The sequence below is a fragment of the Rhyacophila brunnea genome, unplaced genomic scaffold, assembly GCF_057557595.1.
Source record: "Rhyacophila brunnea isolate RB1 unplaced genomic scaffold, BYU_Rbru_1.0 scaffold_6, whole genome shotgun sequence".
NCBI classification, from domain to species: Eukaryota; Metazoa; Arthropoda; class Insecta; order Trichoptera; family Rhyacophilidae; genus Rhyacophila; species Rhyacophila brunnea.
This window is the reverse complement of record NW_028233276.1, coordinates 34,073,244-34,136,944: the sequence shown is the minus strand read 5'-3', so window position 1 is coordinate 34,136,944 and position 63,701 is coordinate 34,073,244. Positions and strand designations below refer to the sequence as shown.

The 63,701-nt window shown below is 34.5% G+C and overlaps 4 protein-coding genes across 4 annotated transcripts; 2 read left to right on the top strand and 2 right to left on the bottom strand.

Moving 5' to 3' along the window:
* The first annotated feature begins 3,287 nt into the window (after nt 1–3,287).
* On the top strand, nt 3,288–16,168 carry LOC147065595 (uncharacterized). The gene is made up of 3 exons (XM_085956495.1): nt 3,288–3,673; nt 4,393–4,541; nt 15,295–16,168. Exons 1-3 carry the CDS (start codon nt 3,372–3,374, stop codon nt 15,573–15,575), a joined length of 732 nt encoding a protein of 243 aa, XP_085812621.1. The 5' UTR covers nt 3,288–3,371; the 3' UTR covers nt 15,576–16,168.
* On the bottom strand, nt 15,036–36,658 carry LOC147065594 (uncharacterized). The gene is made up of 13 exons (XM_085956485.1): nt 36,416–36,658; nt 36,203–36,332; nt 32,023–34,043; nt 30,926–31,081; nt 24,699–24,985; nt 24,218–24,453; nt 23,377–23,597; nt 22,904–23,035; nt 22,753–22,808; nt 21,552–21,633; nt 20,577–20,818; nt 16,162–16,303; nt 15,036–15,554 (listed from the first exon to the last, which is right to left on the bottom strand). Exons 2-12 carry the CDS (start codon nt 36,330–36,332, stop codon nt 16,186–16,188), a joined length of 3,681 nt encoding a protein of 1,226 aa, XP_085812611.1. The 5' UTR covers nt 36,416–36,658; the 3' UTR covers nt 15,036–15,554; nt 16,162–16,185.
* A 2,990-nt stretch (nt 36,659–39,648) lies between these two features.
* Nucleotides 39,649–43,180, top strand: Rfk (Riboflavin kinase). Its single transcript, XM_085956853.1, has 3 exons — nt 39,649–39,896; nt 40,443–40,594; nt 41,493–43,180. Exons 1-3 carry the CDS (start codon nt 39,809–39,811, stop codon nt 41,697–41,699), a joined length of 447 nt encoding a protein of 148 aa, XP_085812979.1. The 5' UTR covers nt 39,649–39,808; the 3' UTR covers nt 41,700–43,180.
* Nucleotides 43,181–48,462: 5,282 nt separating this feature from the next.
* Nucleotides 48,463–59,206, bottom strand: RpS27 (ribosomal protein S27). Its single transcript, XM_085956501.1, has 3 exons — nt 59,171–59,206; nt 58,562–58,781; nt 48,463–48,611 (listed from the first exon to the last, which is right to left on the bottom strand). The coding sequence occupies exons 1-3, from the start codon at nt 59,174–59,176 to the stop codon at nt 48,583–48,585; spliced, it is 255 nt and encodes an 84-aa protein (XP_085812627.1). The 5' UTR covers nt 59,177–59,206; the 3' UTR covers nt 48,463–48,582.
* Nucleotides 59,207–63,701: the final 4,495 nt, after the last annotated feature.

Genomic DNA, 63,701 nt, shown 5'->3' with positions numbered 1-63,701 from the left:
TGCGTTGCTGTCAAAAATGCTACTCCCGCGCTAAAACAAACGGCCGCTTACGAGCAGTACAAATTCGGCGTTGCCGTTCGTTTTTTTTTGTAACGGCATTCAGACAATGTTTCCGGTCAGATATTTAACATTATTTAATTATTTTCGCAATCAACCCTTCTTGATACCGACTGGGGCCTCTCCAGATACACAGAGACATCCCCAAATGGAGACCATTCGGGGGTGTAACAGTACGTTTGACTACTGCTCGAATCTTGCTTAAACCTACCTACCCCGGGAAATATTTTCAGCCCAACTAAACTCCGCAATAATCTGGAAAATCCACAAAACTGTTTGTACAACTTGCCAGCAGTCCACCAAAACACAATACCATATAGCAAAATGTTACAGTGTTTTAATTATTATTGTAGTGTATTGCCGGTAAAATAAAATTGGTGAAAATTACCACGACATTTTACGGAACTAAAAATTCCCCGGCTCTTTTACGTAGGTACGAGGGTGGGTCAATTAGTCCTTAGAAAAGCCGACAGGTGGCGCGACTAGTACTGCAAGCGGTTTGTTTTCATGCAGCGGCACTACCGATTCAGTATGCTGCAAAGTTTCAATCAGATTGGTCGGGTTGTTGTGTGTTTCTCGTACATTTAAAAAAAAAATTTGCTTGTGGAAAATGGAAAAATGGAAAATGGAGAAAATTGAGTTTAGAGTTGTTATTAAACATTTTAATATAAAAGGGTTAACATCAAAGGAAATAAAAAATAAGTTGGATTTAGTTCACGGCATATCTGCTCCTTCACTTGCAACTATTTATAACTGGTTAAATGAATTTAAACGTGGTCGTACATCAACAAAGGATGAACCACGCTCAGGACGTCCTGTAGAGGTGACTACACCAGAAATGATCAATAAAATCCACGATATGGTGTTAAGTGACCGAAGATTAAAGTTGAGTGAGATAATTGAGGTTACAGGGATCTCAAAAGGAAGCGTCATTTCTATTTTACATGACAAATTGGGCATGAAAAATATTTCTGCAAGATGGGTGCCGCGTTTGCTCACAGTCGACAATAAACGCAATAGGGTGGTGGCCTCTAAAGCCCTGTTGTCGCTCATGCAACGCAATCCGGATGAATTTTTTCGTCGCTTTGTGACTGTAGATGAAACATGGATACACCACTATACTCCCGAGACGAAAGAACAGTCAAAGCAGTGGATTGCGAAGGCAAACCATGTCCAAAGAAGGCGAAAACCGTAAAATCAGCTGGTAAGGTTATGGCTACTGTATTTTGGGATGCACGTGAAATTATTTTCGTTGACTATTTGGAAAAAGGAAAAACAATAACAGGGGATTATTATGCATCTTTATTGGACCAGCTAAAAAACAAAATTGAAGAAAAACGGCCTCATTTAAACAGGAAAAAAATCCTCTTTCATCAGGACAATGCCCATGTTCACACATGTTTACGATCAATGGCTAAAATTGAAGAATTAAAGTTCGAATTGGTCGACCACCCACCGTATTCGCCAGATTTAGCCCCCAGTGACTTTTTCCTTTTCCCAAACTTAAAAAAATGGCTAAGTGGACAACGTTTTTTTTCAAATGAAGAAGTCATCGATCGGACAAATGCTTATTTTGAGGACCTTCCGAAAACTTATTTTTCTGACGGTTTAAAAAAAATTGAGAAACGTCTAACCAAGTGTATTGAGCTCCAAGGAAATTATGTTGAGAAATAAAAAAAAAAATACAAAAATAAAACCTGTTTTAATGCTTTTTTCTAAGAAATTATTGACCCACCCTCGTACCTAGATCAATCTCTCCCGCTCCCGATACGGTTGCTTTGTTATACAACACTCTTATATAATATGTCTACCGCAGGGCTCGAATGGACCGGAGCGCACCGAAACGCCGTTCGCTAGTCTCGTGGACAAAATAATTTGACCGTCTGAGCTAGATAGGCCATTTGAGTTTTCCCAAGCATAGTGAACCAAGTCCATTTTGGTTATTTTTGAGTAAACTAGGTTCAAACATAATATTTGAGTAAGTACCTACTTCTTATTCTGTAAGGGTATAATTATTTCCCTTACATAAAAACTTTAATGTAGGTACTCAAAATAACACTTCAGAATTGCAATCATTCCCTTACAGAATTAGAAATACTCAAATATTATGTTTGAACATAGCCTACTCAACACCCACGGTGGCCGCGCGGATTAACCGTTGGACTATCACGCCATGGGTCTCAGGTTCGAATCCTGGGTCTGGCGAACTACACATATTGTTTTTCAATTTGTGTGTGAGTCCAGGGTATGGACCTAAGGCGTAAAACTCACTTAACGCAGCGAGTGGGGCGCTCGCGCAAAATTTCACAAGTGGCGCGTAAATCATCGAAAATACAACGTAATCAAATACGCCAGCGCACACTGGATTTGACGACGCATTGTGCTCGCCTGCCTCATGAGTCACCGTCGTGTGGCTTATCAGCGGCACGAATTAACGAAAATACAACGTAGTCCATTCATTAAACACGACAAGCAAAATCACGCTCCTGGAAGCGTCGTCGATAGACGGGCGAGAAGCCATTATTTAATAACAGTGAACTTATTGCTTAGTTATTGCGTGTCCGATATTTCGCTGGTAGAACGATGTCATCGTGAATACTAATTACAAGCCCCGAGAAATTTAATAATATTTTTATTGCTTTGTTATGAGAGACGCTGATAATAATAATTATTTTGTGCTTCTTGAGCCCCTTATTACATAGTAATGCGTGGGTGGGAGGGGGCCTACTTCGTAGAGAGCGCACCGAGCGCCGCTTTGGTGGGCTTTATGCCTAATAGGTTGAGTGGCTGACATCCATTTCTCGTAAAAAACAAAATCTGTTAATACAAATCTCTACTCTGTGGAGCCCCACATGATCTTATTAGGATCGGACATTGTCAAAAAAAAAAAACTCAAAAATAACCAGAATAGACTTGGCTAAGCTTGTGAACCACTCATATTATAATAGAAAATCTAACAAACTATTCCATTTCGAGAGCTGGTCTACCGCTAATATTATCAAAGACTAACTGTTATTGTTTTTATTTGACCAGGTAAAATTATTTTCTGAAAATTGCGTAATTGCATGATCGCCTTGATTATTTTTTTACCTATTGGACTAATCTCACCCCATTTATAGTTAATATTATAATTCAACACTTTATAGCTCGCTGCCAACGTATTCAATAAATAGCCAAAAATAACGAAACATCAAAATAAACATAGCCTCAAAGTTTGACAGTGACGTTTTAGGTTATGAAAATATTTTTTTTTCGGACGACTTGTGTGATCAATTTCTATAATAAATAAGAATTTTCTTATAAATTAATTGAACATGAATTCTTTTAGATTAATTATGCGGTCACAATTAGCCCTATTGTGTTTCAAGAGACATATAAATACAGTAAGAGCTGCAAAGGCGGTGCTTCTGAAAAAGATTAGTTTACCGGTGATTGGTATCGGTATAATTGCTCACTGTGAGACAACGACAACGACAACAACTCCATACAACTTTAATTGGGACAGTGAGAGCTTAGAACATGAATTTCTCATAAAACAAGCTTGCACTGTAAATATTAATGCCGCTAGTCAATTATTAACTGTCACCCTGGTTGCTATACAAGACACAAGCCGTAGGTAAGTTTTCTTTGCTTATTACTTAAGTTAATAGCATATGTACACGTGTACAGTGTTTGGTACTATTTGACAGGTAGTGAAAATCGGTTAACTCATTCGCTGCTGACTAGATAATGATATTTAATTACCACCTTTAAAATGCACGTTAATTACATCGATCGGCCGCCTGTTCATTACGCGCCAGGCGCGTCTTCAGCGTCCAAAGAACTGACCTCAAAATGAGTCTCGGTGTAGTTAGTTTTTTACCGGTAGGCTCGCTACTATCGTTCTACTGCGCAGGTGCAGATATTGCACGGTCCGATTGCCGCGTGAAAATTCAGAAGCTTCTGAACTTTTTTGATTCATGTATGCATTTTTCACTATAATACGTGTTTACACGTGCATTTTTTTGTTATAGCCGCGATAATATGTACTCAGCAGTAAATCCATGCACGTGTAAACGGAGGTATAACATCTTCATGCATGTCTTTGGGCCACCTCTAGGAATGTCAAAAAAGTATCGATACCGATACTTTGACCTGTCTTTCGATAGCGATGCTGATTTTGTAATTTTTTTTCAGAAATAAATCACTTGCAGACAAGCTACATTAAATATCAAAACTTCGATATGATACCGATAATTTCTTTCAATAAACTGTTTTTTAAACCACAATATAATTTTAATTGGTTTACGACTCGGGCTAATAAGGAAATTACTTTATTAACAATTTCTTTTTCAGATTGCGTGAATTTCTTTCCCAAGAAATATCTCTAGTGAAACAGGCCGTAGAATGGGGAGATAATGGAACTCCTCCTGAACATTGGGAGCGCCTTATAGACATCAGAGGTCAACTTTTGGATCTCAAACATAATCTTCAAATGCTGACGAGTAAGTACCTATAGATTAGTCAAAAATAATCTTAACCAAAGGTGTTGAATAAAATCTTCACTAGACCATAAATGTAAAATTACTACTGGGACTAAATATTAAATTAGCTTAAAGTTATTTTGCATCGCGGATATTGTCAAAAAATAAATTTGTTACAAATGGATGTTATTGTTTTATTAATTACTGCATATTTGACCATTTCGAATATGGCTTGTACCAGAATCAAAATGTCCACAAGCGTATGTTAAAAATTCCAATAAAATCTTCAAAACCCGTGCACCTGCAAGTTTTTTTGTTATTCAAATAGATTATTGGTTTTTTTTACATGACAAAGTCAACCGCGATCAGATATTTCGCTTGCACTTATTCTTATGCAGTTTGATATTGATGAATATAGCTAACTATTCTGTTGATTTGACTATTAATCCTTTCAACGCGGATGGCACACCTGTTGTGTCCTCATTAAGGGGCCATTAGATATAATTAGCATGTTATTTAAATGTGGTAATTAAATAGTAATTAAATGCTCCGCGGTGAAGAAGTTAATATGAATGGATTAAAATAAACATTATAATTTTTTATAAAGAGTTTTATTAAATGAATATAATGCCTAAACATTCATAACCTTTATTACAGATATAAAATAATAATTAGAAAAGAAATAATAAATGAATGTATTACTTTATAAAATACTATTAACATGCAGTTTTTAGGCTTATTTTATTATGCTGTATTCGTGCATAATATAATAAAGAAACTTATTCAATTAAAATGCAGGTCAATTTAGAGTGATCATTAAGTCAGTGTACAAAAAATGTATTTAGCAGAAGTCAGGGAACATTTTTGGGTAATATGTACCTACCTAAAATCTATTTGTATTAAATGATATTACAACCCCACACACCTCAAAGTAAATAAACAACAAATTACTAAGAATTGGACAACAGAGTCATTCGAAGAAGTATTGTATCATTTAATTTTTGATAAAACAACATTGATATCTAGGGTTTTTACGTAAGAGCAGTTAGATGATGTCTTCGGATCTTCCAATCGATTTCTATACTTTGTTTTCAAGTCGATATGGATAAGTAATATGGTTTCTATCATTATTTTCATGCTGGGACAAATATTTATAGGAATGATTTTTAAGCCTATACATAGTCGTAGGTATTTTTTTTTTGTAATTTTACTATTATAATTACAATCAAAAACGTGTCCTCAAATAATGCAATAATTTATGGATGTACTATTTTGAAGTAAATCAAAAAACAACATGGATATCAATACAGGTAACCCTCGTTCATCGCGATCCTGGCGAGTGTGAATTTATTATTCACACTAATTTTGACATGTGGCACGTGCGAATATCGAGTGCATACAGTTGACAGTTATTATAATAAGTGTAGACAGGTCAAGCAGGATAAACTAGGTAATGATTCTTTTCCTTATAAGACAATCTGGATTTCTTTGATATTTCTCTTGTTATGGCTTATTAAAAACTCTGAAGTTTTGATAAACAAATATATACTGAATATTCACAGAAATATGTATGCTGTGACAAACGGTGTCTGGAATCTATACGACGTTTCCACATGCGCAATTTAAAAAATATACATTTTTGTCTTCGTTGCCCTAAATATTTTCATGCTTACCCCTTTTTGGACAGATTTTCCCCTGTTCCCCAACTCCTGGAGTAAAAATTAAAAAAACACATAAATAATAACATAAAATAAAAGATTATCATAATAAAAGTCATTATTGATTATATACCTATTGACGATAAATTTAAAAAGAAAAATGTCATTGAAAATAAGAATAAAGGATAAAATTCAATAAATGAGTAGATAATAATAGTTATTTAATCTTAGAAATGTAATTACAAATTATTATATTCTATGGTTATTTACAAAAACCCTTTTAGGTCAATAATAATTATTAGTACAAAAAAATATTCCATATTATATTTTTTAAAACATCTTTTTAAAGAATACTGGCGATATAAATAAATTTATTATATAGAACAATAATACCCTATCATATCCTTAATAAAACTACCCCAACCAACAGCTCAGCGAGATCTGATGCTATGTTTTCACTGGAAAATATTTCTTATGTCCGTTTCTTAGGTGGACATCACTCTGAATACTAAAATGAGTAAATTGGCTAATCGCTAAATTGATACTCTGTAATAACTATTAATTAATATTCGGTGATGATTGCATTATTTTTAGCCGAGATTCACATAAAAATAAATTATGTAATTAATTGTAATTAAATTAAATGTATTAATGTAATTAAGTATGTAATTGCACTAGGAAATGGAAGATTGTTATTGTAACAAGTTAGATCCAAATGCAAAAATGTTGTTGTTATGTAAAACTAGCTGGTTGTGGATACTATGGACAGTTGAGTTAATTAACGTATAATATTAAAAGGATGACAGCGGATGAGTGCGTAGATAATCGGTACTCAATATTATATTTACTTGATTTCTGTTACCTGTCTGAAAATCGTCTACGCTATGTAGGCCCGTCATTTACATAAGTATGATTAAGCATAGGGCCCTTAGATGTCAGGTTAAGTTAGGTTATTGAAATCAGCGGCACCACTGGCAATTTAGCTTGGTAAAAAGAAAAATCTTTCAGAAAGTAAATTAATATGGTATCCAAATAAGTAAGTATTATTCTTTAATAGTCCCAGGGTGAGGAAGAGAGATCATGCATTCTCATTCTGGGAATTTTATACTTATGCGTAGATAAGCCATTTCTCTTTGTAATCTTGATAATGGTGTTACAACTGAAATAGCTATCGGACTTAAAAATTATCCTGTAGAATTTAATATAATTTATATCATTATTCTGTAAAATGGAATTCTACCAAGTAAATGCTGACAATTAATAAATTTCGGTATCTATACATAGAATTTTTCACTTGTTTTACAGATATTAATCAGTTACGAACTCATTTTAATGTAATAATTGACGTTTATTATGGGAAAAGGTAAAAGCAAAAATTGAAATCAAGACATATTTTGATCAAAATTATAAATCCACGTAATACCACTATTATTTAAACCATTAAGATGTAATTTTTCGAAATTTTGTTCGATTTTCTGTAATTATTTTCTAAAATAATGATAGGTTTCATCTACCCCATTAGGTATGAGAAATTTCATTAAAATTTGTAAATTAATATAAAATTCAATTCATTCAGAAATTCTATAAAATTAAAAAAAAACAATTTTATGCCTCACATTTCAACGATAACATGCAATCATCAAATAAAATAAAACACAATATTATGTAGTAATAATTCCACTTAGATTAACACTTTACGGTCCGGTAACGCCACATTGGCGTCCTTTGCAAGCCGAACGTTACGATCCGGTGACGCCTACGTGGCGTCCTCACATAGGCATATCTTTACTGTGAAAAATAAATATGAAATTTAATATTTGGTTGCAAGATCTATCGACAGATGGTTGAATGACATGTGCAAGAAGTAAAAGCATGATGGAAAAAAAATATTTCGGGGTTTTTACAGAGATGGCGGACATAATACCATTCAGTATTTTTTTGTACCTATACCATTTTTTTTATCAGTTACAAGCCCATTTCTAGACGGGTGAATCACGAGACGTAAACAAAAAAGGTAATAAACACTCAATGTTATAATCCAGTGTCGTCACTTCAACTTCGAAATTTAATTGTCGACCCTTTTCAGTGGTAGTCTACCATTTATGAACCTGCATTCTTTTTTTTTTTAAATGAACGCGATTTTTAGCTATGAAATTGCATCATATTTGATAATTTGTCTTTATTGGTTTACTACCCATGAAACATCCACCATGCTTCATCATCCATGATAGAAATCTTAACTTGAAAATGAGAACAGTTATAAATGTGAACTTGTATCGCGTTGTCATTTTCGTTCGCTTTTTTCGGGAGATTATTGCTTGTGTAACTGCATAAATAATAGCTATTATTATTTATATTGCACTAATTTCATTGAAAAAATAATTAATCTAAGTATATTTTAGCTAGGATATATATTTTTTATTAGTTTTATCTCCAAAAAAACTTTTTAAAATGGAGGACCATTCGTTTTTAAACAGAGGAAAACTATGCGGATTGTATGTCAGATATTCCCAGTGACTGAAGATATCGGAGATTTTAGTGTAATTTTCAATCACAATCAAATATTTCCGGGGATTTCCGCAACTAATAAACGTTTAAGAAGAAAGTGTAAAGTGTGTTCCTCACATAAAACTTCGAAAAGAAACTATTTACATGTCCAAAGAGTGTAAAGTACCTCTACATCTACATATTGGTAATTGGTTTTCTTCGTATAATTTAAAAAAAAGTGTATTAGTTGTTAGTTCATTTTACATTCATAGTTTTATAAACTATTTCAAATAATTTCAGCTTTAGTGTGATAATAATTATTTCGTGCCTAGCCAGTTATCTAAAAAAAAAGTGTATCAGTTGTTAGTTCATTTTACATTCATAGTTTTATAAACTATTTCAAATAATTTCAGCTTTAGTGTGATAATAATTATTTCGTGCCTAGCCAGTTATCTAAAAAAAAAGTGTATTAGTTGTTAGTTCATTTTACATTCATAGTTTTATAAACTATTTCAAATAATTTCAGCTTTAGTGTGATAATAATTATTTCGTGCCTAGCCAGTTATCTAAAGGTAAGATCCATTAATCCAGGTAATCCATAAGATTGAGTGTTGATTCAAATATTTTTGTGGAATGTAGATGTTTGTTTTACAATCCTATTGCTCATAGATTTTGTTATATGAATTTTTTACGCACGCCTCTGCACTGTTATTGGATTGTCTCGATTCCTACAATAATACCAAATTTTAATAAGCGGTGGGAATGTATATGCGTACATTTTATTTATTTGAATTTACTCGAAAATATGCACGCCACTGCACTGCCTTTATCGGCTAGGCCATAAAACCAATAAATCACTAGTAAGTGTTAGTTCGGGAATGAATGAATGAAATTTATTTTTAAACACTTCACAGTTTGTGTGAAGTCTTTGTTATTTTATTATATTTGATAATCAGAGATATGAGTAGCTAGCGCTAAAAATGAATTGATACGTATTCTATAGCGGTGTAAAACATTTTGTATTTGAATATTTTATTAAATTTTTTAATTAAAAAATAATATATTGTGATGCTTCATATCAATAGGCTGTTTCCTTTACATTATATTTAACAAATTGAACTAATCTAATAACATATAATAAATAATATACGAAAATTTACAAATTATATACTTTACCTTTATGGAACGCGGGCCAGAGGTTGACAAGTGTTGAATAAATGACACAATTTGATGCATTGATATATTTTAAGTATTTTCTGAAAATTTTATTGAAATATATCAATAGGTTCAAAAGTTATATCATTTTTAACTTCGCGATCGAAATTTGTTGATTTTCATTAAAAAATACCGGATATTGGCGTAGGTTCTTCGCGAAAATTCGCGGACCGTATAGTGTTAATAATGATCAATACCGGTTTCATCCAAAAAAAAGATTTTTGGCATGAGAGAATTTTTGGCCATATCCGAAAACTGTTTGCTGTTTATGTAAAAAGAAACATTTATATAAGAGTATGATAAAGTGACTAATAACAGGTATCGGTTTGTTTTAATTATGGTTGTAAGATAGAGATTTTAGTCAAGATAGCGTAAAAAAAATACCATTATAATAAACATTTGCAAGTCAAACCATAATAATTTAATAATCCATGAAACCATCTATTTCTTAACTATTTCCTCTGTGCAAAACATACTTAGTACAAAGTAAAAATTATATTCAAAAGTGAAATATATATGTTCCTGCATATTTATTTAGAATAGGAATAGATATCTGTCCAGTGAAAACAAGCGCATATTTTTCTTTGAATAAAGTAGCCTTTTGTTGTACATGCAAACAATAATGAATACCTATTTATTGTAGGTACTATTTAAAACATCAATAAAGCATAAAATAATTTCTACAGCAGCTGTTCACAAAGTTATCTTCAGTAGCGGAACTTTGAATTCTGGGCACCCCCCTTAAATTGTAAAAATCTCAAGTATTTTTTAGAATAATTTTATTTTATGTAAGATTAAAAAGTGAACTAAAATAAATGTGGACATTAATCAAACTGGCGTTTAGGTGATAGGGTTCTATTATGTAGAATGGTTTTGAAATGAAGGTTTTATTGTCTCTAGAATATCTGTTTTATTTACATAGTACGTTGACAGCTATTTCAGGTTATAAACCCATCCACAGAACGATATAAATATTTTAAATTGTCCACAGAATTTACAAAATTTCTGGAAATAGGTTGAAACATTATAAAGATTATAATTATATTTTGTTGTAGCAATTAACAATAAAATTATTGTCTAAGAAACATCTGTGATACCTCAAACAATAAAATGGTTATTTTATTATCCTCCCATGTTTTCTCAAGTTGTTAGTGTACCTACCCAAAATTTACGTAACTTTATTTTTTTTTTAATACAATACTCGTGAATATATATTTTTATTTCAAAAAGGGGCCTCGTGAGCACCGGGCCGGGCCCATCACATTAATCGGTCTTGCGCAATGTAGTTCCGCCACTGGATGCTGTCAGATTTTAATAAAATGAACTGTGTAATAAAACTAACAACATTTTATAATATAAAAACAATTTAATAAAATAAAATCACTCAGGATTCCCTAAAAAATTGGCATAGTTATTATGCAGCTGCTTTGTGTATTTTGTCTATGGCAGACAATTTTTAAAACTGCTGTGTATAAGTAATTATATTGGTTAAGTTATGGGTGGTACATAATACAGTAAAACCTCTGTTAATTTGAAATTGACGGGACACAAAATTGAAAAAAAATTCGAAATACAAATAATGTACAATTTTGTAAAATTGCTATCAGTAAAAACAAATTTTATGAATTCTCGCGAAAATTTCGATTTATGGCGAATTTAGAATTAGCTGTGTTCGTATTAACGGGGTTTTACTGTGTATAAATAATGCAATAAGTATATAAATCATATTATTTAAGATAGATAAGCATGTTTCCTTAAGATTAATTCAAATTACAAAAGTAGTTTTGGTCATCACACAAGGCACTATTCTATACGAATAGACAACCTACGTAAAACAACTATCGAGTGTACAATAAAACATAACAAAGACAATAAAATTTTGGCGCCTAAACTTGATACAATTTACAATATCACCATAAACAATTTTGACTAAATTGGCTCATCAACTATTTGAACAAAAAATATATGGAAGAGTAATAATTTTATTCATTAGACTTTTCACATATAAATATGTAAGTATAATATTATAATGTATTGACGTTATATATTAACATTTCTGCAAATAGAAACTCGTGTCACCTTCTAAAAATTTCATATACAATATTATATAAATGCGGGTATATAAAAAGAGTTAGTCGTGTTATTAAAATATCTTTTGTGTTTATTGGTGTAGTTAACAAATACATTTTTTTGATACATTTTAAAAACATCACTTTTCTGGATAATGAACATAATATTATTATGAGGCGTCCATTTTCAAAAACTGAAAAGTCCACAGCTCGATATTTGTTTTAAACGACATTTTTGTATTTCAAATGTATGTACAGTTGAACTTGGTTCTCGGAAGATGGGACCGTCTGAATTTGCTCGTTATAAGCATTACTCGTTATATCAGAGAATAGGTATTTTTAAATGAGCGGTCACATTACACAAAATGTCGCAATTCAAACAGAAATACACAATTAAAATTTTTTCCCGAAACAAGCATGGCATTCATGAACTACAAAATAAGTTGTTTATTGTAATGAACGCTGGTAGGTACCTACTGACTTCAGCTTTGATTTTTTACATGAAATTTCAACCAAATGCGTGGATACTTTTTCAAGGTTGTCGGTGAAAACACCAATTAGGTACTTACACACTTAACTAAAGTGTCATAAACGTAATCCGATCCCGGCGGCATCGGTCTACAGTCTGATTTTATTGCTTAGGGTCGAAAATGTTTTTAAATGATCGACACATTAACAGTTTCAAGAAAATTTTTGATGATATTTTTGCTCGGTATATCCGATAAGTAGCTCGTTATAAAAGTGAATAAACGTATGGAGAAAATCATAAACTAAAATGTCAACGAATGTTTCCTTATTACATCCGAGATCTCGCTATGTCCGTGATCGTAATAACTATGTTCGACTGTAGTTGGTTTTAACGTTAGTTTCTTTTTTCCGTTGTATTGTATTTTCAAATTTGCCAATAAATATAAGCAAAATAAAATTGGACGTGTCGGCATTTATTAGCATTAATCAATTTCTGTGAGTTATTGTTTTTAAATATTTTTTCATATGACGTATGCTTTTGGAAATCATAGGTCAGGCATGTACAACACGTTGATCGTTGTAATATATGATTTCATTAATATTCTGAAAGGAAAGCATTAACCATTCCTATTTTTATTTCTTTAACCGTCTTACATGAGAGTGGTTTTAAAATTAACAATAAGGAAGTCTGCGTGATATTCTCTTTTAGCTTGATTCGTATTCATACACTCACAGCCTGCCGCAGGAGTGGAAGAGGAAATGTGAATCTTCATGCCTCAAACTGAGGCATAGATTCCCCTTACCGTAGTGCAGTAAACTCTTTGCACAGTATAAAAATAACTATGAGTGCCCAAAAGAAGACCAAAATATCATTTTCACGACGAATGGAAAATTGAATATTTCTTTTTGATAGTGATAGACGGTGTCTTTGTTTAATTTGCAACGCCTCAGTATCCACAGACATCACAACAGAAATCTTTGTTCTAGTTGAAGAATATCAGCAGTCTCCATTTTCGCAACACATTGGCGAGTCATTAAAAATGTCTTACAATATGTATAATTTCTTAAAAAAGTATTTTGAAATGTTGTTTGTATACTTATCATAGTAATAGCATAAAAAATGTTATAATACATTTTTCAGAAAATATACCCATAAGAAAGATCTAAGACTTTTTTAATGACTCACCAACATATTGCGAAAATGGAGAGTGCCGTTTTTGTTTCCAAAGCCCTCATATGTACACATTTTTTATTAGATTTTGTTCTACATGTGGACTTATCCGCATTTGGAAATAAATACCTATAGTTCTTATAGGAGATATTTTGTATTACTATTGAATCATTAAAAATATCCATTTAGAATGACAAGATAACAATATTAATTGACTGGAAGTGCTCAGTTCATTGCTCGAAAGAATCACAATGGTTTATAATGAAATCACTAATCAGACTCGAACAACATTAAATTGAACTATCTTCCGAGAGATTTGCACACGCATATTAAATTGGCAGTGTTTTAATCAGCCTTACAAAAAATATACGCATATTAATAACACACTAATGATAAATGTTATATGCCATTCTAATGACATTAGCAGCTGTTATCACAACAGAAGCACTAGCTTACACATTGATATTTTTTGCGCCACAAACACCTAAAAAAACCACCGGCACACGCATTACCTTTTCTTTAAGTATGTATGCGTCACTTATATATGTAATGTGTAAGGAGACTTCTATACTCTTTATATCTGGACCCCAAAGGTAAAGTATCATACTAGCTTCTGCTTCATTGGTTTCTACTAACATTTTCAAATTCTGTCATTATTCACTTCTTTATAAATAAATGTTTCAATTCGGTATAAGCTTAACTTTTATGTTAAATTGTATAACATTTTAGTATTAATTTTTTTGTCTGCCAATACAATCTACCTGTATTAGAAATATTTAAAAATAAATCATTTTAAAAGAAAAATTGAAATACTGCAACAACAGAAAAACACCAACAGAATTATTGTGTATACATATAATTTGTATAAAATTGGTAGCCTGATATTGTGTTTATTACTATATCTAAATATTTCGTTGGAAGATGTATATATATATCTGTAAACTGGGCAATCAACATTGTCTAATTGCGGCGTAATACACTGTTAACCTCTACAGCAAGTGTGCAAAAACAATAGTATACCTGAACTATTTTCCTTATTATTAAAAAAAAATGTAATTTTATTATACCATTCAATAGAATAATATAGAACTTGGCATCAAAATAGGTACATAAAAACTCTAAACCTCAAAATTGTCTGAAACGACATCTTACCTCTAGAGTCCATATATGTATATTAATCAATCGACAATTATTGTTCACGACAATATGTTGAATTTGTCATTTTGTAAGATATCTTAAGACTGACAAAAGATTAATTTTTTTATTGTTAGTATTGATAATACAGCCTTAGATTTACTCTGCTATTTTATATTCACAAATTACAGTATTCACTAAAATCTATATTCCAGCCTAATGCCATATTGGTGTTTATAGGAATACCTCAAGTTCGCGCAATTTCATTATTTGGTGAAATGATTATGTTAAAAAGGAAAATAAAACTTGAATTATGTACATAATAGGAAGGTCTAATTCATTTTGATATGAATCAAATAGCATTGAATTATCTATTCAATTTATTGCACTTAAAAAAAATGTTGAAAATTATTCCAAACAAACCATTCATACTTTACAATTATATTTACAAACACACGCCATTCATGCTTAAAAATACAAGATAAAACAACAATATATGTAATGCATCTTTTCAAAGATCAAACAAAATATAAGTAGGGAAGATTAACGTATAATAATATATTATTTTTAAGGCTATATGGAGTACGCAGAGAAGCTGGGGACGACGGCGGCGGAAATCTCATTTCTGTCCGGCAACACAGCCGCGTCCGACGCCATCTGTGAGCGGATAGAACACGCGACAAGAGTGTGCCGCAATGAAAACGAATCCCTCCACTCCTTGCAGGTGGAGAGCCTTGAATTGCAACAGGTGGCCATCAACATGTCGCCACAGATGGAGCAGATCCTCAAAGGGGACGATGGTAGTGAACAAATCGATGGGAACAAAACACAACTGGAAAAGAAACAAGATTGAACATTTATTTAAAATAGATTTTTTTTCCAATGGATTGATTGTAACAGTTGAAGACATCTTAATGTGAAGATCTTATACAAAACTCAATATACTTAAAACTATCCATATGTCTTTTTAAAATGCCAGCTTAATACTCGGATGATTATCAGATTGCCCTTCCGATTATCTCTTATGATACAACATAAAAAATGTATGCAATCTACATTATATTAGTATCTATTTCCAAAAACTAAACATCTACATTCTACATATTCTCAAAATCCAACAAAAAATACTAGGTACATGTAATTTCTTACATATATGATAATTTCCAAAATTCGTTAAAAGCATGCGAAAAGAATTAACTTGGCTTCCAGAAACCGATAATTTCAAACGAGATATGGAAAAAGAAATTAACATGAAAATCCATTCCCTTGAGCTTGGACGCATAGATATTGAATTGTGGACACATCAGTATTTGGAAACATACTCTTCATTTATGTATCAATGTTGGTTTGCATATTATGAGAGAAATTTTGGATTGACTGTGTCTCATTATGATTTTTAAAAAATATGAAGTTGTGATAAATTTAATAAAATTACTTACCTATATATCCAATTTAGAAAATATTTAGCTGTCTTTATTGAGATGTGTCTCGATGTCAACACGGCATATTGGGCAGTGTTTGTTTGTCGCGAGCCATTGGTCAACACATTCCATGTGGAACAGATGCATGCAAGGAAGTCGCCTGAAACATAAATTGACTTTGATTTTATTTTATTCTAGAGTTAATGACACAAGATTTAACAACCAAAACCGTAGACACACCTTTTAGAAAGATCCTTTAAAACATCTTGGACCAAGAGGAATTCTAACTCATTCATTGTTTGACAGGCCAGTGCTTTACCCAATTAAGCTACTGACTCGAGTACTTACTATCCATGCAAAAATATTTCCTAATAGCATATTTTAAAAATTCATCAATAATGGCTACCATCTTTGTAATCTATTACTATATTAACATTGATCCATAGAAGGCATCAAGATTTCTCAAAATTTTATTGTCAACATCGTTGTCATCAATCATGTAATTTGAAGTTTTTTATAATAAAAATATGTCTAAAACGATCAGGAGTGATGTTAGAATTATTATTAATAAACTTTTGATATATTGCGAAGAAGTAAAAGAGTCGAAACTAAAAGGAGAGCTGATACATTATTTAAACACACCTCTGGCACGCGTTGCTGCTATGACAGGTACGTCACTGAGAAGTCTTCTATATGCGACTTCCTGTTATCGTCGATTTCTTATTGTCGGACAGCAAATTCAAATATTCTATGCGATTATTGAAATTGTGTCAATATTATTAACACATTCACTGCGTACACATTATCATGAGCATTATAAGATGCTGAAAAAATGGCAATTTTCAAAACCCGAAAACCCTATCAAAAATATGAAATATTCAAAAGTGTTAAATTGAAAACGTCAGTTGACTATTTGACTCGAAGAATGCGAACAACACGCGCCGCATCTACCGGATGCGTGACTCACAACACGTCGTCAAAGAATGATCAAACAAGCAATTTCAAGACGACTAAAGCTGCGTTCACACATTACACATAACTTACGTTTTATTATTTTTTACTTTATGCTGGAAGTGATGGCGTCTCAGTGTAGGCTAATCTTATCTTGCATTCACATTGTTTACATTCACATTGTTTTCACTCATTTTATTACATTTTTTTTTTTTATTATAGGTTTTCGAACATTATCGATGTATTTATTACATTATATAAAACTACTTATGTATTAGAAAAATCAATGAAATTACACCATGTTTATATCCAATTAGCTTTATAAAAGTTATTATTCACACTACTTATATTTATGGAACAACCTAAAACATGGGTCAAGACAAAATCCGGGATTTCCGGAACAATCTGGGCAGCAATACATGGAATCACAGCGTTTATTGAGAGTATCCAAACAATATTTACACCTTTTTCTTTTTTTTTTCCCGTTATTCCCCTTTTCTAATAAAATGGGTAAATGTATTTTACATGGTAGAGTAGAACTCAACGGTGTGGTAGAATGCAACAATTTTTTGATAATGGCTAGCCTAAAATCATATAATGTAGCTTTTTTATCACAAGTTTCTCGGTATAAATAATAAGAATTTAGCAACATTGATTGAAAAATATGTATTCCGAGTTTTTTATACCACCGAAGTGTCTTCCGTTGACATGGATAGTATGCCATCATTTGATCATGGTAGTCGATGCCACCCATAAATTTATTGTACTCCACTATCATTTTTGGTTTTGTAACCCGTTTCCCGAAGCGATTTGTTGTTTCCGTAAGTTCGCCGTCAAATTCTGAAGATATTGATAGAACTTCTCTTCTATCCTTCCACTTCGTAATACAGACTCCGTGCTCTGTATATTGACTAATCGATTCTCCCGTTTTTAGTTTTTTATTTGCAACATCTACTGAGTTTCCTTTTCTGTTGCTTCTCAGTGTTCCAGTTACAAACGTGTCTTCATTTAGCATAGATTCTGTTAGTTCTACGCTATTATAAAAATTGTCCATGAACAATGAATGACCGTATCCAGTTTTCCCATTCATTAGTTTGAAAACCACTTTGTTTGTATGATTTTTGCCACCCAACTCCTTGTCAGCGGCGCCACCATAAACTATCATTTTCAAAGCCAGGCCATTCGATTCCGCCAGTATGTATAATTTTATCCCGTATTTGGCCTTTTTACCCTTGATGTATTGATGAATAATCAATCTGCCTCTCCACAGCATGAGAGATTCATCAATAGATAAATTTTTTTGAGGTGCATAAATAGTGTCCATTCGTTGGTTGAAAAAATCTATCAGCGGCTTTACTTTATCCAATGTAGAACTATTTTCGACATTCTTATTGAAATGTAATGCACGCATTATCAATAAAAACCTATCTCTAGACATATACTTCGAAAACATTTTGAGATTGAACAGCTCATCTGTTTTCCAGTAATCATTTATCCTATTTATGCGGATAGTGCCCATATGAAACAAAAGCCCTAGCCAAACACGGAATTCTTCCACAGTAATATCTTTCCAATGAGTTATTCTGCTTTTTTCTCCTTCCGATTGAGCCAAGACCTCTACTGCGTAAGCGTTTGACTCACTTATAACTAAATTATAAAAGTCATTATTGAATAATACATAGAAAATATCTACAGGATCCTTGCTTGGGATGTCAATTTTTACACCCGGTATTCCCAAAAATGGTATATTTTTAGCCGGTTTTCGCGTACTCGACCATTGTGTGGATCCAGAAGTTGATGGTCGTAATAATTCAGGTGTTTCACTGATCTGAAAATCATCCTGTCCCGATGTTGAAGTGCGATCGGGTGGCAACCGTGCCAGTCTAATCACCCCATCATCACTTCCTGAGTCTGTTTCCGATTCACTATGTACCTCAAATTCAAAGTCACTATCATCACCAATGTCAATAGATTCACCATCACTATCGTCATCTTCAACCCTTGCTCTTTTAGAATTTGAAGGACCATCCATTTTGATAATAAAAAAAACAGTAGCAGACTATGTATAAATGATAAAGAGTAAAAAAAATGTAAAATGTTCACGTTGTTTATGTTCACTGCTCAATGTTTATGTTTGTAACGAACCGTAGATAAGTTTATAAAAAAAAGCTCTAAATAATATTACGACCGAGAGTGTGAATGCACCTTTATCTAGATTTTTTATGAAGCCGCGCGAAACGCCCGATTTCGTCGACGAAAGGTATTGGAATGAACGTATATGATATGCTACATGTGTATGTGTTCATTTGTAACACGCTGACGAATATTTTTTACCATACAAACCCATACTAACGTCTGACGCACCAGTCTCGTAATCAGCGCCTTACCAATGTATACGATTACGCACACGGTGCGTCTTCAGCGTCCAACGTGTTAAATGTCAGTGATTTTACTTACGTTAATCGAATACAATAATCATCGCACTCAATATCTATATTGTAATAATAGAAAGCAAAATAATAACACGAAATTTATAATATCTCTATCGAAAAAATGTAAATAGATTCATTTAAGTACCCACAAATTATCTTTCCATTATTATTATATATTTATATTATTTCAAGCAATTATTGCATCAAACAAATGTGGTGCGATCATCGCATAAGTAAAATCACACTATTGCTCAAAATTTATTACACGTAGTATAAAATGTATAATACAATGTAAATAAATATTATAAAAAATATATAAACAATGTTTTTCTCAAAGATGTTGAAGAAATGGTTTCCTCTGCCTATGGAGCTTTTACATGCTAGTGAACCTTAGAGGGGGGTTACTGATGCTAAAGATTATTGGTTGTAAGTCATTCATTTGACATTGTTAATAATATTCATTTGTTGAAAATTTCATACTTGCACTCTCGAGATTTATTTACCTGGTACATAATGAGATAAACTAAGACACATATTTTTTATTATTATCTTGTCAATAGAGAACATTAATTTTTCAATAGCTACCATATCAAGCATACTAAAAAGTTTTTGAATCACTATCAAGTAGTGGCGAAGGGTGGAGGTAGGCTGTTAAGATCCGCCATAAATAGTGCACACTAAACTTCAGTCATACATATTTGTTTGCATTGAAATAAGACTACAAATTACAGATGGTGTTGGCTAGTTTTAGTGTAAATTGTAGTCTTACTACCTCAATAAAAATAAATACATATGACTTAACAAAGTTTAATATGCACTATTTATGGTGGATCTTAACAGCCTATCTCCACCCTTCGCTACTGCTATCAAGTGTTCTTTGTAATACCAAAAGGAATAATTACTTCGTAGACTTTGTGATTCTACTTAATTGAATTCACATAATACATACCTACAGAATATAAATTATATCATATATTATTGCGCCATCTTATCTACCTAAAGGTTAAGTGTGGAATATTGATATTTTAACAGCATGATTCACATGGTTACCTGCAATCATTATCATTCTCAAAAACGGACAAGCAGATGGTGCACTTCTCCAGAGCGTCGTCTTCGCTTGCAGCATCAGCGGGTGGATGTCGGCGGTACTTGTGCGAGAAGGTGTTGCCCTCGATGACGTCACGCGATGCGCCGCGGTAAGCTCCCGCACGCCTAGCCTCAACCACTCGCAGATACTGCTGCAGCCGGAAACTGTCGTCTGTTGAGAGCGTCGGGGGACCTCGCGCAGCGCCCTGTTATTATTTTAAATTATTATTATATTACTTCTAGCTTAAGACGCGTTCCTACGTGGAAAATTGTGATTCAACTGTATGTTGAATGCCAGTTGAAAGTCTATTTCCAAGTAAGTTGTCTAGAGTAACTAAGGCGATAACGACTAGCTATCACCTTGGTGATTGATATGTATAAATAAAACACTTACAGACCTACAAACTTATCTGAAGAATGGGATGGGGGAGCCACTGTCGAAAACTACCCAATCAAGACTCGTAACTGGACAAAATCTGACATTCAAATGAAATTTTCAAAATGGCATCCTATGGTAGTTCGTAGTTCCATTTTTGGCCATTCTACAGATAAGTTTGTAGGTCTGTAATTGAATTTGAATGAAAATTAGCTATGAATGGCTGGAATAGTATAATTGGCACGCCTACTAATCGAAAGGTCACCGGTTTGAACACGGATGCTACCGATACTTTATTTTTCAGTTTTTGTGTCAATCAATAAATTTAATCTTATTTTTCGTTTATACATAAGCAGCTCCATATTTTAATTCTTATTTGGATATAATACAGGCAAACTTTTTGTAATCAATATTTTTATGTTTGGAAATGACTTATTGTTTAGAAATATTGCGTTTTTTCCACAATCCCACAATATGTATTTCTTTTTGCATCTATTCCAATTCCGCAGAACCCATATACGTGTAAATGTATTTACATAAAACATAAATAAAAATATATTTACCATCATAGTAGGCTGTATTGAAATATGCAGATGATGCGGCGGCAGATAATGGTAGAGGTGGTGATGAATATGTTGACCATCACTGAAAATTGAGCAAAAACAAAGGTTTATTAGATTTTTTCTACAATAATGGTATTAACACCCATAAACTGCATGTATACAATTAACAATTCCCTGCTAGTTAACTCGCCAATAGTTTTCAAAGGGTCAACTACCTAAAACACTTTTTTGGTATCACCCAAAATATAATTATATTTAATATCATCCCCACACATCAAAATAAATAACAGACTTAAATCAATTGCCCTTCAATCAAATTTAGAATAAACTACCCTCAAGATCAAGAATTAATAAAAGCCAAAACTAATAATAGAAAACGTCACACATGCAGTAATAAGAAAATAAGGGCAAACATTAAATGAATAAAAATGAAAACAACTCAAGCATTTCATTCAAAACATCATGTCAGGTTTTGGAAAAATGGTGTCATTTAATTTTTGATAAAACCAACATTTAAATCATGAGCTTTATTTTTTACGGATTTCTGAAATTTGTTGCTAAGTCCATAAAGGTAGAAAATTCTTTTTCATGGTAGGTTGTTGCGAGGCAGTAGCAGCTTTATCGCTTCTGCATGGGCAATTTCTATAGCCTTACACGATTATCTATTTGTACTTTTTAGGCCTTCATTCCCCACAACATTGCCATGTCTGTTGCTTCTTAGGTATTTTGCCCTGTTCCCCAACCACGACATAAAAGAAAAAAATCGGTGTGTGTACTTATGTACGCGCGTTAGAAGTTATACTTCTTTGGCGTAACAAAACAAAAACAAAACTTGTTATAACATAGATTCTTTGACTAGCTCTTAATTATCTGGTTAAATTACACACTCAAGAAAAAGGTCCGCTTTTTGTAGCGCCGTTGGTTTATTTCTATACACTCTAACTTATATTACTAAATTATATAAATACTTCTCGTTTTTGTTTTTAAAGTAACAACTGTCACTCTGACGTTAAATCGTTTGTTACGTAAGGAATTGCAAATGGCCGACAATAATAAATTCGTTACCTAGGAACTACGGAACAATTCTACTATCAAACTTGTGTTTGTATACAGCTGACCGATTCGCAGCTATAACTTCAAAAAATATTCACTTAAATGTATCGTATATTCAAATATATCTTTAAAAAAAGTGTAAACTCACTAATATTCTCCTTCATTGGCGGCATTCATTTCTGCAGGGTCCATGTTTTCGCGAAGCTGAAAATATAAGTGTTGTTGAATAAATTACTTTTGAGACAGCTCTTAAACTTATATAATATTTTGTAGTTGAATTCGTTTTGTAGTTTACTTACCGGCATGAGCGGGAGTAATTCTGATCTGCTGAACACCACCGTCGGTTGATGTCCAAGCATCGGACCAGGATTTCCGGTTTGAGAACCCACTGTACAAGTATTCGATCCGACCATACTACGTCTTTGCATTTCCTTCAGAAAACAATAACAAACGGATATCAATACACCTGAATAAAAGTTTTGTCACAAAAACTGTCTCAACAACTAAGCTCGATATAAATAAAAATGATTTGATGTAGACATTTTCAGTATCAAGAAAAATCAATGAAGTAAATAAATAGTAGATTATAACCAAAGATGTTGAAAAAAACCTTCTTCTGAAAAATGACCAACATTATTGGTGACGTCCCACAACATAAATTTGAAATCACTATTCTATCAATTAACTGGTAGCGGCTCTGTTAATACCTCTTCAATAGATAAGCTGAAAAGTATTACTGTTGGATATTGCGGCTTGGTGGCTTTTCACTGACCTGCATGTGCTGCTGTCTATGCCATAGTCTCTCATGAACAGCGTAAGGCGGGACAGGCATGGCGGGGGGTGGACTGAAGCCAGAGCGGGCGGCTGAATTCAATCCTGATTGGTTGCCAGCACCTCCCAAAACAGAATGGCCGATCAAACCTAGAAGACTGGCGGGCTCTCCACCCACCTGAGAGTGTGCCAGCGGTGGTCTCGCTAAACCTCTCCTCCGATCTAAAAAAAGAAAATTGTCATTACATCGGTGATTTTCAAATTTCACAATACCATAAATAATATTTCTGCAAAAATTTAAAATACACATTGGCAGCAGGCATATTGTTGGTTTTTATCACCTGAGCAGCGAATTGAATTTTTTGCCAATTTGAAAAGATTGTTGTTTACTTGGTTGGCATAGTGAATCAGTAAAGCCATATCCAATCTTGACTGCATGTGGAATGTCTGGATTAAGGGAAGAACAGTATGTCACGTTTAATATTGTTAACGCCCAAAAGAAAACAGTAATTTTGCGGTTAATCTATGCAATATTTGGACATTTAAAAGTTTATGAAATTCACTGTTTGAGTGAATGGAAATTTTTGTTGAAATGGATCTGCAATGCAAAATGACTTGCACCTAATTTAATCATTAGGCTTCACTTCACGCATATTTAGGCTGTCTTCTAAAGAAGTTTTATTCCAACATCTTAGGAACAGACCTTTGACCAATATGGCATAATATGACAACACAGTGATACAAAAGGGAACAATAAGTTTGAATGTATTTTGCAGATATTCTGGTGATTTTCTATCATCGTCGTATTAATCATAATCAATCCAAGAAAATTATCCACTGACCTAAGAAATAATGTGAATAGTGCGGCGGGTGCGTCAAAACGTGCGTCCACGTTCTCTGTGGATAGTTTGTGTGCGCAGGATGGGGGTGAGGGTGAGGATGCGCGTGGGCATGTGCGTGAGCATGGGGATGCGGGTGGGGGTGGGGAGAAGGGGGGGCACTGCACCCACAGCCATAAGGGCATCCGTGTCCAGCCTGTGCTCCCTGCCCAGGTAGGTAGCATGGTGCCATCCGCAATCTGCAATAAACAATGTCACATTAGAACATTTTTTTAAATCAATGAATTTACAGATAATTAGAGACATGGGGATTTACTACTCAGAACTATTTTTTTTAATTATAATCATAACATCAGTACCTTTTTAATTCGCAGTCCGTCAGTTAATCAACAATAGATAAAGATTCACTGTCATTGACTTGGTCCAAACGTCATGTTTATTAGTGAATTTGAATAACATTAAGAATTGCTTTTGCGATAATTACCTCGCCCGAAAGACATTCAAATGTGGCGGCTGCGGTATGGGTTGAGGGTGGGGATGTCGAGGTGGCCGCGGAGGGGGATCAGTCCGGGCGAATAATCTGCCCAGTCTGGAGCTGAACCGCATACTGTTACTACTGCCAACGCTGCTGTTACTTCCGTTCACTCCTCCCACCGTGCTGTTTGAATTGAGAGACGACGTCGAACCGGAGTCAATGGTGGGCGGGAACGAAAATTGGCACGGCCTCTCATCGTCGGGCTCATTTGTCAGGTCAACCAACGCTACCGGTGACTGTAACAAAAAAAATTAGTCAATTAGTACTCATTGTTTTGTAAACATAGCGGGGGTGTGTGTTTTGTGTACAGTTCACAGTGAAAGAAAATTGAAAACAGCAATATTATATTTACCCGATTGGTTGGTAACATTGAGCATCGACAGCTAGGGGTGCACATAATGGAAGATGGCCATTATAAAATAATATAATGGGAAAGAATCAATGACATTATTAATGGACAACGCACTCAATACAGTAGCTAGCAATTAAATTCACGCACAGCGACATTCGCACATGTATAGGTAGACGTCACGCAATTTCCATTATGCGATATCACGCATCGGGAATTTATAGCAATATCACCTTTATTGTAATGGCGTTAGAATAGTATTTCTAGTGTCAATGTTCATTCGAGCGAACCCGTTCGAACCGAACCGTTCGGGAGACCAGACTAAAAGCATCGGGAATTTATAGCAATATCACCTTTATTGTAATGGCGTTAGAACAGATTATGCCATTCGGCAGACCCAACAAAAAAGTGAGTGTCATTTTTATTCCCAGATGATTCGTCCATATTAATGTGATTGGAAAGAATGAACTTTGAGATAAGTTAATTACCATGGCAGATCCTAACCGGAGCATAGGGACCTCATAGAGTGGAGTTTATATTATCAGAGTAATTTTACAAGGAATAGTTGTATTTTACTACTTATACAATGTTAAATAACAATTAAATTAAATGTATTATACATGTTTTGATAAAAAAATAATTTAAAGAAATGCAATTTATTATGAGTGCGATCTCATGTATTTAAATACGGCTTTATTCTTCATTTTAAAATGACGGCGTTTACAATATTACTGTTTTATGGTATTAATACAATATTTTATGCAGTCATGAAATAATGTTGATTTCTAGGATGAGAATAGACAAGACGTCATCATCATAATGACATATACATATTCTTTCCTACAATGTATATAATATGTAGATTGTTCAGACAATTCCACAAAGATACTCAAAATTCTTAATTTTCGACCATTACACATGGCACCAGGGAACACAGAATTAATGGGAAATGGAATACCTAACGGGTGTGGAGTAACAGTCAACCGATCTCGAGTGTGGAAGAATATGGGATAAACTTAAACACGTGTTAAGTATACGTTATTCTAAGCTTGTCCTTCATTCTGACAACTGGTCTCGGTTTATGCACTGACGCTCATTCAATATTGGTGTATTTGAAGGTTGCAACACACACTAATGCATAACTATAATGTTTGCTTAATTTTCATAGGACACTCACGACATTCAAAACCCTGCTTCAAAATGTAGTGTATTGGGGTATACACAGGGAACTCAGAAATAATGGGAGCTGAAATACACAACGGGTAAGGCGATAGCAGGTAACCGACTCGAGTAAGGAAGAATCCGGGTTAAACTTACACACGTGTCTAGAATACGTTTGACGACGAATACTGAAAACTGCTCTCGGTTTATGCATTTACGCTCATTTAATGTTGGTGTATTACACACACTATTGCACGTGCTTAATGCGTGCTTCATTTTCGTAGGACACTCATACATTCAAAAGCCTGCTTCACCATGCGGCATATTGAATATAGCCTATTGGTATTCTATTTATTATCTGTTCTGTGGGTATACACTATCTGAATCCTATTTATTACTCTGTTCTGTACATAGCACCAAGCCCCTTAATAAGAAACCAATAACCGTATTTTTGAAGTTATACTTCTTTAGGCGTGTGTATTTTTGGTGTGTGACATGTAACACATAATTTATTTTTTCATACGAAAAAAATCGCACTCGATTGGATTCGAACCACGATTGTTAGGTTATCAGCCGAACGCACCGCCTTTACGCCACAGTATGATAATGCAATCGTGCCGATTATACAGTATAATATTATAGTTTAGAATTGTTCCGTTACCTAGGAAACGAATTTATTATTGTTGGCCAAAATAAAATAAAAACGAGAAATAATTCAATAATTTAATTAGTGATATAAGTTAGTGTCTAGAAATAAACTAGCGGCTCCTTTATTTTAGTTTTTTATTGATATGGGGCTATTAAAACGTCAATTCTATCTTATATCATACTTTATTACTTGACAGATCTGAAACACGACGTCTCGCGCAATGATGTGATCATAACCGAACCATAGTGACCATAGAATAAGGAGTATGGATTATTTTGCTTGGTGAAAAATATTCTTTCGCGTTGTGAATTGTACCTACTCATTTTTATATGTGATTAGCTGTGAAAACTAAGCTTAATATTTTTAAGTGTGATAGGTACGTTACTTTTGTTTGGTATTACATAATATTTAGTTTATGATAAAACTATTTTCTAACTGTTTGAATATTTTTGGTTGATGTGAATTTTGACTAATGCGGTGTGCGATTATTTTATTTTGTTATGCCAAAGTATAACTTCTAACGCGCATACATAAGTACACACACCGATATTTCTTATATATATTTCTTACCATAAACTATATTACCTATATTAAATTAATTTATCTGAGACTGGAAAATATTGCCCATTGTCAGTTTAATCTGCTAACTGCTTGTAGTAGTTTGACCTACATGAGAAAAGATTCAAATGTCTCTAAGACAATGACAAGAAATAGCTGCCATGAATACTAAATAGAAATACTGCAACAAATTATATTGCAGTTTTCATTTCAATGGTGTCAGATGACATTACTCATGCACAATTATATTGAAACTTCCTGTTACAATGTAGTAGCAAATTTATTTATTATTCTTATTAAAGTCAACAAAAGATCGTGTTACATTACACAATGTGATATAACTAGGATATAAATGTCTTGAAAATTAGTTTTTTTTAAAAATATCTGATTAACAATAAATACTACTTAAGTTTAATAACAAAAATTGATATGCCAATGTTTAATTGAGTTACATGATGAAACATTTACGCTATACAGCGCTTCGCAGATACAAAATCGTCTCGTCTGCGACACAACCATAAATTAAACCTCTCGAAACATCAATAAAAATTCAAACCATCAGTAGGAGATATGTTAAGTGGTGACTGTTCAGTCACACTTTTGCGTACAACAGCAATGTTTTCACGTGAACGGGCTGGACGAACGTGACTGTTGTCAGACAAACCATGTTAAGTGGTTAGTGTTCAATCACACTTTCGCGTACAGCAGTAATGTTTTCACGTAACGGGCTGGACGAATGGTGTCAGACGAACCATAGCAACAGGTAGTGTTACGGATGGTATAGGTGTATCTTAAATTTTTTTAACCAGTTTGCGAATACACCTTTCAGTGGGGCGATGATTTCTTCTGAATTCTAACCTTAATTTTAGCAGTATGATCATTGAAGAATTGTCATTTCTGTAGTATGATTTTTATGTGTTGTATTAAATAATGGTAGATTATCAACTTACTGACTATAATGTCACAAAATATTTGAGAGGTAACAAACGACAGTTTGTGAAATTCTTAGGACTTGGATAACAATGTAATTATTATATACCGATTTTGTTTTATGGATTATCTATGCATTGCTGAGATATTTTTAATTCAAATATGACAAGCAATATTTCCTTCTTTGCTTAAGGGGACGCTCTACAGAATTGGCCTTGAGAATTGAAAATATGGTTTTTTTACATGTGGTCCATAATAATTACTGGTCTACTAGTTTACAAGTGAAGCGAGTATGTGGTGACCAAAAAATAGTACTTTCTAATATAGGTACTTAAATGTTACTAAATTCAATATGTTAATCAGCTGTTTGGTGGGAAGTATTGCAACCGATATGATAACGTTTTCAATTATGTGTTAGGCACGATATAAACTTAATAACATATTAATAACTTTTTAACCTGAAATTGTCCGAGAACTAAACATACAAATGATATTGAAATACATATCTACCTACATTTTTATTTCATGTGTTATCCAAAAAACATTATTAATGAATAGTGTTTATTTTTAATGTGTAGGACAACCTACATATTAAAAATAATAGGTATTGTTTAATTCTAATGCATATTTTGAAAAACATAGAATTTAGCGTCTGTTTATTATAAAAAGAAAGTGACTTTTTATTGCCTGCGCAACTTTACTTTTATACTAGTGAAACAATAGGTAGGTAGTACCAATATTGTATGTAAAGCCAATGGACGAAATAATTTAATCATGAGTGCCTAAAAATAATTATTAACATGCAGTCACCACACACATTATTTTTTATTCGCTCTTCCGACTGGCGGGCGAATAAAAAATAACATCAGGGCTGTCGAAGACGTAATTTAATATTTTGAACTTTTTAATTTTTATTTATAATATATATTATTTAAGTTTTGTGCATCTAATATCCACTGTGGTTCACGTAGTGGCATGGACCTGTTTTTTCTGGGGTCAACTAATTCAGAAAGTAAACACCCATGATAGAATTTTTCCAGTTTTGGTTGCATTATATTCCAAAACTCATTTCCGATTTTATAAATGGAAATTTCTCGGTGTACATAGTAAACAAACCTACGAATAAAAAATGACAGGAAGGAACATACTGATTCATCGCTGTAAAAAATGGCAACCAAATTCGCCATTTTGGAAAGCGACGATTTTGCGTAAACAAATATCACGTGGTCTGTACGTGTGCGGTAAACTTCGTATGTGTTTGTAATTTTGTGTATTTTATGTTTGTGGATCTTGGAAAGCGACGATTTTGCGTAAACAAATATCACGTGGTCTGTACGTGTGTGGTAAACTTCGTATGTGTTTGTAATTTTGTGTATTTTATGTTTGTGTATCATGCATTGTCGGCCTTTCTGATTGCCGTGATTTGTACACATGTTCCTTCCTGTCTTTTTTATTCGTAGAAACAAACAGTATTTTCTATTAGTTATATAAAGTTGACCTTGAATCTGTAATAAAATAATACACAATTAAAAGATTTTCAAATAGAAATAAACACATTTTCCAATCTTTGAGCTGTACTCACTCATGAATGTCATTCTTCACTTAGGTAAGTATATACAAATTTTGATGTTATCTTGCAAAGTAAACATTTATCTGACCTTTTCACTATATTATATACATGCAAATGTAATGTTTTCAAATAATTGATATGGATTATATACCATCTTATTATTTTATATATATTATTTTCTCGAAATCATAAAGATACTATAATAGTATTTGAGTATCAACCTATGTTCAATTTGAATTGGGTTATAATAATAATATACCCGTGCCGACAACGTGCAGGTGTTTATCAAATAATAATGTAAGATGGTCGAAGGCCGACAATATTAATAATAATAATGTTTCTTAAAATAAAATCTCCAATGATTAGTGATTTTTGCGAAAAGATCGATTTAAATTACGCAAGCAAGTAAGTTGGTTTAACAAGTTTAAATATAATATTAAATTCACTGGAGAATCGGCTTACGAAAATGAAATATATAATGAAAGTGAGGAAGAAGAAGCTGATAAAATCATCAAGACTTTAACAATGAAAAATATGAATGAAGCCTTCATGCATCTTGACAAATTTTTAAATATTATGGAAGATTGTGATCCCAATGGAGAACGCATATCTCAAGTGCGTAGGGCGATCAATAAAGACATAGCATGTTATAAAATACTATATGAAGAAAAGAAAAAGAAGAGTGGCAAACAGTTAACTCTTGATAACTTTTTAAGGGAAACACCCGCAAACCCCACTTAAACATGTCTCTTAAACGCCTTTTAAACATGTTATATTTACTTGATAAATACATATTTTAAAAAACACAATTTATTAAAAAAAAATTTACTTCCCTCTACTTTCCAACATTCAACATTCGTACACATTTTCAGGAACCAATTATGTGCGAAAGTCGAGGTCCTACTGTATATGTATCGTTGATATATGTAACACTAACAAAAAAATATTACTAGCCATACCTTTGGTTCCACATTCAAGACTTGTACATCGTCGTCATCATCTCCGCTGGAAGCAGTCGTGTCCGATAGCCAATCCAATTGAAGGTCAGGGGCGGAAAGAACATTTCCAATCCTTTCGCCCGTTGTTGTGCTAGCGGTAGATATATCGGAAGGCGTCTGTGAAAATGAAATTTAGTCTAATTATGTGGAAACAATTATAGATAAAAATATGCAAGACATTCAGAACCCGGCGAATTGACGATGATGTTAAAAAAAATCATGGATCACATTCGCCCAGCCTAATAATTATTGTTGTCCACTAGAAAAAATCTGCACATGTTTAAGGTTAAATTGTTCCACTATAACAAATAATCTGAGACATACTACCTGCCTATTGCTTATTTGGAAAGCCTATAGTGCATGGTTGGCGAACCTTTTTACGTACACGTGCCAAAATTTACGAAATATTATTTTTCGACTGTATGCCGTGCCGAGTAGTTTTTCATAGGGAAAAAAATAGTTTTTAAGAACTCTATTAAAAAGGTTCAAAAATTACAATCGAGTTCTTGAGATTCCATCTTTCACCGTGTTTCTAATCGAAGGCATATCTTTTACTTTTTGAATAATTTTATCCTTGGTTTCTTTTCAAAGAGATAGTGGGAGAATTTTAACCACGCTGCTCACACAGAAAGGTTTTCCGTTAAGGACCGGTCAATGCAACTATATATTTACATTAAACGTAATGCCTATTCTTGAAGAATATTTGCCTATTATTTTTTTGTACAATGCGATATGTCATTTAGGCATGAATTTCGTCATTTCCGTTTGCGCATCGATTGGTAAAAATAATATTAAAAACCAAAGACAATAGCCATGCATGTCGTCATTATTTTTAATATTATATATGTACTTACGTATTTATTTGTAAAACTTTTTTGTAAAAGAAAATATTTTTTAAATTATTATAGGTATTTATTTTCTCTTCAAAACAAAACATTCGCGTGATATACAAAATCATCTCGCGTGCCATAGGATCGCCATCACTGCTATAGTGGGTGCAACTACTTCATTGACAATAATTAAAAAACAATATCAAAACTTAAATATTTTTTCATTACCTGATCACAGCAGCTCCTATTGCAAGCGTAAGATGTCTCAGCGTTTCTGCTGGTGCCGGGAACGGCTTCCATCGGATTGACAGGCTCTTCAGAATACGAAGCTCGAGAGAGCGGTCTCTCTCTTTTAATGTCGCCGGTTGACAAACTTGAGGGGATAATTTCACCGGGACTTTCCGAGAACATGGAATCTGCCTCGTGTTTCACGTCTACATCCATATTTTCGGCGACCGATTCGACAATTTCAGGGGATTCAGTCTTTACATTGCCAATCACGGGTGACCCTGGATCTTCGGGTTCACGGCAGCTGGAGCAGCAGGCTTCCACCGAAGCGACAGTGGCTGCCGGCGATTCGATCTTCACAGTGACGGCAGGTTCTTCTTTGACAGTGAATCGTTCGGATACAATCTGAGGTTCAATTTTAATAATGTTTTGACTCGCAGAAATATGGACCGTAGTATCGTCGCCGCCGGAGGGAGGCGAGATAAAATTATTCGGGCGAGTAGCAGTTCCAGTCACCCTCGGTCGATTCTCTCCTACGGAGTCGCCAACAGTATGACGGGTCGGCGGATTAGATTTCTTCCAGCCACTGGCGGGCACCGATACGGTGGGATGATCCGCTCTCTCGTTGTATGAACTTCGACCGCGAGCTTCTTGCGCCACACTATCATTCTGAGAATTGTCCCCATAAATCTCGCCGTATTCTCCTTTGCAGGGTTTTTTAACATTCTGACAAGACTCCCTTTTGACAATAGCTTGAGTGGATATTGCGCGGCCGCCTCGAGAGCAACCTTCCCCGGGATCGGGAGGTGCGGCAGCAGCCCTTGAGTTGCGAACGAAAGAAGGTAAAAAAGGAAAGCACCTCTGGCACTTGCAGGGGGTCTCCCGGCAGACAGCGGGCTCTTCGGCACTCTGGCAGACTGCGTATCCACTCTGAGTACGATTCCGTAGACAGTCATGCTTCCACTTTTGTCGACAATACCCATCGGATGGGCCGGCGTCATCTACGCAAGCACGGCAAGGCTCCCGATCAGCAGTGGGTGCAGCCGGCTCTTCAATTTTGATTCGGACATCAGAGGACCCGTCGCTGGCGCCACTTACAGTAGCGCCTCTCTCTGCTTTCTTGGAACGGCCACTGGCCGCTATTTTTTTGTTTTCTCCCAGAAGTCTCTTCCTGGGGATGACGCCATCATCTTCTTCGCCGGAGCTCAGGTCTATGAAGCTGACCTCAGCTGGACCGCGGTTCGACCCCGACGGATTCTGATTCCCCCTAGAGGCTTCGGAAGAACTGAGAAGACGGGGATCAGCGTTGGCGAAAATGCCTCCATCGTCGGTGCGGTGCAAATAATTCGTGTAATTGCTAGCGCCAAAGTAGTCTCCTGCCGACTCCCGAAGTCTCGAGTTGTTGCTGAGATTTAAAATATTCTCATTGTGGTAGGGCAGCGGCGGAAACCGGCGCCTCTCTCTGATTTGAAACGGCTGACGGTTCCCAGTGGGTCGCTGACTACTCTGGGTGTGGTCAGGCCAGGGAGCACCGGCGGTAGTACCCTCAAAGGTACCCGTGTCTGCGACACACTCGAAGCCGGGCGGCTCGGGAGGCGGGCAGTAGTCGTTGATTGGGGGGTAGTAGTGGGCATCAGACTTAGGTCGATATCTGGCGTCAGAGTCGTCGGGGCCAAAGCGCTGGCGGGACGAAGCAGGCATCGGGAACACGCCAGGATTCGGCCCGCTCTCCCTTCTTACCACAAAAAAATCAAGGGGCGCTGAGGTGTCAGGCACGGTCCCGAAGAAATATCCAGAGGGCCGGGCAGGGACGTAGGGGAATCGATGCGGGGGAGCTGGCTGCACGGTCATTCCAAACTGATAGGAAGGCGGTGGATCTACAGGGGCGGTCATATTACGCGGAACCCGCTGGATGGGGGACTTCAGCGAGGGATCGGCAGCAGAAGCCCCGGGGTCCATGGACGGCAGTACCTCGATATCGTCGTCGCTCTCCGCAAACAAAGGATCACATTCCATATCCACTGAAAATTTTCAAAACATTTTACATGGGAGATTAAGCTGTTAACATAGAGCAGACATGGGCAAATGCGGCTCTTCGTTGGGTCGCCTTCCAATACCTCTTAAAAAAAATATAGGTTAATCACAGGAATTAGAGTCATTACAATTGAAAGAAGATCAGGCATTACTAATGCAGCACAAGTCAGATACCATAATTGAATTTTGGAAACTTGTGCCAGAATTCAAATATCCTTATTTAAAGAAAGCTGAGTGCCGATTATTTTCCATTTTCGGTACAACATATAATTGTAAATTGTTATATACCTACTCGTCTATGAAGTTTGTAAAATCAAAACATCGTTCACAGCCAACAAACGAGCATTTGACAGTTTGCTGCGAACGGCTGTAACAAATTTTACACTAGATGAGATTTAACTAAAAATGATAAATAAACTTTTTATTAGAAATTATTTTTATTAAATAAATTTTTGAACTACCTGATTATTTTGTGTTTTCTTTCTCATTTTTTATTTTCTTATATGTTTTTTTACGCAAATAAGATTTGTGTAGAAATGTAATTAAATTTGATTTTGTGTATTTAATACTACGTGAGAATGTGACCATTTGTGGCTCTTTACATATATGAAAATCCAGAATGTGGCTCTCGACCTATGTGTGGCCATCCCCTGACATAGAGCATCAGATCACCCCCAACATTGCACAATTCCAATTCCATGTCTTTCATAATTGTGAAGTGGGAATGATAAAAGACTGCAATTAATAACTTGAAGTAATTCTTATGAACCTGTTGTATTAAAACCTCAACTGCGATTCCAGAAAAGTTCTAGTACGGCTCGATAATTGATTGTAGTAAAAAAATGAGGTAAAGTTATAGTACTCCATATTTTTATTGTGATAGAGGACTTTTGAGACCAAAACCTAACACAACCTACTGTAACCCAAAAATAAGTAGATTGTGTTAGGTTTTGGATTGTTTTTCAGTAGGTTGTGTTAGGTTTTGGTCTGGTTTTTGCTCCTAAAACAACTTAACCTCAATGACGATATGGAGTACTATAAAATTGCCATAGATAATATTCTATACCTTAACAACACTAAAACACGTACTACGTAAAAAAAAACTTGTATTACGCTCGTGATATATAGTCCTAGCAAATAAATGACTCAGATAATTTGGCAATTGTGCCACAGATGCCGTCATGAGCTTTTATAATTTTTTTTTTACGAAAACAGTTTATTCCATGTAGACAATTATAATAAATACCTTTTTCTGTCGGCGGCTTTTTGATCCAGTAATAGTTAATTTAAAATTTGAAATTTTCATACATTTTGATGCATCATTATCACAAACTAAGATAATATTAGGTTGGGATAGGTTAGGTTATGTTAGGTTTGGTTTGGTCTAAAAAGAAAGTTATAAAACCTATCGACGGCATCTGCAGCACATTTTTTTTCCGACCATGTCGGATCCTGATAGGATCATATGGGCCTCCACAGAGTGGAGGTTTGTATTGACAGATTTTTGTTTTTTACGAGAAATGGATGTCAGCCACTTGCTCAACCTATTAGGTCCATACCCTGACACACACAAATTGAAAAACAATATGTGTACTTGCCAGACCCAGGATTCGAACCTGGGACCCACGGCTTTATAGTCCAACGCTTAAGCCACGCGGCCACCGTGGGTGTCACATTTACCGATAATTTAATCATCAGCCCATAGTAACACTTTCTACAGCTTCAATTTCATAATATTATATATATAAAGAACGTTTCATTGTATTCTATAAAGTCCTCGTGTGATATTATCAGCAAAGAAACTTTATATTTAGCATAACATAGGTAGGTACCTACTTTATAGTTTCCTAGAATAATGTCATCAAGAATTAAAAAGAATGAGATTATATACATGTAGTCACATACAGTACTAACTGCAATACCAATGATGCAAGATGTCATTAAACAAACGAATATGATTAACCAAAGATATTATGTATATATTATACCTAATAATATATGTAAAAAATGACAGTTAATGGTGTATTGTGTGAATGTTATTGTTGTTATTGTAAATGGTAAAACACCACTGCCGTATTGCGATTATACCCTTGTAATAATTCTTATTTATATGGTTATTTACAAAACTGTACAAGTTATAGTTTACCCGTCGGCGGAGGTTGGTCGACGGTGGATGTAAATGCAGTGTCAAATATGTCAGCTAGGCTTGCTAAAGTGGATCCGTTTGTAGACATTCCCCATTGATGGTTATCGCAGGGCTCATTCTTGTTCTCCATCTAAAATAGTATGCAAATCACTTAGAATCACGTAACAAACAAGATGTTTTCGGTGGCGATGAGTGCTGTCTGTTGTTTGTTACCTTAGGTATGGAAATTATACACCACTACTGCAATGGCAGTCAAGATAGTTTAACCCCCAATATGGCACGACACATATTGCCGACGGTGTTGAAAGGCTTTATGATGTATTATTTGCGCGTACGAACGAACAAAAAAGTTAAATATTATTTCTAAAACGTACACCTGACACATCTAAATAAAATTCTGTCAGTCAGTTCGTCAACTGATCGTGACCATTCGGAAGCTAGCAACGAGCAACCTTCCGGAACTAAAATTACTTGCATAGATATTCGCAAAGTTAAGTTTTGTGCGTCACATTACCGCCATGAAATACGATACCAAAGAGATTGCAGTCTATCTCTTTGACGTTATTTTTTCAATTCATTTTTTTCACACCAGTTATTTAAGAGTTATTTACGACAGAAAAATACCTGTAATTATTCTAAACATATTATTGATTACTTTCTTAGGTAATTTACACACCTAGGTACCTACCTATTAGAAAATGAGAGATTTATCTATCCATATTTTTTGAATACATGAAATTCTTAAAAGAAAACGTAAAACTTGTGTTGATTTCACAGCTTTACAAAGTTAATTTAATCAAATTTACATGACGTAAATAACATAAAATTTCAGAATTTATTGGAAGACATTACGATAATTGCAACTTTTGACAGCTCGACTTTTTTACTCGTTCGTTGGTCAGTAGCAGAGTATATACATTAGCGGCCTGCACACACACAATCTTGTCTGCGTGAAAGCCTCGTGTGAGTGGGGTTAGTCGCGTCCAATCTTTCACGCGTGCCGTACGTCAAGTCGTTTTTTACACATTTTACCACGTTTAATCTTTCACGTGTGCCGTACGTCAAATCATTTTACTACGTTCGTCATAAATGGACGTTCGCAATTTCTCTCGTCAATTTATTACGGAACTTATGGGCATGTATAAAATATTCCCATGTTTGAGGAGAATCAAATCGGCGGCATATGAAAATAGAAATTTACGCATAGAGACTTTGTAGTAAAAAAATTCAAAGCCTTAGGGGTTCTTTTAGGAAAGAGTTTAAAAAAAGTAGAGGAAAGTCGACGTAGCGGTGGCGGAAGAGATGAAGTAGGTAAATGAGCCATCACTGTGGTATTACGATCTGCTGCTCTTCACGAAGGACCAAGAGCTTCCAACGGCAAACATGCCAAATATGGATTACGAGATCGGGGAAATTGAGGATGAATCTGTAATCAAATGATGAACTACTGTTCATTCCTAAATAATTTTTAAAATCATCGGGGTAGTTTTGACGTAATTCACGAATTAAGGGTAGGTGATCAAAACACCGTCTATAGTCTTTAACCCAGACTTTTCGTTTTTTGTTTCGACATAAACTCATACTTGCGCCTGCACAAGCTCAGCTAGTATAATATTTCTTCTTTGTATATCCATTTATAATGTACAAATTAAGTGTTTACAGATGGCTTCTTGTATAACAATAAAGCTAAACACTCACACGTTATATTTTGGCTATGTTGTGTGCGGATGTCAAGTGTGTCAAAATAACACACTCTTACTAAAACCATGCTAAAACTCTTGAATTGAGCCCTTGCCCGGAATAACGTTGTATCCAACAATATTCTTGTTTTGAGAAAAATGGAAAAATTTAAACCAGTTATGTTTTGTTATATTTTAAATACAATAAACATACAATTATTACGAGTTTTAAATGTAAAGTGGTGAAGAAAGGCAATTAAATTTGAATTTATTACAAAAAAATATAGTAAATTAGTGGAAAAATGTTGTAAGTAAGTATATGAAAATTTCACATAGGTACAACATTATTCCGCAAAATGTATTTTATTTTTTCTGCTTCACTCAAGAGTGCCTTAAAAACATACTCATCTAACATGAATTCACATATGTCATTGAGGTCTTTGAGCTAAGAATTATCTCCGTCTGCTTTCTGAACATAGTGTCCGACATTTGATTCTCATTACATGAGACGAGATGATGACTTTGTCCATTGTGATTCAGTAACCTGAATGCTAGCTGAATATTTGTCTTGATATTAAAATCGAGAACACATTCCGGATTCAAATTTTTTTGGCACAAACGCGACCTTGCAAAATAGAACTAGGAACAATTAAAAAAATGAAACGGTATTAGATTAAGTTACAATATAAAAAGCACTACAATGCCAGCATTATTATCAAAGGTACTGTTAGGTTATACGGAATACAGCGGAAAACGCATTTTGAAAATAGCCGATAAACTGGATTATTTGTTAGTTTAGGTTAGGTTAACCTAACAAATAATCCAGTTTATCGGCTATTTTCAAAATGCGTTTTCCGCTATATTCCGTATAATCGAACAGTACCCTATCAAACAACATTTCCAATAACAAAATGGATAAATCAATTGAGTACAATCGATTAACGTTCGACATAATAATAATAATATGTCGAACGTAATCATTTTATTCACGAGATTAACAGAACTGTCAAACGGTATACAACATTATTCCACAAAACTGTTTCGACGGGTCAATTGCAAGCTTAATAATATTTTTTCTGGATAAATACTCTTTTCCTACATCCTTCAGCTTCCTAGCTTTGATATTTATCCAGTTTAAAACATTAGAGATGTCCGTTTTCTTTCTTTATTCCACCACGCTTCGTGATATTGACGGACGGCGACGCCATTTTGACAATAACAAATACAACGTTCTTCCACAAACCAATAACTTTAAAATGCTGCCACAAGCCTAAATATTTTTCTTTGTCATATTACCTACCTTAAACGATGCCTAAAAACATACCCAACATTATTCCACCAATAACTCAACATTGATAATTTTGTTGGATACAACATTATTCCGGGCAACAGCTCAATTATTGTGTTACGCTCCGACTTCCACGATCACGCCGTAATGAACGCGCGATAAGCCTTTAGAGTTTAGACACTCAATCCCAGCGCGTGCTCCTCAAAACATGCGCAAAACGTTGTGCTATCGCGCAGGATATAGTTGACATATAAATTGTAGCAGCAGACATCTGACACGTGTGATATTACGCGCTCGATATCGGGTTCCGGCGCGTACGCTCCTGAGCATGCGGTAAAGAATGTGTGTAAAGGCCGCTATTGTCCTCGGACTTTTGGCTCGCCAGTGGAGCGCCTGCATTAATTATGAGTTTATGCATAGATAATATTATTTTAAATTCGTAAACTGGCAATTCTGTATCGAACTGTCAAGTCCATGACACTGTCCATAGATAATCACTAGTCATAGCTGTCATCAGATACCGTTTTGGTGTTGAAAGTTGTCGTCGTTCCGAGCAAATAATTTCAATAATTATCGTAAGCTTATTCGAATCGAATCTGTCAGTAAATATTTATCGAAAATTATTTATGCTTTATTAAAATGCCCTCCAATCACTTACCTCATTTTGCTAAAGGAGAAGTTATCAAAGGATTTGGAAGAGGATCAAAGCAACTCGGATGTCCAACTGGTATTTAAAAAAAAAATATATTTTAATCATACATATCTTTAGTAATATATTTTGTCATAATATTATGATTTCGTTCAGTAGACAACATTTCGAGACTTAAAGCGCGTTGACACGGTCCAAGTACACTTGGACCGAGTGCCACCCAAGCGACAGCTTCATACTAATTATTCCTATCCAAGCTACTCGGACCGCGTCCTACTCATCCAACTTAGCTTGGATAAGAATAATTAGTATGAAGATGTCTCATACGAGTGCGCTTGGATGGCACTCAGTCCAAGTGTACATGGATCGTACTTGGACCGTGTCAACGCGGCTTTATGCCACCGATTATGGTTATTATTGTGATGGGAAAAAATTTTGTCTTGCTTTGAATTTTTTTTAAATTTTTGACTTGCCAATCCAAAATTTTGGTTTTTATTTGTTCACTGTCAATCAAATCTATCGTTTTATCTATCATCAAATATCAGAATATAGAAATTATACTGTATTGAATGTTATAATGTTGTGTTACCATTTTAAGTAAACGCATACATTTAATTTTTCTAGCCAATTACCCTTCAAGTGTCGTGGAGACTCTGCCCAAAGAATTGCCGACTGGAGTCTATTACGGATGGGCTTCGGTTGATGACGGGGAAGTCCACAAGATGGTCATGAATATTGGCTGGTGTCCCTACTACAAAAATGAACAAAAATCTATGGTAACATACAGACATAATATAATGCTTCAGCTGAGTCTATGAAATAAAAACAACACTATTCACCACATAATATGAAAGTATTGTGTCATTACGTGAAGTTTGTTAGTTTACACTTGGCATGCAAAATGAGTCATTTAAATTTTGAACATAACTGTTGCGTCAATTACGTCTTTTCACGACTGGTTCTGATTGATCAGGTCATTTGATCCATGAATGACAAAACTTCTCCTTACTCTTCATCATACAAGTCATTTCCCTACCCCTGACTGTAAACCAAGTCACCGTGAATGTCTTCAGTCTTCACCGTTTAGGTCACTTCCCCTGAATGAAAGCCTACCCAAGCTGACTCCACTCCTCTCAGTCATATGCATTGCTATATTTATAAAAAAATCATTATATTATATCCTATTTCTATCCATTTCATCATTATAATGAACAGCCTGAGTAAATTCATTGCTGGATGAAGGCATCTACGATCTCCTCTTAATTCTATGAATTGCGTTGCTATATTGAATAATCGGTGTTTGCAGGCTAGCGAGGCTTGCTGCTAATGTCTTAAATACTGCAGTAATTTGAGGTATATCAGGCCATGGCTCCATTTGAGATGTAGCATCACTGAAGAAAATAGTCAACCACTTCTCAGTTATCATCTATTTTCGAGCCGTTTGAGTATATTAAAAATTGCAAATGCCCACTCTTAGGATAATATTATATATTATGTCATCTAATCGCTGTCCAATAAATTAAATTGTTGTGCACCTAGTTTTTTTTATATTTTATCTAATCTCTACCCAATAAATGTGGTTGATAGTTTTATCTTATACATTCTCCGAATGCTTCCTGTTTTCTGTATGTCAAAAGACTTTTTTTGAAGAACGTGTTTTTATCTGTTTTTTAGGAAACACATATCTTGCACAGATTTGATAACGATTTTTATGGGTCACAGCTTAAAGTATGCGTCCTTGGATATCTACGACCAGAGAAAAACTTTTCATGCTTGGATGACTTAATAGTTGCAATTAAATCTGACATTGACAATGCCGATAATGCTCTCAATGCTGATGAAAACTTATTATTTAAACGTCATGAGTACTTCGATAAGTAGAATTTTATCAAGGTGAACATTATCTTAATTATTATAATATGTGTGTATTGTTATTTATGATCATAAATTCTATTGTTATATTATGTATCCATTACATTTACATACCTACCTAATAAGATATTAAAACTGGTGTGATAATATTTTATAACCATTGAATTTGTTTTTGTCTATGACAGATGGACGTGTGGTAAGTTGGTATGGATTATACATCTGACAAAATTCATATATTGTTTTTAAATACATGTTTGAATCTAGGATATGGACTCAACAGCTTAAAAAGTAAATTATCATGTTCGCTCCTAATCAGAGTATAATATGGGTCATTTATATCACATATACTCTGATTGGAGATTATAGTATTAACAGATTTTTTTACGTGCAATAGTTTATATTCTAATCGATTTAAGTCTTGTACTTTTCCATTTGAGACATTTTTTGTGATCTGGGTTTTGCCTTTCTGCATCTTCATCAATGGAATAGTTTAATAGGCTATTCAACCAATCCATTGTGTCCTTGCACTGGATCAAATACATGTTGAAAAAACAAACATGCGTTTTTTGACCACCCACAGCTTTGCAATACAATGTACGATAGGTTAAGCAAGTGTTAACATCCATTTCTTCCATTCCTTTCCATTGAAGAAACAAGGGCTTGTAAAGCCAATGATGAAGATTTTTGTTTCATCGAAATGAAAAGATAATTGAGGGCCTGAGAATTAAATGGGTACAAGTAACCAATGAGTAAAAAATAGGAACAGTGTCACATCACTTATGACATCATTTATACATGAAAAATGATTCAATCGTATAACTGCTTTCTTAAAAACTAACCAGCATCATCTGCAATTTGTGTTCTTAGTTCAATGTAAACAAATATGTATGACTGACGAAATTTTGTGTGCACTATTTATGTTGTATCTTAATAGCCTACTCCATCCCTTGCCACTGATGCTAGGTACTTATCCTGATTTATGTACCTGCTTTAAAATAGTTTTAAATTACAATTCAACCTCTTAGGACCTAAGATATCTGTCTCAATTTCCTCGTGCTGCAGTGCGTAAGGCGCTGGCATTTCATCCGTGTTCAATCCTGGTGAGGACACAATATATTTATGTGATTTTCTCAAAGTCTGGGTGTTTGTGATTGTTGCACTTCTATTACTGAATACACTATTGTCATTGAGCCTTTGGGCCTGCTATAGTGTTAATTATATGTATAATATATATTCAAAAAAATAAAATATTACTTTAAGTGACAAAGAGACATTAAAAAAATCAATAGATAAAAAATGGTTCAATAAGCATTTCCTGAAAACACTTTCTTGTTAATGTTAGTGGAATATAAATTTACTTGTCTTTAGTGTCTCCTGTAAAGTAGAGAAATATGAGATACGTTTCTTTGATCCTATGGGGCCGAATTATTGTTGGGTTATATTGTAAAGGTGTCCGTTAATTTATCACTTCATTCGTTTTCATTATAACTTTTGAAATAATGAAAAAAAAAATACAAACTGTAGACAACAAATAATATTTTAATTCAATAAGTTGTTTATTATCAAGTTTTGAAAATAGAGTGCTCACAGATTGGAGCCCGTTCTCCGATATGTTCTATGACCATGGCCTCCCAGACCAGGATCTTTGTCGTTAAAAGCAGTGTGACGCTCTACAGAAATATTTTCCAAATAATGTTCCAGTTAAAATCCACTTGTATTTTTACAAGTATTTTTCAATAAATCCACTTGTGTTATGAAGTTTTCAAATATCGACACGCAATCAGTCCCCCCCCCTTGTGGGGGCCATGCCCATGCCACTACAGGTTTTTGTAAAAGAGAGGCTATTTCGTTTCGAATGTTATGCTTTTCTTCTCTTGTTGAGTTGCTGGCTTATTGTTGACTATCGATCACTTTAAAGAAAAAAGTCCATGGCCATCTAATCTAGCGGTGCACCGGCCAATTTAAATCTCCGTATTTCTTGATTTTGGTGTTTGTACCTACATTGTCATGTGAGCTGTGGCACCATTCTGTTGGAATAACATGTGCTGCGAGGCTAGTCTATTCTGCTTGTGTACCGTAAAGTTCTCTATGATTACTCTGTAACGGTCACCATTGATTGTAATTTTATTTCCCTGTTCAGTGGTCAGCAACCTATGGCAAGCGAAAGGTCGTGCAGTGGCACAGCATAGATTTTAGGTAATGGTGATAATGAAAAAATGTTTTTACTATAGTATGTATTATTATAGTCAAATAATTTTTCAGTATTGTTCTACTTTCGACTCATTTTAACAGTTTGAACGTTTAAAGCATGATTAGAAAAATCACAGCATAGTTATGGCTGATTCTCGTTATGCCTCGGTACATCAGAGTAAGGCGGAGTATTTTTGTTTTTATCAACCAAAATAATTTATGAATGCCAACTTGTTATGATTTTGGTAAAATTTTTTTTTTTGAAAAGCCAGAGTTCCACCGAAAAATGGCCTGAACTTGGGGCACCTTGCACATATCACTGATCTAGGACATGAAAAAACAAATGGGGTGATAAATTTCAGAATACGGATATATTGCATTTTGAATGTACTTATTGTTATTAACTCTCCACTGTACTTGAATTATTAAACACACAATATTGAGATCCATTTGTGTTTATTGTGATAGGAGAAAATTTATGTAATGCTAATTTTTTTATTGAAATTGTTAACCTTTTCAAAGATTTTATAAAGAATTTTGTAATAAATTCAATAAAACACAATGTCTATTGCTTTCTATTTTATCTGCATAATAATGAAAATCTGCTCTTCGATCAGTCATCCGTACGCCGAGTACGCCAAACCGCTCAGAAAACACAATTTACAGAAAATTAACCAGTAACTGTCAGCCAATGATAATATGTTTGGAATAATTCAAAATTTAATAAACTCTTATGATTAATAATTTCCATGACTATTTGGAAAATACTCCTAGAAATCAACACAGTCAGAGGATTCCATGCAGTTATGTACTTCTGTAGAGACAAAGGTTTTTTTCAATGAATATTAAGTATTCAGAGAAACAAAGCTACTTTTACTATTAAAAATGCGGTTAATTTGATAGGCCTTCCATTGATGCGTAGGTATTAGATCCGTCACTACAGTTTGATTAAAAAAAAAATCAAAAGATGTTAATGATAACCAAAAGGCCTTTTGGATGTATTTATAAGCCGAACAAACCAAAAACCGGCAGAGGGCGCTGCAACATTAAGGCCCTTACAGACACAATACAGGATTCACGTAAGTAGTCAGTTTCGCTGTTTACCGACTTGACTGCCCACACCAGTGCGACACTAGGTACATTCGGGAAGTTTGAATAGCTGATGTGTATCAGTGATATGAATAATTGTGAGCCAACATCATAAAATTTGTAAAATAAAATTAGGATTACAACAGCCGGCATCCCATGTACAAGGATTGAACGTTTTTTTTTTTTTTTTTTCGACCATGTCCGATCCTAATAGGATCATATTGTCGTTAAAACTAGAAAATTGTGTAACTCCGTTTTAATCGAAAATTGACTTTGAATGCCATCTAGTGGCCGTTGATAATATCTATCCGTCTTGCAAATTTTGTAATTCCAGAAAAATTGTATCATTGTTAAATCATGGATGATTTCACTTCAAAACCATACATTTGTATAGGAAACCATAATGTTTTTTGTCTCTCCTGTAAAGTAGTGTTTTTGGAGTTACACAATTTTCTAGTTTCAACGACGATATGGCCCTCCACAGAGTAGAGGTTTGTATTAACAGATTTTTTTTTTTACGAGAAATGGATGTCAGCCACTTGCTCAACCTATTAGATCCATACCCTGACTCGAACACATATTGAAAAACAATATGTGTACTTGCCAGACCCAGGATTCGAACCTGGGACCCACGGCATGATAGTCCAACGCTTATGCCGCGCGGCCACCGTGGGCTTGCAGGCTTATTCTAACATATCACTTAACATCGAAAAAGAGCTAATTGTGATAAATATATCACATTCATCACTTTACATATTCCGGCGGTTAATTATGTAAAAAACGTTGACCGTCTGAACATCAAAAGGTGATATCTTTTAACTGCGCCTTTGTCGGGTGTGCTAACGAGACAAAGTGCGTCAACTTTAGATGTTTCGAAAAATAATTACGTCAACATCTCCGTGTCTGGCTGATGACTGGAAAAATTGTAGGTTATGTTGACTGTTTGAGGTTTAATGTTTATTGAAAAAACTTCACTTTTGACGTTCGGGAACCAAAACCATATGACATGACTAATAAAATTGTAGGTTATGTTGATATATCATTACAAACTTCTCGTGTTCGGCCAGCACCATCTTTAGTATAGTAATAGTCGGCTGTGGTTCGGCGCACTACCGAGATGGTGCTAGTTTGGCTTTATCCGCTTGTTTTCGGTCTTATCTGCTTGGGTTCATCTTCGGATATCCGAGTTTGACCGACATGTCTACCAAGAATTATTAAAGGTAACTGTTATATCACATTTAGTGTCAAGAATTCCCAACGTGCTAATGTTGACCAATGTTAATAACGGAAACGTGCTAAAGTGATAACTGTTAAGAATAGACCTGCAGGAGTGGTTCTACCTTTGGGGTTAATAGGGATGGACTGCACCTCCAATTATATGGAAAATGGAAAACATTAATGTAAAATAAATATTCTTTGCTTTATGACACCTATTTACACTTCTAATATAAAATAAACAGGATGCAGCATTATTTTAATATTTTGTTTGACATTCTTAGCTATGGTTTTCTAAAAGTAATCAACGAAAATAAATCCTGCTCCACTCATATATTTTTTTTAGTCTTAGTTCATCTCTATTGAATACTGCTGTGTGGTAATAAGTTAATTAGATTAAATGCATCATCCTTTGGCACATATTTTATGTTAAATTACTGCATGCCACAAAGATAGGACACTACACATACACATCTTTGAATACCTCAAATTTTTCATTTTCAACATTGCATCTTCATATCCACAAAACAAAACCATTGTCAATATTTCCAATTGGAATTGTCAGGAGTGGGCTTATATGAACTTAATTTAAATATTGAAATTGTCTCTGAAGCCGAGTCATTGCAGATTGGCAACTCAGTTTTTACATTTGATTTGAGCAATGACCAGGCGGGTTAGATGAATGGCCAGCATACATTCCTTGCAAATTATCATTATTTAAGCGTGTGATAAGTTTGCCCTCGCACTGATACATCCAATGTCCAATAATATTATTATCATACACCGCAGTAGGTACTTGATTTTGCACAGTACCATTTCTGATAGAATTTGCTCGAGTTGACAAAGGGGGGCGTGGCGAGCGGGGTTTGCAGCAGCAAGCTTAATCAGTACTGCGGGTCAGACAGTCCGATTTCAGTATTTCGCCCATAGACGAATATACTTCTGCCGTTTCTGCATCGCACTTAAGCACGTCCGCTACAGCGAGGAAAGAAATATAGCTATAATGAATAATTTATATTTAATTTTGATGTCAATAGTAAAATATAATACAAACATTTTTTTTATTTTTCATCAACTGCAGAACCCCAAATATTTTATCCACGGGCTGCCACTGATTCCTTGTAGTCTTTCGATATAATCATTGTTGTTAAGGTTTAGGAGTATGTACATAGTATTTAATAGTAACACCACAGGCGGACAACCCAATTCGGGTAAAATAAAAAATGTCCATAATATGAGTGACTAATTATTGAATTAAAAACTAATATTTTATGATTAACTGTCAAAATTGATATTTCTATGGTTGGTTTGTTGTAACAAATTATTTTACTACACACTAGACTTTTGTGATTGGTTGGTTGACTTCAAAATACTCAATTTTTCTAATCCTTCCACAGCACTGTCTGAGGTATTATAACTATGTAGTTACTGATATTATGAATATTGTTGGCATTGTCTGTCATAGGGCGAGGGAATCAAGGATGACCTGCATCGACACACTGCAACTGCAGTGCCGTGCATCTGAACTCTTACACGCAGGGTTTGGCTTAGTATTGTGGGGTTCACTGATAATATGTATATGAGGTTGCATGCAGCAGACTGAAATACATAGCTGCTAATTCCCCATGAATGCTTTCCGGTAGTTCTATTCTTGCAGGTAGCAGTTCTGTACTCTAAAATACAGTATTTTTTGTTTTCTTTTTCATATATTTCTTTCTAGAGAAATCTGTAAGAATTTATAAATCGCATCTCATGAATAATAAATATGTAGAAAATTCTTGATCACATCCAGTTCTGTATTGACATCGAAAATCAAGTATGTATTTACCAATATAAAGAGTATTGTCAAACTTTAGGGATGACACTAAAAAGCGTAAAGGTAAGAATATGTGGCTGGATGCCATAACCATGTGCAGACGCTTTTATTTTTTTTCTACTTCGTGCGTAGTGTGTAAGGAACATACATCTCGAATATGTTGCGTTTATAATATCTGTAACAGGTCTGTAAGAATACGTCTGAATGAGTCATAAGACAGCGGCTGTATCCTGTTAAATTGAATTAAATAAATTTCTTCGAAGTATTGGTATTAACATAACTGTTGTGAAAAGACACTATATGCAAAGTAACTATATTAATTATAAGGTAGTAGAATAATATAATGAGTCCAAATCTACATGTTACTTATTGCAGACATATTGGATTTATCTAGCTTACTTGGATCAATAAACGATGATAATTTCTCCATGAACGGGTGGGTAAACAGATTATTAAAAACAATTTCCCTTTGAATTAGCCTTTATTTATTAACATAAACATGTAAAGAAAATCGGTCATACAATATTATATATTATCACCATTCCACACAGACGGCCTCCTCTCCGGGACAAGCTAAGCTGGTTAGTGTTGCTTTCTCCTGAAGGAGCATCCTGAAAAAATGATAAAAACAATACATATTACACATTGCATTTGGAAACAAAACAATTAATTATTGACATGGTATCAAAAACAAAAAAACCATGAAATTCATTTCATATGAATAACTAGATATTCAACAGCGAATAAATTTATGATACATTCAAAACAGGCTTATGAAATAACTTTATTTATAATGGATTTTCAAAAGAAAAGTTCAAGTAGCTATTATTCAAACCAGCTTGTGTTGAATGAGAATGTTTTACATATGCTTTAATTGATGTAACCATAACTGGTTATTGACTTTACCGCTAGAGGCACGAGTTTGTTTCCGGCGGCCGGCCATCTTATTTATTTGACAGCTACTGATATTGATGCGTCAAGCTGATTGATATACCTCATAAATTATATTTTTTGTCTTTCAAATATCGTCATTTTGTATTTCAGTTATTCTATTTTTATGATTCATTTTGGCAGAAATACATTGTATCAGTGAGAGAGATCTTAATCTGACAGTCGATCAATCCAGTTGACATATGAAGTGACATGATATGCTGATGACCACCAAAACTGCCACTTAAATTGACAGGTACTAGTTTATCTTCTGAATTGGAATCAATCACTATTGCAACCAACTTATCTTATACAGTTGTAATCGATAATGATTGCTTGAAAACCTATATTGGGCTTGAGCATTGAATGTCTACATTATGACATGATGCTAAATGTATCCTAATTTAATGCGTACAATACATACTATTTGATTCGATCAAAATTTGTATTGCATTAAAATTAACAGTTCAAAAAAAGAAAAAAATTAGTTAATTAAATGCTGCATCATTTGGTAAATGGCATCAAATTCCGATTATAAAAGTTTGCCGGTGATGTGTTCTTTCGCCAGATATCTTCAATTTCTACAGCACACGGAGAAAAGCATTTCAGAATTAGTTCAACAGATTGACCGAACAATCGAGAAATGAAATAGTTCTCCAAATTGAGATACGCCGACAGTGGCATAGCTATTTATCAGAAGAGAAAGCAATATATTAGGGTCCAGCTGGACAAGGAACCCTAAATTCCTAACTGACAGGTGTCGCCGATATTTCAATTATATAGTCAAGGGTTCTTCACCAAGAACTGATGATCTTTGAACACTCTCAGTAACTCCATAGTTTCCTAGGATGTTTATATAGCATTTGGTGCAGTCTTGTTGGAACCATGTTTGTCAGATCCATACCTTCCACTTAAGGTCAAAAAATATCTAGAAATCCCGGATCATCAAAGGGTATCGGTTATCTTAGCACGAGCTTTATCTCGGAAGAAATAGTCAAAATACCTCTATACTAATTTTGGGCTTCCTCGGTTTGTTCTCATGCAGATATTATGTATGTATTAATGATAATTTGAAATACAAATTGTAAATAAGTTAATTATAATAATTATCATTACAAATAAGTGTTGATTGAGTGTGTACAAAACATTCAATCCTCAGCCTCATTAATTTTGTAGATTCTGCAGAGCATTTGAGCTTTAGAAATAGTAATTGTACGTTTACAAAACACGTACATCAAAGATTTGAATCTATACTCACAGTCTAGGTGCAATGCTCCTGTATTTCGATTGTATTTAGTACATTCAGTAATTATTCACTAAGGGCTTGCGCAGACAGAGAGCGGTCGGAGTTCTGCGTTCAACCGACCGTTGACCGCTAACGTTCAGGGACAGCAGACAGGTGGCGGTCAACAATAAGCGTTCCAATTGTATACAAACGTCGTTGTGACACAGGCGCTGCATAATGCGAGACCGCTATATTCCGACTGCGAGTGGAAGTGAGAAAGCACCACTGTTGCGTACTCACTCCCCCGTGTGGTTTCGCTCTATGTTGTGTGACTGCTCAAATTCCTATGACGGGACTGGACGGGAGGTACAGCGTTCTTTGTAATTCCGGGCATAGAACTCTAGCGTTCCAATTGACCGGCGCGGTCTGACCGCCGGCTGTGTACCCATACAGTATGAAGTCCATACAGTACAAAGAACGCCGAACTCCGAACGCGGAACGCAGACCGCCTGACCGCGCTCTGTCTGCGCAAGCCCTAAAGATGTCATAAAAAGCGCAATATGTCCCATGGATAAATATGTAACTGGAAGCATTCTGCATTCTTGCAAAATATTACCTAGGTAGATCATTAGATCCCTTTTCATAATAAATGTCAAATACAGGCGGACCTCGACTTACGAACGTTCGACTTTCGCACAATTCGCTATTTCGCACATTTCAAAAAAAAATCGTTTTTTTTTAAAACGTCGCGCTGGCCGTGGGGTTAAGATATCCCCTTCTCGCTCGCTCACAGGCAAGTGCATTTCTTGCGTCACTTGCATCCTGCTCGCACCCGTCACTTTGCTTGTGAGTAAGCTAGGATAGGTTTAGTCTTGCGCAGGAGCGCGTGCGGGCGTGTGATGTTGTGCGTTTTGCTAATTTTCTTCATTTGAAATATTTCACCCTAAAAATTTATAAACATGAGTGAGAAACGGAAAACCTGCAGTGTTGATACGAACAAAAAGAAATCAAGGACTTATAAAATTCACATGACGTTCTGATTGCGGTGAATCTTTTGCTTCAATCGGACGTTCGTATGATACAAACAGGTCTACTACGATATGTTCAATTTTGAAAAATAAAAATAAAATTAAGGAATACGTTCAAAATTGTGGTATTATCTTTAACCGCCCGACCTCTTTGAACGTACGCGATACGCGCTCTGTGACGTAGCCCTGGCGCGCTAACCCGTATCACGTTCGCGCTTTAGAAAAAAATACATCTCGATGTCTACAAAACGAACGTGATACGCTTATGGGTTTATACATACATACAATTCACATACTCAGTTAATTCTTCAAGGTTAGTCGACGCGCGCGGTCGTTTGGAGACATTTCGTAAGGTTCATTCAACTTAGTACTACAAGTCAGGGGCGCGGTACATGCGTTTTAGTGCGTAATTATTTTGAAGCGCGTTTTTTGTTTCCTGTACAGTTTTATTTGTTTTTTGTATGAATAATGACATTTATTTTTATGTGAATACTATACTGACTTACTTTTTGTGTGTGTATATTGATATTTATTTTTTATTGGTGACTTTGAACCCATTTATTTTACCAGTGAACTTTTTTAGTCAGTAAAACATGTCTAGTGAGAGTGAATATGAGAATATTAGCACCTCCGGGAGTGATACCACAATAGATGACAACTCTTCGTCTTCGCAAGACGATGTAAGCGATGTCGAAGAAGACATTCCTACAAGTTCTCAGGAGTGGGTTGACATAAATCCGGAAAACGACATTTCGCAGCAGCCGTTTCAATTTACGGAAAAATCTGGCGTTCCCGAATTTATGAACAACTATAAGGAGGAATTCGAATTCTTCAATTTCTTCTTTGATGAAAATCTTTTGAAGTTGATCGTGGAGCAAACTAACATATTTGCTGAGCAATTTATCAGTACAACACCACATTCATCCAGCAGCCTCATAAGTTTATGGCATCCGACTACAGAAAATGAAATGAGAATCTTTTTTGTCATAATTTTAGTCCAAAGCATAGTAAAGAAACCAGAAGAAAAAATGTATTGGTCTAAAAATCCTGTATTTCTTACGCCATTTTTTGCTCGAACACTGTCATATAGGAGATTTATACTGATAAAAAAGTTTCTTCACTTTAGTAATAATTCCGAATATGATGAATCTTCACACCCCAATCCCAAACTAAATAAAATTTGGCCTGTCTATCAATATCTTCAAACAAAATTCCAGGAAGGTTACATACCAGAAAAAAATGTAGCAATTGACGAGAGCCTTATGCTGTACAAGGGGAAACTAGGGTGGATACAATACATACCCCTCAAAAGATCCAGATTTGGTATAAAAACATATATGCTGTGCGAATCGTCGTCTGGATACATATGGTCCACAATAATCTACACTGGAAAAAATACTCTCTTTGATCAACAATATCGAAACCTCCCTGTTACATCCCAAGTAGTTATGAGCCTAATGAAACCATTGCTGAACAAGGGCTATCCCAAGTAGTTATGAGCCTAATGAAACCATTGCTGAACAAGGGCTACTGTCTTACCACGGACAATTTTTATACATCGCCGGAATTAGCCGAGATACTCACTTCAAATAAAACTGACACATACGGGACTCTAAGATTTAGGCGTAAAGGTGTACCAAAAAATATTTCATTTCCAAAGAAGGTAACTAGAGGGTATACTAAAGCCTACAGAAAAGGAAAGTTGATGGTGATGAGATGGAGGGACAAAAATGATGTATTTTTCCTTTCCACTATCCATAGTTGCACCATGATAGATGTAGGCCAGGGTAAACAACGTCCTACTGTGGCAAATGACTACAATTTTACTATGGGAGGCGTTGACCGCGTTGATCAACATTTGGCAATCTGCCCTGTTACGCGGAAACAGGGTAAGAAATATTACAAAAAAATGTTTTTCCATTTGCTCGAACAAGCTTTGTGGAACGCATTTGTTTTATATAAAAAAAAGCGGGGGAAAAGGAAGTAATTCGAAATTTAGGGTGAAAGTAATTCATCAATACTTAGAAAAATATCACTCGCCAGAATTTTCAGCGAAAGGAGGAAGACCATCCACAACTCCAAACCCATTACGTCTTACTGAGAGACATTTTATTGATACAATCCCGCCAACGCAAAGTAAAGCAAATGCAACGAAACGCTGTGTTGTTTGCTGTTCCAAAACGGATGATAAAGGGAAAAAAGTGAGGAGAGAAACGAGATATTATTGCCCCGACTGTAATGTGGGCCTGTGTATCCCATGCTTCAAGATATATCACACTAAGAAAATTTTTTAAAATATTCTATACTGTATCATCAGCCGGGTCAATCCACTGCATCATGAAGGCCTCCCCAAGCTTCTTCCAACTCTCTCGGTCCTGTGTCGTTATCAATCAAACATGAAATACTGAAATAAAATCCCACCCAAAGCAAAGAACCACCCACCAAAATAAGAAATAAACCCAAAAAAAAAATCGCTGCCACGTATTTCCGCCGAATTTTATCAGTTCGTCAATCCAGCGGCTTTTAGGGCGATCCTATGGCCATTTCGTGCCCTTTGGGTACCACTGGATGACGGCATTTGTCCAGCGCCCGTCCTTTCGGCGAGCAATGTGCCCCGCCCATCTCCATTTCAACTGTTTGGAGACGTCTATTATATCGCGTACTCCTGTCTGCTTCCTAACCCAGGTGAGGTTCTTTTCTCTATATATATATTTCTATAAACCCTTATACGTATAATTTTTACAAAAGTAATATATTGTTTTCAAAATATTTTTATTACTACACTACAAGTTTCCAACCCCTGATGTAACACACTAAGGAAAAATAAAATATATGCTTCATATATTTCTGTAATCCCTTTTAGGTATAATTTTTACACAAATAAAATAATATTTTCAAAATATTTTTACTGCTACACCACTAGTTTGCAACCCCTGATAAAATGAATCTAATCTAATCTATTGTAAATGCATCTATTTCAACAAAATATTGTCAGATATGGATGAGGACTAATATTGTTTTCGTATTACAAAGGTAAAAAAAGGTGACTTTTTTTACCCATTTCTTGGAAAATAACTAAGAGGTAGGGCGGTTAAAGGTTGTTTCCAAAGGACATGGCATAGTTATGGATGAAATGGAAAAATATTTGTCATCATGGATCGATGACCAACATCAAAAAGATGTCCCTCTGAATAATTCAATTATTCAAGCGAAGGCTCTTAGTTTCTACAAAGATTGGAAGGCTAGAAAAAGAAGATTCTAACACGATTTTTCAAGCAAGTAACGGTTGGTTTATATTAAATTCACTGGAAAATCGGCTGATGCGGATAAAGATGCTGCAAAAGAATTTATTTCCTCATTATCCAAAATTATTGAAGATGGAGAATATTCTTCTAGCCAAATATTTAATGTAGATGACACAGCTTTATTTTGGAAAAAAATGCCTAGTCGTACATTCTTATCTAAGGAAGAATCAGTTGCCCCTGGGCATAAACCTTCTAAAAACCGATTGACATTGCTTCTTGGTGGAAACTTGGCTGGTGATTTAAAATTGATGCCAATGTTAATTTATCAACCAGAAAATCCCCGAGCATTGAAAGGGAAGGATAAAGAATTGCTTCCAGTAATCAAATAAAAAAGCCTGGGTTTACTGCGTTAATATTAAAAGATTGGTTCACTTTACATTTCGTGCCAGCAGTTTAGCAATATTGTAAAGTTAACGATTTACCATTTAAAATAAGAAAAAGAAGAGTGGCAAAGAGTTAACTCTTGATAACTTTTTAAGGGAAACACCCGCAAACCCCACTTAAACATGTCTCTTAAACATCTTATATTTACTTGATAAATAAATATTTCAAAATACCCACAATTTAATTTTTTTTACTTCCCTCTACTTTCGAACATTCAACATTCGCACACCTTTTCAGGAACCAATTATGTGCGAAAGTCGAGGTCCTCCTGTACTGTGTTAACTATATAATATAAATACAAATGAAGCTAGCTAGCTGCGGAAAGCAAACCTGTGTTGCCACTCGATTACATAATTGTTGTATGGTGTAACAGTAACGGTGAACGTTAAAATGTTCTGCGCGGTGTAGTTCGCATTTCTTCCGGCAGGTTCGCCACTATCGTTCTACTGAACTTTTCTGATCCATGCATGCAATCTTTAACTTGTACGATAATACGTGTTCACACTTATTATCGTACAAGATGCATTTTCTTGTTATGGACCATGCATTCGCAAACGGGGTATTATGACGAGCACACTTCGTATGTGTATAAGGTTTCAAAACTCGCTATAACACTTTTTCATTATGTTGAGAAAATCAACAAAAACTTTTTGAACTAAAAAGATTTTTGAATGTTTCAGTAGTGTTATAGCGGGATTTGATAGACACATTGATTTTGTTTCATAAATGACAGTTAATCGTAGCGGCTTTTGAAAGAGGCGATAAAATTTTCATGTAGAGATTTTAATAACGAATCTAACGATATATATATCTTAACCTTTTCCACTCGAAATTTTTTTTATAGGTACATACCACCCACTCGAGACTTTTTCCCGCACAAAGCATAATTTCAATATAAAACATTTAATTGGTGAAAAAAATGTAAAAAATTTTTTTTTTTTTTATTCTGTAAAATAAATTTATAATGAATATACTGTACTTATTTTTAGTTTATTTATAATTCTTGATTGTGTGGTATTTCACAAAGCAATCTCCAATATGTAATCCTGGCTTATCACAGAATCGTAATGAAATAGCGGTATGTAGAGAACTGGCTATAAAGTGTAATCGTCCATTATGACTGTAAATATGATACAAATGAATTGCCTTCAAATACACTTGTAATATAAGCGGCTGTCTCGTAAATTTCCTAAATTAGTTTCGGGCTCATAACAACTCATTCCCAGTGCGGTACACATTATCAAAAGATTTCTCAAAAAATAATAAATCGATACGTAATAATTTTCATTTGACTCATTAGAGTATTTCACATTATATAGGTTCCGAATCGGCATAATATACTAGTAAGTATTGTCATCAAAAACAGTATTCAAATATAAAACTGTAAACTATACGAGACGCCCCTGCGCAAGCGAGAACCAATAAAAAATATAAACACACTTCAAAATCATGCGTGACAAACACTTCACTCTAGTCTGGGAACGTTCAATAAATAAAATTTATGTGACAAAAAAACATTGCTTGCAAGCGACGACCTACGAATAAAAAAAGAGAAGATTCCGATAAAAATACTATGTTGAAATTAGGCACGCAGTATTCTTTTGCCGACTTCTTTCTCAGATAAATGTAATAACCTATTATTATTCATTCTAACTTGATTGAAATCGCATTATAAAAATTTCTGAAAATATTACAAAAAATGACTTTATAGGCGATGCCGCCGCTACGGCGGCACTCGAGTAATACGGGAAACTTCTAATGCCGCCGATATGGCGGCACTCGAGTGTTAAGGGTTAATTATTTCAAAAAAGTGTTATAGCGGATTTTGAAACTCAGCGACACATGACAGTTCATTTCAAAAGATGATAACAATAAGTTGAGATTCTGTATCTAATAAATAATACTGTAAACAAGATATTCAAGATTAGATTGTTTAATCAGCTGGTGTTAAATTTCACAATGTTATGCAATAATATTATAAGCTTATAGCGCCTGTACACATACATGGAATTACTGTTGGCAATAGTGATTATTTTAAACTATCATGACAAAACTGTATACACGTAAAAGTGCTGACTGTCTCTCCAATCTCATTCTTCAAGAGTAAGCGAGACGTGATGTTGTCATTTTATACTTTAACTATTTGACAGGAGGTATTGAAAATCGGTGAACCTCAAATGAGTAGTTGATTTATTTAAGCCGCGTTGACACGGTCCAAGTTGACTTGGATAGGAATAAATAGTATGAAGCTGTCACTTGGATGAGACATCATACTAATTATTCCTATCCAAGTCTATTTGGATCGTACTTGGACCGTGTCAACGCGGCTTTACCGGCAGGTACGCCATTATCGATCTACTGCCCAGGTACAGATCTTACTTGCGCGTAAAAAATCAGCACAATTCAGAAGTTTCCAAACTTGTTTGATTCATGCACGCAATCTTGCCATCTGTAGGATAATACATGTTTCCACATACATTTTCTTACTGTGCACAGTAAATCTATGAATGTGTTAACAGAGTATTAAGCTATGCATGATCTTACTCGATGGTTTTATGCCCATTCAAACATGTCTCAACGTGTGTACCAACTCGCTAGATGCTCTTTTTGTTCAATATCGAGTGAACAGCTCGATGCGATAAAGTTCGACAGAAATTCATTTGAGCATGTCTCAATATGTAGCGCTTCGACTGAGCGTCTTGTGTCGAACGTGTGGACGCAATGACGAGCATACTTCCAAGTCAACATGTTCGATCAAACGAAACCATCTAACAAAAACATGCGTGGGTACTTAGCATTAGATTAGACTGACATGTACATAGTACATCCAGGTGTAAACATTGTTCAAAACATTCAATTTACAAATGGCAATGTTTTCCATTTCGAAGCGTGGAATACACAATAAAGAGTGCAAATTTGTATGATGTATGCTAGTGTCATCGGTGAATATTGAGATGAACTGTGATTTCACAAAATGTTGACATACATTTCTCAATGTCACAATATTGTGAAATTAAACAAAAAAATTGTTTTGGTTGTTATACACTTGTGCAAAAGAATTTCAATACTAATTAAAGGCGCCAGTCAGACAGAATCAAACCCGAAATACAAAAGACAAAACAGTAATTTTATAGTACTTAATCCATATCGTTTTTACCAAACCAAAACACAACCAACTGTAGTTTGTGTTTAGTTTTGGGCCGTTTAGGTTGTTGCTTAATCTGTTGTAATAATTGAAAGCATTACCAATATCTATGAACATTCAGTAACAGCCCAGCCATGTTTTCTTCCATTAACACACAATATATCGTCTCTGTTCTGGCAGAACACACTAACTGGAGAATACTAGTTCTGAGTAATTTGACTTTATATCATGTGAGTATATTAAGTAATCGTAAAAAGGATGACTTTAAAATAAAGATTGTTTATTTATTAAAAAGGTTTCCAGACGGTAAAGTTTGAAATAAGGAACATTTTGGTATAACTAACCCAATATGTCATTTTTTCGAATTAGTCTCTTCTGCCAGAACAGTGACGATATAATATTGTATTCTTTCATATTATTATGATATAGGTAGTGAAATGCTAAGAGCATCTAATGGCGAAAACAAGATGTGGTTTTAGAAAGAATATTATAAAACAGAATTCGAAATAGGGAATCGTAAATATTAAAAGGGCACTGTTCATACCTTCTGTTAATCTCGCTCTTCCTCCTGTGGGCTGGCATAAGATTGATGAGCAACCAGGGCATTCTACTGCAGTCTGTGCGTGGCTAAACACTGTCGTTATTTTGTAACATCCTGGGCATTTGACATCCATGAAATACGAATTCGGGTGCTGCACAAGCCTTTTTAATTTATGGCGCCTCTTCTCCGCGGCGGGTGAAGGGTGCAAAAGATCTACGGCGAGCTGAAAGCGAAATAAAAATTTCATCACAATTTGCAATCCAACTGTCCCGAGGTTATGATAAACAAATCACAAGCACTGCGGGGAAACGACGAAAAAACTATGAATATCTAAATTATTGAACACATTTCGATTGAAAAAGTACAATATCGTTGCACAAAATCTCAAATTTACTGCTTTTAAAACACAAGTACATGAGGCATGTCAAAAACTGCCATGTGTAAAGATAAGAAATACATGTCAGTCTGAGGCGGTTCGCAGATCGCGCGGCTGGACAAACAGTTTTAAAATAAAAAGTATCGGTATGGATTTCAATTTTCCCGAGCAAATAATACATTGAAAACGAGTGAAATAGCCATTTTTCGAATAAAAAGTTAAAAGTCAACACTGACCGGCATGGTTTCAGCTCAGTTGCAGAAACGGAAAAGGAAGTATCAATAAAAGTCACAGACAAGTCGCTATATAACTAAATTCAATAATTTGTTGCCATGTCCACTATGCTACAAATCTAATAATTTTATTCAAAAGGTACAAATTATTTATTGATAGGTAGTTTCCTGTGAATTGCTTTTTTCTTTTTTGTTATTTTTTAAATTTTAAGCAAATTGTATTTATTATTTTCAAATGAAAAGTTTGGAGAACTGAAAATGTTTTTTTAAATATAAAATATGTCGCTAAAGGTACATAATTGTATATGACAATGCATCCTAAGCAAATTCTAAATTAAAAAAATAAGCTAAAGTTTTGTAAAATTTCACCTCGAAGGAAATTATTAATAATTGTAAAGTTTATGACGCTGATGAAAGTTACCTACCTACGTTATTTTTAGCATCAATCTGGTTTGCTGGCCCATGAAAATGTTTTTATATCTATATATCATAGGAATTATCTCAATAATCTTTTTGAAAAGAAAAAATCACGGACATTTTATTCAAGTTTTCGCTTTCGTGAAAATAATATTGTGTTGTGTGGTAATTACTTGGGACATTATTTTTCACTGTTGATATTATTGTCTATAATAAATTTTGACAGATAATCACTGGTTACGTTTACGTATATTATCTATGGGTTACGTTGTCGGTGTCATGAATCGGCCAATTATTTAGGAAAAAAATGTTTTCACTCATATACCTTGGTTGCTTTAATTAAACTCATATTTTTATTAGTAGAGAATATAAGTTATTATTAAAATATTGGGATTTTTCATTCACAATAATATAATATATGGTAGGTAGGTACATAATTTAGCTAAACATCAGAAGCTGTAGAGTTTTGTTACTCGAAGTAGAAATTCATTTTCTATGACGGTTTAAAATATTTGGGAATGATTTTCTCTCGAAGAGCACGCCTGAAAAAAGACATAAGTATATATTATTATTAGGTATGTCTATCTACTATCATTTTAGTTATAGTAATGACATCTTAATATCTATTAAAAATGAAGAAAATAATGTTTTCGAATCAATGTAATTTTCGTTACCTATATTAGGTCCAGGGTTACATATAATTTGTATGAATACCTAGATCACACATACTTCCTGCAATGAATGCATATTCATTTATGGCATACATACTCAAAATGAGTAATGTCGTATATGGATGATTTGGGAGAAGCGACCCTTGAATGTTTCATTGCCGGATTTTATGAAGGAATATACTTTTTTCATGCATGTTACCTTAATCGTTTTTCACTTAAAAAGCTAAATGACAATACCTGTGCAAATATTCGTTAAATAACTCTTCCTTATTACGGACATAGAAATCATGAAGCTTCTGTGTATTTTGAATAGTATGCTTCTTTTTTGGAGATTGCGTTTTGCTAAAAGCTTCATCTGTTTCAATATCTTCATGGAATCTAAAAATGATAAATTATTGTACTATACGCTGATTATAAGGTATGCCCGGCTATCTGAATGGTTTTTACCTCACAATGATTCTTTGTTAGCCATTTACTTAACTCATTGATTATGATTACACACTCTGGATTAGAGGTGAGTTGGAAATACTGTCACCAGTTTGTGTACTCAAGTTTCGGATGAAACTACCCATACTAAGTATTTGTGGCCCAATAAACTTATTCAAAAAAACTTGTGATGATATCTCGCGAGTCGCTGTTCTGTGCACTCGCCAGTCGGTAGACTTTCAACACTATTAACATTAAATGCGAACAAACGAAATAGCACTTGAATATAGGTATATTTTAATTTATTAGTATATTGCGTTCGAATGTATGAATAATAATAGGTCATAAATTTTATGTCGCAACACAGTGGTGGGATGACGCACAGGCTTAGGCTTGTTATATACCGCTCAAAACATGTTTAAAATTAAAAAAATCACTGTTATTCATTTTTGTTAACAATAATATTGTAACCTAACAGAAAAACAACTCATAAATTTAAAATTTTATAACAAATGGGACTTTTCGACAAGCGGAGCTCAGTGTATTTTTAGCGATTATATTGAAGCCGATACACAGTCTGAGTTCCCTGAGCCGATACGTATTATCAAATACTAATAATATGGAGTTGGTTTTAGTTTTAGTTTAGTATGAAACTTTTGTCGCATACGCACGCCAAACGATCTATATAGTATTCCAAATACTAGTAAGTATTTTGGAACAAGTTTATATACTAAGTATTTTTTTATACTGGTAGTAAGTATACTTAGTCTTCAAAATCGACCAGTTTTCCCATCTCTACTCTGGATCCAAACACTTCTTTTGAATTTATGGGAATTGAATAAGGAAGTGGGTAGGAGAGGTGTAATGATCAAGACTCAAGGAGGATTGCGTGTGGTCGAGAAATACATTTTTATTCAAACCATAAATTGACAATTGTTATGAATTTGCTATGAACGAGTGGTGTTTCATATTCAAGCTCACGTATATATATATATATATATATATATATATATATATATATATATATATAACAGCTGTGGAAAAATGCAACGGTTTTTCTTTGTTTATTTAGTATTTTGCAATAACAATGAAATACATGCTTGACTCGAACGCTGGGGCGTCGAACTGAGGTGTGTTCATATCGATTAGTTATAAAGGATCTCTCCTCAGGGTCAACTCGTACGTGCTGGATATTATGTTACACAATTCTGTTGGGTTCAGGTGACTTGGGAAAACGAATTTGTGTCAATTGTTGTACAATGTGACTTTATTTCGTAAACACTTATTGTTTCAATTTCTATATTGTGACTACTAAGTATTTATGCAGCTAGGTAGGTTATTCAACCCTACAAATTTACAGCTGCGAGATTCCAACCCAGTCACCCAGCTATACCAGCAGTTTATCAATAATTGATTAAATGAAAACATTGAGGGAAAACACAGATAGAAGATACAAAATCTTGTTGGCGAGGTTTGGCTTGCTTCAATTCAATTTTCATCACAGCTTTATTTTGAGTTTTCACTTAGTGAAGCAAGATGAATGGCAAGGGACAGGGATTTTTGGGACACCGAATGATGTCCGTATGCTCTGACTAAGGAGCAGATGTAGACTAAGATGAAGTCTCTTTAAGAGGTTTTAAATATTTCGACACCAGCTGTTTACATGAAATTCAGCATTTGCAGCTTCAAAAATGTTTGTTAATATTTTATTACTATGATAATATTTTGCGTGTGCTAAATTTAGCATTAACAATACACACGACTGCTGGAATAGGGGTACTCGTCATTAGAACAATTGTAGGGTACCACCTACCATCCAGCATGACTTGGCAGGAAACCATTAATTTATAACTACAATGTATATTGCAACATAATATTGTTAAAATTGCAAAACAAGCGATTTATGTGAGTCAATCAAATTTCAACAGAAAGCTAATTTAGCAAAATAATATAATAATTCAATTAATCAATAATATCGCAAATTAAGAAATAATGCTATATAGGTTTACTATGATATGCACAAAAGCTGTTTGTATGAAAATCAATCTTGCTCAATTATTAAAACTGCATAATTGTTCAAATTAAAATCAATTGTTTATAATTTACGAAACGAATCATGCATTGCACAATAAACCTCATAAGCATGATTATCAAAAATATTCAAGTAGTTGATAGCAACATTTTCTATTGTATCGAATCAATATAAAACACTCAGTAGAAGAAAGCAACATCGTCATTCAGTTATCTAAGATTCAACCGTAAGGTTATCGTTCCGCTTCGCCCAATCGAACCCGTAATCCATCAGAACACATTCCCGTGATTTCACTCATCTAAATTATAATCTGTAAACTTACCTGTAATAATTAAATTGATATTTATTTGGAAGGAGATAATAAAACCAGGGTTCATTTCGTTCACGCACCAAATTCTGAGTTATTCATTTGGGAGTCAACCAACCAACCCCCGGTTCCCTATTCCATCTCACCTCCGATACAATTTTATTTTGTCAAGAAAAGTTTTCTATGCTTTAGATTTTAGAATTACCCTGATAATATGATACTTTTGTATAAGTAAATTATTCCTGTTATTTATCTTCCATTTGGTGTCGCCCTGTATTTAAGTATATACAGTAGAACCTCGATTATCTGGATTAATTGGGGATGATGGTAGTCCGGATAGTGAGAAATCCGGATAGTCGCAAAAAAACCACAATTTTTATTGATATATTCTATAATAATTTGTCCTTTTTGAAGCTGCCAAATCATGAATACTTATATAAGTTGTCTTGAGTTACATTTTTTTAGGCTCTCAAACCACTTCATGGCGACATCTAAGCATTGAAAAACTTCTGAATGTGTAGGACCAATAGTTCCCCCCTCGGGAATCTACTCTTTGTCTTCTTGATCATGTTCCTCTGAGGTAGATATTTCCTCATCATTCAAAATTTTGAATCCAGGATCGTTCCGTTCGCAATTTGTACCCCGGTGCAGTAATTTCATGTCTTGATGCTAGAGATTTGT

Coding starts and splice junctions, on each gene's coding strand:
- LOC147065595 (XM_085956495.1), top strand. CDS start 3,372: ATGAATTCTTTTAGATTAATTATGCGGTCACAATTAGCCCTATTGTGT. Junction 3,674..4,392: donor ATACAAGACACAAGCCGTAG/GTAAGTTTTCTT, acceptor TTTCTTTTTCAG/ATTGCGTGAATTTCTTTCCC. Junction 4,542..15,294: donor TAATCTTCAAATGCTGACGA/GTAAGTACCTAT, acceptor ATTATTTTTAAG/GCTATATGGAGTACGCAGAG.
- LOC147065594 (XM_085956485.1), bottom strand. CDS start 36,332: ATGGAGAACAAGAATGAGCCCTGCGATAACCATCAATGGGGAATGTCT. Junction 31,082..32,022: donor ATAGGAGCTGCTGTGATCAG/GTAATGAAAAAA, acceptor TCATTTTCACAG/ACGCCTTCCGATATATCTAC. Junction 22,809..22,903: donor AATTACTCCCGCTCATGCCG/GTAAGTAAACTA, acceptor TTATATTTTCAG/CTTCGCGAAAACATGGACCC.
- Rfk (XM_085956853.1), top strand. CDS start 39,809: ATGCCCTCCAATCACTTACCTCATTTTGCTAAAGGAGAAGTTATCAAA. Junction 39,897..40,442: donor GCAACTCGGATGTCCAACTG/GTATTTAAAAAA, acceptor TAATTTTTCTAG/CCAATTACCCTTCAAGTGTC. Junction 40,595..41,492: donor AAAATGAACAAAAATCTATG/GTAACATACAGA, acceptor TCTGTTTTTTAG/GAAACACATATCTTGCACAG.
- RpS27 (XM_085956501.1), bottom strand. Junction 48,612..58,561: donor AAGAGCGAGATTAACAGAAG/GTATGAACAGTG, acceptor TCATTTTTTCAG/GATGCTCCTTCAGGAGAAAG.